A 72,089-nucleotide genomic window follows, 5' to 3' on the forward strand; every position below is an offset into this window, starting at 1 on the left:
GAAACTTGACTTATTCACTTCTTTAAGTCGTGCCATAGAGTCTAACTCTATAAGGTCTTTTTATAAATCCTTACCCGATGGTTTTCAGGATATGAATACTAGAAGGGCTAATGCTAGAAGGATTGAAGTAGACAATGTTGATCAAGAGGTTCCTCCTAAAGCTCCTCATCAAGCTTCGATTGATCATTTGCCTGATAATGTAACAAATGTAGAGTTTAGGTCGGCTTTCCAAGTGTTGACTCAAGTCATGACAGATCAAGCCAATAGAGAGGTGGTTTCTCCCGTGAACCCAAATATGGGTACGACAGCGTCAAGAGTGAGGGACTTCACAAGGATGAACCCTTTGGAATTTTATGGCTCCAAAGTTGAGGAAGATCCTCAAGAGTTTATCGACGAAGTCTACAAGATACTTGCTATTATTGGTGTGACTCCAGCAGAGAAGGCGGAATTAGCCGCTTACCAACTCAAAGGGGTTTCTCAGATTTGGTTCAATCAGTGGAAAGAGGCAAGGTCGGTGGAAGCGGATCCCATAGAATGGGATTTCTTGATCGATTATTCCCTCTTGAGATGAGAGAGGCCAGGGTACTTGATTTCATCAACCTTAGGCAAAGAAATATGAGTGTAAGGTAATACTCTTTGAGGTTCACTCAACTATCCAAGTATGCTCCTTCCATTGTGGCAGATTGTAGGGCCAAGATGAGTAAGTTTGTGTCGGGTGTGTCTGAAATGGTAGTCAAAGAATGTCGCACCGATATGCTTGTCAATGACATGGACATTTCTCACCTTATGGTGCACACCCAACAAATAGAAGAGGAAAAGCTCAAGGAAAGATCTAGGGAGGCAAAAAGGGCTAGAGTGGATGATGGCAATTTTGCACATTCTAGGTCCGGTGGACAGGGTCGTTCTATATTCTGGAAAAAGTTCTCTGGGAAGGTTCTACAAATTCTCCTCCAAGGCCAAGAAATGAAAGGGTGTCTAACCCAAACCCCAAGAAGATGGTGGTAAATCTTTGATGCCTACTTGTGCCAAATGTGGGAGAAACCATGAAGGGAAATGTCTAGCGGGCTCTAATGCTTGCTTCGGGTGTAGTAAAATGGATCATAAAATAAGGGATTGCCCTTTGGGTACTAGAAATGAGGGAGACGATTGTCGTAGAGCTCAACCCTACCCTTCATCCGATCCAAGTGGCTCGGGTGAAAATGTTCCTAAACAAAACCGTTTCTATGCGCTCTAAAATAGAGGTGACCAAGAGAGCTTCCCGGATGTGGTAACGGGTATGTTAAAAGTCTTTCAGTATAATGTGTATGCTTTGCTTGATCCTGGTGCTACTTTGTCCTTTGTAACTCCTTTAGTGGCTATGAGATTTGATATGCTTCCCGATGTGTTATTAGAACCTTTTTATGTTTCTACCCCCGTTGGTGATTTTGTGGTGGCTAAGAGAGTCTATAGGAGATGTCTCATTTCCTTATCCCATAGAGTCACTCTAATAGATTTGGTGAAACTTGATATGATTGACTTTGATGTTGTTTCTGGCATGAATTGGTTGCATTCTTGTTATGCTCTATTAATTGTAGGACTAGAGTGGTCAAGTTTTAGTTTCCCAATGAGCCTATCCTTGAGTGGAAGAGAGGAAATTATATGCCTAGAGGTCAATGTTTTTCTTACCTAAAAGCGAGGAAAATGATTTCCAAGGGTTGTAGCCATCATATAGTGAAGGTGAGAGATGTGAATTCTGAAACCCCTATTCTTGAGTTGGTCCTCGTGGTAAAAGAGTTTTCAGAAGTTTTCCCCGATGACTTACCTGGTATTCCTCTCAAAAGGGAAATAGACTTTGGAATTGACATTCTCCCGGATATGCAACCTATTCTTATTCCTCCTTATAGAATGGCTCCGGCAGAACTTAAAGAGTTGAAGGATCAATTGAGGGATTTGTTGGATAAAGGTTTCATCCGACCTAGTATCTCTCCATGGGGTGCTCCGATTTTGTCTGTTAGGAAGAAGGATGGTTCACTCCATATGTGTATTGATTATTGGCAATTGAACAAAGTGACCATTAAGAACAAGTATCCTCTTCCAAGAATAGATGCTTTATTTGATCAACTTCAAGGGGCAAGTTATTTCTCTAAAATTGATCTTCGGTCGAGTTATCACCAATTGAGGGTGAAAGAGGAAGACATTTCAAAGACGACTTTTAGGACCCGATATGGTCATTATGAATTCCTGGTGATGTCCTTTGGTTTGACTAATGCTCCAGCGGCCTTCATGGACTTGATGAATAGGGTATTTCGACAATACCTTGATATGTTCGTGATTGTGTTTATTGATGATATTTTGATCTATTCAAGAAGCGAGAATGAGCATATTGACCATTTGAGGATTGTATTGCGAGTTCTCAAGGACCAACAACTTTATGCAAAATTTAGCAAATGTGAATTTTGGCTAAGGTGCGTGGCTTTTCTAGGACACATTGTCTCAAGTAAGGGTATTGAGGTAGATCATGTTAAGACTAATGTGGTTAAGAGTTGGCCTAGAGCTCTATCACCGACAGACATTAGAAGCTTCTTGGGTTTGGCCGGTTATTATAGAAGATTTGTTGAGGGGTTTTCCTCCACTGCTTCTCCTTTGACGGCTTTGACTCAAAAGAAGGCGAAATTCATATGGTCCAAAGCATGTGAGAAAAGTTTCCAAGAGTTGAAAGATAGACTTACTTCCGCTCCGGTGTTGACTTTATCGAAAGGTATGGATGGTTTTGTGGTATATTGTGACGCCTATAAAGTTGGGTTGTGATATGTGCTTATGCAAAATGGTAAGGTGATTGCATATTCCTCAAGGCAACTAAAGGTTCATGAGAAGAACTATCCTACCCACGACCTTGAATTAACAGCGGTGGTATTTGCCTTTAAGATTTGGAGGCATTATTTGTATGGGTCCATGTTAATGTTTTCACCGACCATAAAAGGTTGCAATATGTGTTTACCCAAAAAGATCTAAATCATCGCCAAAGAAGGTAGCTTGAATTATGGAAAGATTATGATATGAGTGTTCTCTATCACCCCGGTAAAGCTAATGTGGTGGCGGATGCCCTTAGTCGGTTATCCGTGGGTAGTGTTGCACATGTTGATGATGATAGGCTCGAGATGTCCATAGATTGGCCTGATTGGGTGTTCGGTTGGTAGACTTCGCCAAGGGTGGTGTCATGGTTCATAATGGGTCAGAATCATTTTTTGCAACGGATGTCAAGGCAAAGCAATGTCTTGATTCGACTTTGGTAGAGTTGAAAGAGGCGGTACTTAGAAAGTTCGTTGACGCTTTCTCCCAAGGGGGAGATGTTGTCCTTAGATATCAAGGTCGGTTATGTGTTCCAAATGTTGATGACTTGAGGGAACAAATTTTATCCGAACCCTATGGTTCCCAATATTCTATTAACCCGGGAGCCACCAAAATGTACTGTGATTTGTGGGAGATCTATTGGTGGAATAGAATGAAGAAGGATATTGCAAGTTTTGTGGCCAAGTGTCCAAATTGCCAACAAGTGAAGATTGAGAATCAGAAACTGGGAGGTTTATCCCAAGACATTAGTATTCCTATTTTAAGTGTGAAGATGTGAATATGGACTTCATAGTAGGGTTGCCACGAACTCAGCGACAATATGATTTGATTTGGGCTATAGTTGACCGAATGACAAAGTCGACCCATATTATTCCCATCAAGGTTTCATACTCAGTGGAAGAATATGCTAAGTTGTATTTGAGTGAGATGGTAAGGTTACATGAAGTGCCCTTTTCCATTATCTCTAATAGAGGTACTCATTTTGCTTCTCAGTTTTGGAAGTCTTTCCAAAAGGGTCTTGGCACTAAAGTTAAGCTTAGTATGGCTTTTCACCCCCAAACCAATGGGCAAGCAGAACGAACAATCCAAACATTGGAAGGCATGTTGAGGTTTTGTGTGATTGATTTTAAGGGTAATTGGGATGACCATTTGCCATTGATTGAGTTTGCTTATAATAATAACTACCATTCTAGTATTGGTATGGATCCATTTGAGGCCCTTTATGATAGGAGGTGTAGATCTCCTATAGGTTGGTTTGAGGTGGTGAGATTGCTTTGATAGGACCCGAGCTAGTTCATGAGGCTATTGAGAAATTTTGACCCATTAGAGAGAGGTTGAGAACGGCCGAAAATCGACAATATTCATATGAGGATGTTAGAAGGCGAGACCTTGAATTTGATGTGCTTGATTAGGTTTACTTGAAAATATCACCCATGAAGGGTGTAATGAGGTTTGGGAATAAAGGGAAGCTTAGTCCCCGTTTTGTAGGCCCATATCAAATTTTGAGGCATGCTGGTAAGGTTGCACATGAGCTTGATTTGCTAAATGAGTTGGCATCGGTGCATCCAGTTTTCCATGTCTCTATGTTGAAAAAGTGTGTTGAAGATTCGACATCCATAGTTCCCCTAGAAGGTTAGAACTGAAATAAAACCTTTCTTATGAAGACGTTCTGGTTGAGATTCTAGACTGGCAAGTTAAGAAATTGAGGAACAAAGAGGTTGCCTCCTTAAAAGTGTTGTGGAGAAACCATCTAGTTGAGGGTGCTACTTGGTAGGCCGAGGCTAATATGATGTCCCGATATCCTCATATTTTCCTCTTATTCTATCTTGAGGTAATGAGTTCCTCTTGATTTCCTTTTGTTTGAAGTCATGTGTGTTTTATGTGTTTCCATGATTTCCTTAAATTTGCATGTTCATGAAAATGCCTAAGTTTTGAAAGAAATGACTTATATGCATTATTTTCCTCATGTTGTTAAGTATTGAGTATGAGTTGCTTATACACTTCATGAGATGAATTGAAGAACATGCCTTGACTTGGAGTGGAGATATCCCCCTTGAATATGTGCTTTGTGTATAAATTGCATTTAGGCTCCATGATATTGTGGTGTTGAGCATTGGTTTTGAGTTTGGAGAAGGTAGTTCCTCCTTAAGTGTAAGAAATCTGAAATTTCATGCATATTGGGTTGTTAGATGTAGTTCCTACTCCTTTATGGTGCATTGAGTATGTTGAGATTGGAGTTGATGTTTCCTCTTTAGTTGTGTGCATATAGATGAGTTGCATGCATGATGGGCTGCTAGTTTTGACTCTTTTCATTTAGAAATATGCCTAGAATCTCATTCGAGGATGAATGATCCCAAGGGGGAGATACTGTAACAGCCCGAATTCGAAAGAGGAAAGTTTGGCAAATTGTTGGAAATTCTAGGTGTCACCCATGAGGGCCAACCATGCCTCGTGGTTGGACCCACGCCCCATAAGTGGGCCTCGTGGGTAGAGCACCAAGGACACTGTCTATGACAGTGAACCACGCCAAGACCCACGCCCGTTGGATTGGTACATGACTCATGGTTGGGGAAGTCGTCGATTGGCCCAAAACTCTCTGAATCAAACCACAGATGACCAAGACAGACCGTAGGTCCATCCACATCCATCAATCATGGTCTCGTGGGTCACGCCTGGATGGTTATTTTAGGGACTTAAGGGTCTTTTGTGGTTTTAACTAGATTGAAGTGGTGTTGTTTTTCTTAGCTAGACCACCTATATAAGAATTTTAGACCCCTAAACTCACTCAATTAAGTCATTCTCTCAAATCCCAAAAGAAAACCCAAATCCCCTCTCAAATATTCTCTCTTTCGAAGTTGGAAGAAGAAGAAGAAGATTGAGTCAAGATCAAGTCTCATAATCTTCAAGCTTTTGTGGGCATTGTGACTAAAGTATGATGGCTTTTCATTTATAGGATCCTTTCTCTAATGAAGTCCCCTAGAATTCCACAATTTGAGGAAGAATTTCTCGAATTCTAGTTAGGGTTTCTTCCATTGTTGTAGGTTATGATGAATGTTGATCCAATTGAGTGGATTATGATCTTTTATGATTGAATTGATAGAATTGCACGTATTTAGGATGAAATTACAGGTACCATGCATATCCTATGATTTTAGGGTTGAATTGATATGTTGGGTTTGATGTCATGTGAGAGAAACTCTATGGGTTAGATATCTCCTTATAAGATTGATGATTTATGACTAGAATTGCTTTAGATTGAAGCTTATATGATGAATATGATGTTAATTACTTGAGAGTAAAGCATAGATGATGATCATGAGATATAGTGCTTTGAGAGTAAAGCCTAGACTATGAATTGTTGATTGATTGATGTTATGATGTGGAAGTGATACTTCCCATAATGAATTGATAATCATGATTGAAAGAATGTGAAAGGTTTACTCACTTGAATGATTCTAGATTGAAAGGATTGGTCACCTAAAATGAATCTAGACCAAAATGCTTAATGAATGATGAAGCTAGAGGCAATTACCCTTGACCTCCCTATGTAAGGATATGAGGTGATTTCCCATACTCCTTAGAATTGAAAAAGAGGTGAGTCCCCACGTTCTTACTATGATGAATGGACATGGAGGCAAGTACCCATGCTCCTTATAAAATTATGTGGAGGCGATTACCCGCATCATATGATGAGATTGTGGAGGTGAGTACCCACGATCTAAAAGTAAGTAAGGCAAAAGGCGAATACCCATTAGCCTTTATGAACTAGGCATTGAGGTGAATCCCCATGTCTTTAAAAGTAAGTATGAATAATGTGATTATGATATGAAGTTGACGTGCTTGGAGTGATGCTAGATATGCCTTCCATGATGTAAGCTTGACTGGAGGCGGATGACCTAAGTCTTGGCTAAGGTTAAGTAAGCTTAAGTAAGGTTACTCAAGGGAGTATTCCTCTTTCATTATGATGCTTATTATGTATTGATTATGATTATGCCCTATGTCTTATGTTAACTAATGCTTATGTTATGCTGTTTATGCTAGCCATCATATTTAGTACTTGATTGTACTCTTGCCTACATTCTTATCAAATGTAGGGTTCGGCGACATTGATTCTCACACTCGTGGCTAGCTTCGTTGTTGATCAAAGAAGTGAAGTTTTGGTGAGTCCTCATTGTGTTCGAGGATGTGATCATCTTTTTCCTTTATGTATTGGATTATTGTATGGGCTGTGACCTAAGACTTTATTCATGTTGTTTAGATGGTTTGAGACAATTATGTTAGACTTTCGCTCATTTTTATAAAAGACTTTGATTGTATTGAAAAGTTTTAAATTCCCGCACTTTTCTAATACTTTATGTTATGATAGGCTAAGTGGCTTGTCTGAGGCCTCTCGGGGTCTTATACGCCTTGTTACATCTAGGGGGTACCCCTGGGTCGTGACACCTCATGGCGTGACAAACTTGGTATCAGAGCATTACGTTCAACAGTTCTAGGGTGTCTGAAAGCTGCACTAAGTAGATTCCCTTTCATGTGTATAAAGCGCACCACACCTATGAGGGGGAGGCTACGAAGTGTTTTAAGAAACTTCACCTTCTTTCCTATTCTTATCGTGTGTGAGGCATTGTTCAACTTCTCATTTCTAAGCCATTATTATGCATTTTAGATCATGCATCCTCGTAGAGCTAACGCATGCAATGCTAATGCAGGTCCTCAAGTCTCAAACCATGAGGTTAGGAATGCAGAATTTCAGAATGCGATTTAGCTTTTAGCTTAGGGTGTAGCCAATCAGAACAATCAGCAAGCCACAGTTCCTGCAAACACTAATGGTAGATCAGCTGCAACTACGATTCGAGTCTTTGTTCGGATGAATCCACCTGAGTTTCTAGGGTCACGGGTTGGTGAGGACTACAAAACTTCATTGATGAAGTCAAGAAGATCTTACATGTGATGCAAGTGACTCGAAATGACAGGGTGGAGCTGGCATCCTACCAACTTAAGGTTGTGGCTCATATCTGGTTCACTTAGTGGAAATACAACAAGGGTGTGTATGCAGCTCGTATGACTTGGGATTATTTTACTGGAGCTTTTCTAGACAGGTTCTTCCCAAGGGAGTTGAGAGAAGCTAAGGCACAAGAGTTTATGAACTAGAAGCAGGGTTCAATGTCCGTCCAAGAGTACGGGCTAAAGTTCACCCAGCTCTCCAGGTATGATCCACACATGGTTGGCGATCCAAGGGCACAAATGAGTATTTTTTTTTGGGTATCCGATCTGGTGAAGACCGAGTCCAGGAATGTTATGCTTCTAGGGGATATGGATATCTCCAGACTAATTACTCATGCTCAGTAGGTTGAAGGAGATAAGCTTAGGGAAATGGCTAAGGATAACAAAAAGGCCAGAGCATGAAATTATGAATACTCACAGCAAAAGTCGGGTGGTGGAAATCGCTCACAATTTCAGTAAAGGTCTACAGCCCCAGCACCTTCATCAGCTAGTGCTCCATCCCCTAAGTATCGACAGGATCAAAAAGGTAGGGCATCAGGCTCAAAGTCAACTTTCCCAACTTTTCCAGAGTGTGGTAAGAACCATCCGGGCGAGTGTCTTGCAGGAAAGGAAGGGTGCTTTGGGTGTGGGCAGTATGGCCATAGGTTGAAGGATTGCCCTTCTGCTAGGAAAGGACAAAGAGGCAACAAGACTCACTCTACTGCTTCAGCAGCACCAGCAGGTCGCCCCACTCAGTAGGGTGTCTCGTCTGGTACATGTGGTGGTCAGCAAAACAAGTTGTATGCTATTCAGGCTCGCCAAGACCAAGAAGGTTCGCTTGATATGGTCACTGGTACGTTACGAGTCTTCCATTTAAATGTTTATGCATTGTTAGATCGAGGGGCTACTCTGTCTTTTGTAACTCCATATATAGCAGTAAACTTCAGTGTCAGTCCAGAAACTCTCTCAGAATCTTTTTCAGTCTCTACTCCACTTGGTGACCCAACTATAGCTAGGTGGGTGTATAGAAAGTGCCCTATCACAGTTTCTCAGAAAGTCACCTCAACGGATCTTGTAGAGTTAGAAATGATAGATTTCGATATCATTCTAGGCATGGATTGGTTACATTCCTGTTTTGACTCAGTCGATAGTAGACTAGGATCGTTTGGTTTCAGTTTCCAAGCGAGCCAATCTGAGTGTAACACCTCGGATTCGAGAAGGGACACAATAGCATGTTTAGAAATTCAAAGTGTCATTCAACAAATTCCAACCACGGCCCGTAGGTGGGACCATGGACCATAGGTGGGTCCATGGGTAGGCCACAAAAAAGTTTTCAAGGGCAGGGACTACGATCGGACCCACGGACCGTCGATGGGTCCATGACTCATGGTCAAAGGAACCGTAGGTCAGGCTCAAAGTCTCAGTATCTACTGATGAGTGACGGCAGTGCAGAATGGACCGTTAGTTAGTCCACGGTCCGTCAGTCAGGAGTCATGGGTGGAAGTCGACAGTTAATGTTAAGGGTAGTTGTGTCTTTTCCTTATTATTTTATCTCTACACTACGTCGTTTTGTCTATGTATAAGACCCTTATATAGGTGATTTTAACCCCAAAACTTGCCCATTCAAGTCATTCTCCAAAATTTCTAAAAGAAGACCAAAGCTCTTCCTCTCTAAAATATTTTTCTCTCTAGAACTTGAAGAAGAAGAAGGATTGAATCTAGGGCTCAAGGTCAAGTCTCCATTCGCCAATTATTTGTGGGCTTTGATAGCAAGGTATGATAGTTTTTCATCCATGAAGGCCCTAAGTTCTCCCAATTGAAAAGTAAAATTCCCTAATTTGAGTTAGGGTTTTCTCCTAAGTTATGTGTCTTTGTGAATATTAATTAAATTGAGTGAATCATGATTGATTATGCATGAATTGAAAGTATTCAATGCTTTTATGATGAATTTCCATGTACCCATGCATAACCCATGTATCTACGTAGAAATTGATGAAAAGGGGGTTTTATGCTATGAAAGGAGAAATTGTTGATTTAGATGTATTATTATAGGATCGATAAGGTACATTATGAATTGCTTTTAGATTGAAACTTATGTGATGAATTAAGATAAGAACGACTTTGAGAGTGAAGCTTATGTATTAGTCATTGATTGTTTATGTGATTGTTGTGGAATGGATTCTTCCCACATGATTTCTTTTATCTATGTTTGAATGTGAAAGGCTTTCTCACATAGAATGATTCTAGGTTGAAAGGATTTTTCATCTTAATGGAATCTAAGTTAAAATACTATGAAATTGATGAGGCTAGAGATGATTACCCATGACCTCTAAATGAGAATAGAATATGAGGCGATTACCCATATTCCTTAGCATAGAATAAGAGGTGATTACCCTTATTCTATGGAGTTGAACAAGAGGCGACTACCCACGTTCATATTATGTAATTTAGACAAGAGGCAACTACCCATGATCCTATGTATGAATTGGGCAAGGCAGTAAGAAGGATAAAAGGCGAGTACCAATGATCTTTTATAGTTAGGCAAGTGGCGATTCCCCATGTCTTTAAAAGTAAGCTATAAGATGTAACATGTTATGATGAATGATTAGATTGTTTCTTGAGTTTCCTTCCATGATGAGTAAGACTAGAGGCGATTACCCAAGTCTTGACTAAGGACGAATTGAGGCTACTTCAAGAAGTACTCTTCACATGTTATGATGATCTATTATGTGCATTGATTATGCTTTATGACTTATGTTGTCTAACGTTTATGTTTTATGTTATGTTTATGCAAGCTATCATATTTAGTACATCATTGTAGTAACACATACTCTTGCCTATATTTCTTATCCAAATGTAGGATCCAGCGATCCCGACTCTCATCCCCATGGCTAGGATCTATAGTAGATGTAAGACTTGAAGATTGGTGAGTCGTCATAGCATTCGAGGATTTGGCCACTACTTTTCTCATGTTCTTTTATTTTAGTTTTAAACATTATTGTATGGAATGTGTCCCAAGAATCTATTGTATTAGATGGTTTTGAAACAGGTGTATTAGACTTCCGCTTTTAAAATAAAAACTTTGATTGTGTTGAAATGTTTTAAATTCTCATAAATTTCTATTATCATGATTGTGAAGGCTAAGTGGTTTGTATGAGGCCTCTCGGGGTCTTGTACACCATGTTACATCTAGGGGGTACCCTTGGGCTGTGACAAACTTGATAATCAGAGCACAATGTTTAGAAAGGTTCAAAGATGTCTCCAAACCACATCAAGTAGAGTCTTGTTTATGAGTGTGAAGCGCACCACATTTATGAATAAGAGGCTACAATATGTTTATGAAACTTCACTTCTTCATTTACTCTAAGTCGTGCGATAGAATTTAACTCTATCAGATCACTCTTCTAATCCTTACCCGATGGGCTGCAGGTTATGACTACTCGAAGGGCTTATGCTAAAAGGAATAAAGGAGAAGATGTTGATCAAGGAGCTCCTCCTCAAGCTCCGATTGACCCTTTGGCCGAGCAAGTGACTAATGCAGAGTTTAGGACTGTGTTTCAAGTGTTGGCTTAAGCCGTGATGGACCAAGCCAATTGGGAGGTTGTGGTCCCCATGAACCCAAATGTGGGTATGGAGGCATCTAGAGTTAGGGACTTCACTAGGATGAATCCCCTGGAATTCTATGGTTCTAAGGTTGAGAAAGATCCTCAAGAGTTCATTGATGAGGTTTACAAGGTGTTGACTATTATGGGAGTGACTCCGGTGAAAAAGGCGGGATTGGCCGTTTATCAACTTAAGGGTGTTGTTAAAATTTTGTTCAAACAATGGAAGGAAGCAGGAACGAAAGATGTGGGTCCCCTAGAATGGGAAAGGTTTAAGTCTATTTTCCTTGATAGGTTCTTTCCTCTTGAGATGAGGGAGGCTAAGGTGCTTGAGTTTATCAATCTCCGACAAGGGAACATGAGGGTGACAGAATATGCTTTGAGATTCACACGGTTGTCAAAGTATGCTCCCTCTATAGTGGCAGACCCTCGGGAAAGAATGAGTAAGTTTGTTTCGGGAATGTCCGATTTGGTTGTGAAAGAATACCGTACCACTATGCTTGTCCATGACATGGATATTTCTCTTCTTATGGTTCATGCTCAACAGATTGATGACGAAAAACTTAAGGAGAAGTCTAGGGAACTAAAGAGGGCAAGGACTGGTGATGGTAACTGTTCATACTCAAGGTCCGGTGGGTGTGGTCGTTTAAGGTTTTGACAAAGGTTTTTCGGGCACGGTTTTTCTAATGATCCTCCAAGATTCAACAATGATAGGGTATCTAACCCTAAACCTAAAGTAGGAAATGGTAGTGGTTCTCTATTGCCTACTTGTACTAAGTGTGGAAGAAAGCATGAGGGCAAATGTCTAGTGGGTTCCAATGCTTGCTTTGGTTATGGTACGATGGACCACAAGATAAGAGATTGTCCTTCTATTGCTATAAATGGAGGAGATAGTCGTCGTAGGGATCAACCCTATCATTCATCCGGTCCAAGTGGTTTAGGTTCAAATGCTCCTAAGCAAAATAAGTTTTATGCACTTCAGACTCGTGGTGAACAAAAGGTTTTTCCCGATGTAGTTACCGCTATGTTGAATGTTTTCCAACTTGATGTTTATGATTTACTTGATCCCGGTGCTACCTTGTCTTTTGTGACGCCATATGTGGCTGTGAGATTTGATGTTCTTCCAGATGAGTTGTTAGATCTTTTTTCTGTCTCTACTCCTATTTGTGATTCTATTGTGGCTAAGAAGGTCTATAGAAGATGGTCGGTCTCCCTATCCCATAGAGTTACTCCTGTTGATTTGGTAGAACTTGATATGCTAGATTTTGACGTTATCCTTCATATGGATTGGCAGCACTCTTGTTATACTTCTATTGATTGTAAAACACGTGTATTGAGTTTCAATTTCTGAATTAGCCTATCCTAGATTGGAAGGGGGGAATTTCATGCCTAAGGGTCAGTTTGTTTCCTTTCTGAAAGATAGAAAGATGATTTCTAAAGGTTGCTTTTACCATTTAGTTAGGGTGAGGGATGTAGATTCCAAAACCCCTACTCTTGGGTCGGTTCCTGTTATGAATGAGTTTTTGAAAGTGTTCCTAGATGATTTACTCAGTATTCCTCCCGAAAGAAAAATAGATTTTGGTATTGACCTTCTCCTAGATACACAACCTATTTTTTCTCCCAGATACATAACCTATTTATATTCCTTCTTATAGAATGACTCCGACAGAAGTCAGGGAATTGAAAGAGCAATTGAAAGACTTGTTGGATAAAGGTTTCATCTGACCAAGTATATCCCCATAGGGTGCTCCAGTTTTGTTTGTTAGAAAGAAAGATGGTTCTCTCCGAATGTCCATTGACTTCGAGAAATTGAATATGGTTACAGTTAAGAATAAGTATCCTCTTCCAAGGATAGATGATTTGTTTGACCAACTTTAGGGAGCAAGTTACTTTTCTAAGATTGACCTCCAATCGGGTTATCACCAATTGAGGGTGAAGGAAGAAGATATTCTGAAAATGGTTTTTAGGACCCGATACGAACATTTTGAGTTTTTGGTAATGCCTTTTAGTTTGACCAATGCTCCGGTGGCATTTATGGATTTGATGAATAGGTTGTTCAGACAATACCTTGATATGTTCGTAATTGTGTTCATTGATGCCATATTGATTTATTCGAGAAGTGAGGATGGTGTTGCAAATCCTTAAGGAATGACAACTCTTTGCAAAGTTTAGCAAATATGAGTTTTGGCTAAGGTTCGTGGGTTTTTTAGGTCACATTGTTTCAAGTAAAGGTATTGAGGTAGATCTTATTAAAATGAATGCGATCAAGAGTTGGCCTAGACCTTTATCCCCTTTGAATATTAGAAGTTTCTTGGGCTTGGCAGGTTACTACAAAAGGGTTGTTGAGGGGTTTTTTTTTATTGCCTCTCCTTTGACGGCCTTGACTCAAAAGAAAGTTAAGTTCATATGGTCCGAAGCTTGTGAGAATAGTTTTCAAGAACTTAAGGATAGACTTACTTCCGCTCTAGTGTAGACCTTACCGAAAGGGACGGATGGTTTTGTGCTTTATTATGATACCTCAATAATTGGGATACGATGTGTGCTTATGCAAAATAGGAAAGTTATTGCCTATGCTTCTGGACAACTTAAAGTGCATGAGAAGAATTATCCTACCCATGACCTTGACATAGCGGCGGTTTTTTTGCCTTACAGATTTGAAGGCATTATTTGTATGGTGTTCATGTTGATGTTTTCACTGACCATCATAGTTTGCAATATGTGCTTAACCAAAAGGATCTAAATCTTTGCTAAAGAAGGTGGCTTGAGTTATTGAAAGATTATGATAAGAGTGTTCTCTATTACCCCAGTAAGGCAAATGTGGTGGCGGATGCCCTTAGTCGGTTATCTATGGGTAGTTTTGCTCATGTTGAGGATGATAGAAAAGAGTTGGTTTGAGATGTTCATAGATTGGTCCAGTTGGGAGTTCAGTTAGTAGACTCTACCCAGGGTGTCGTTATTGTTCATAATGGTTCAGAATCATCTTTTGTGATGGATGTGAAATCTAAGCAATGTCTTGATTCGACCTTAGTTGAATTAAAAGAAGCGATGCTTAGGAAGTCTGTAGAGGTTTTCTCCCAAGGGGGAGATGGTGTAGTCAGATATCAACGTCGTTTGTGTGTTCCTAATGTTGATGACTTGAGGGAACAAATCTTGTCAGAAGCCCGTAGTTCTCGGTATTCCATTAACCCGAGAGCCACCAAGATGTACCATGATTTGTGGGAGATATATTGGTGGAATGGGATGAAGAAAGATATTGCGGAGTTTGTGGCTAAGTGTCCTAATTGCCAACAAGTGAAAGTTAAGCATCAGAAACCAGGAGGTTTGTCCCAAGACATTAGAATTCCTAATTGGAAGTGGGATAATTTGAATATGGACTTCATAGCAGGGTTGCCACGTACTCGGCGATAATATAATTTGATTTAGGTTATAGTCGATCGAATGACGAAATCAACCCATTTCATTCCCGTCAAGATTTATTATATGGCATAAGATTATGCCAAGTTATATTTGAGGGAAATGGTAAGGTTGCTTGGAGTTCCCTTGTCCATTATCTCCGATAGAGGTACCCAATTCACTTCTTAGTTTTGGAAATCTTTCCAAAAGGCCTTGGTAATCGTGTTAAGCTTAGCATGGTCTTTCATCCCCAAATCGATGGGCAAGCGGAGTGTACTATCCAAACTTTGGAAGATATGTTAAGGGATTGTGTGATTGACTTCAAGGTTAATTGGGATGATCATTTGCCTTTGATTGAATTTTCCTATAATAATAGATATCACTCAAGTATTGGTATGGCTCCATTTCAGGCATTGTATGGTAGGAGGTGTAGATCTCTTATAGGTTGGATTCAGGTGGGTGAAGTTACCCCAATAGGTCCTGAATTGGTACATGAGGCTATAGAGAAGGTTCAACTTATTAGAGAAAGGTTGAGAACAGCCCAAAGTCGACAAAAGTCATATGCCGATGTTAGAAGAAAAGATCTTGACTTTGATGTACATGATTGGGTTTACTTAAAAATCTCACCCATGAAGGGTGTAATGAGGTTTGGTAAGAAAGGGAAGCTTAGTCCCCATTATGTAGGCCCATATCAAATTTTGAGACCTGTTGGTAAGGTTGCTTATGAACTTGATTTCCTAGAGATATGGCATCGGTACATCCAGTTTTCCATGTTTCTATATTAAAGAAATGTGTTGGAGATCCGACATCCATAGCCCCCTTAGAAGGTTTGGGAGTTAATGAGAATCTTTCTTGTGAAGAAATATCGGTAGAGATTTTAGACCGGCAAGTCAAGAACTTGAGGAACAAAGAAGTAGCTTCCGTGAAAGTGTTACGGAGGGAATCATTTAGTTGAGGGTGCTACTTTGGAGGCCGAGGCCGATATGATGTCCCGATATCTTCATATTTTCCCTTCTACTCCTACTTTAGCTTGAGGTATTGAGTTTCTCGTGGTTTACTCTTTTGGTATCATAAGTTTTAGATATTTCCATGATTTCCTTATGATGCATGTTCATGAAAAGCTTAAGTTTTGAGAAAATGAGTCAACTTGATTGATTTCTACATGTTTATGTGCATATGAGTAAGACTTGCGTATAGACTATATGATATGATGTTTTGAACATGTTTTAGCTTGGAGTCGATGTTTCCTCCTCGGATATATGCATTTGAGTATGAGTTGTATATGAATTTCATGATATGAATATATGAGTATGTTTAGCTTGGAGTTGAGGTTTCCTCCTTGGATATGTGCATTTATGTGATTGCATGTGTGTTGGGTTGTTAGGTTAGGTTCCTACCTTCCTTATAATGTCTTAAATCTCATTCGAGGACGAATGTTCCCAAGCGGGAGATAATGTAACACTTCGGATTCGAGAGAGCGCACAATAGCATGTTTAGAACTTCAAGGTGCCATCCAACTAAGGCCAACCATGGCCCATGGATGGGACCACGGACAGTAGGTGGGTTCGTAAATAGGCCACCAAGAAGTTGTCAAGGGAAGGGACCACGGTCGTACCTACAAACCGTCGATGGGTCCACGGCTCGTGGTCAACGGAACCATAGGTCATGCCTAAAGTCTCAGTAACTACTAACGACTGTGCAGGACGGACCGTTGGTCAGTCCACGGTCCGTCAGTCGTGAGTCGTGGGTGGCAGTCGCCAGTTAATGTTAGAGGTAGTTGGGTCTTTTCCTAATTATTTTATCTCTATACTACATCATTTTTCCTATCTCTAAGACCCCTATATTAGTGATTTTAACCCCAAAACTTGCCCATTCAAGTCATTCTCCTAAATTTCTAAAAGAAGACCAAAGCTCTTCTTCTCCAAAATATTTCTCTCTCTAGAACTTGAAAAAGAATAAGGATTGAAGCTAGGGCTAAAGGTCAAGTATTCATTCTCCAATCATTTGTGGGCTTTGATAACAAGGTATGATAGCTTTTCATCTATGGAATCCTTGCATCCATGGATCCCCTAAGTTCTCCCAATAGGAAAGTAGAATTCCCTAATTTGAGTCAGGGTTGACTCCTAAGTTGTGGGTATTTATGAATATTGATTCAATTGAGTGAATCATGATTGATTATGCATAAATTAAGAGAATTCTATGCTTTTATGATGAATTTTCATGTACCCGTGCCTAACCATGTATCTAAGTAGAAATTGATGAAAAAGGGGTTTTATGCTATGAAATGAGAAATTATGGATTTAGATGTATTCTGATAGGTTTGATAAAGTACATTATGAATTGCTTTGAGATTGAAGTTGTAACACCTCGACTTTTCAAAACATCTAAATTAACTTGTATCTTCGTGGAAAGACAAGGAGGGTGAGTAATAAATTAAGAATGATGTGGTATGTCCTATTTTAAGTGTTCAAGTGTTGCATCTCAAGTTTTGAAGTTAGGTAAGTGGCAAAATAAAAGTTGGCGGAAGTTATCGCAAGTTCCTTCTTAAAGATTTCTCTGAAATTTGGGTCAAATGTCTTGGAGGTTTTCTCCCAATCTATAAAGAGTTATGGGGCCCACAAACTATCGAATCGAAGGTCTACGAGTCTAGTTTCCAACGCATCAAACCGTTCATTCATACGACTTCAGAATAGAGAGATATTCGCATTTTCGTGGGACTGCGCAAGCAGGCACGTGAGGTGGGGCCCTAGGTCGGTGGAAAGTTGTATATATCTTCTTCTTCGAGTTTTTTCTTCATTTTAAGCTAAATATACAGAGAAAACATAGAAACCCATTTTTAGGATCAAGTAAAATATCGATTTTCTCGACGTAAGTTCTTGACGAAAGTTGTTCTACGCGTTGGGCTCATCATCGTGGTATAATTTGTTTTATCGATTGCGTAGCATATCACATTTTAATGTTGGGACAGCAGGGGTTTGAATATATTTAAAGGTTTTGAGGTGAATTACGAACCTAAGATCGAGGTAAGACCCTTCTTTCATCGACTCTAGCTTTTATAAGCACCAAATAGCAATTTGCGACGGAAATACATATCTTTTATTGTATTGTCATGGTATCTTTTATTTTGTGTGTTGATTACGGTCCTACCTTGTTGTAGTATCGAGGGAGTTACGGGTTAAAGTCTTTAGGCGACGTGAATTTAGCGAAAAAGGTATGTTAAGGCTATTCTCTTCCTATGGCATGTTCCTTAAAGCTTAGGAGCAATGTAATTGAGATGTTATCGTTGTTATACTTGTAGCCATTATTGTTGATTGTTGGCTGCTCGAGTGCGTATAATCCTCTCTTATCGGGATTCTTATTCAGTAGTAACATTCGTATGTTGGACACGACTTAGAGGCTAATTGTATAAGTTGCCTATAACTAAATTGCTCACTTTTAGCTGTTGGATTGTTATTGTTGCCTTTGGCCTATTGTTGTTAGCTGCAGGAATGTGATCTATGCCTAGCAGGGTTATGTTCTGCCTACAGGGCTATATGGATGCCTAAAAGGGCTATGAGTTGCCTACGGGGCTATATTGATGCCTAGAAGGGCTATGAGTTGCCTACAGGGATATATATTGACGCCTAAGAAGGTTATGTGCTTCCTACAGGGCCATGTTGTTGCCTAAGAGGGCTATGAATTGTCTATAAGCTATGTTGATGCCTAAGAGGGCTATGTGACTGCCTGCGGGGCTAGGGGACTACCGATAGGGGTATACAGGCTGATTGGCACCTTCCATGCTTATGGGGGCCTGAGTAGGTGGTCTTATGTGCTGTTTGTACCTACCAAGCTTATAGGGGCTTGGTTAGGTTGTTGTTTTATTATTTTTGATAAATTTAGATTTAGAAGAAGGTCAGTACAATTATCTTATCCTTAATTTATTTATCAGATTATTCCAGTATATCAGGATACCTCATCGTAGCCTATTGTCTTTCATACTCTGTACATTATTTTGAACTGACGCCCCATTTCCTTGGGGACGCTGCATTCATACATGCAGGTCCTGACAGATGACCGAGTAGACCTCCATATCAGCAGGATTGACTTTAATCCGATTGGTTAGCCCCTCTCCTCTGGAGCTGCCAGAGTTGGGAGGTTTGTTACCTTTTGTTGTATATATTCTCATGGGTAGGCTGGGGCCCTGCCCCACCAATCTTTACTACTCTTAGAGGCTTGCAGACTAGTGTGTGGGGTTTATAGCTACGTTATGGCCATGCTGGACTATGTTGTTGGTTTGCTGAAGCTTGTGAGCTGTTTGATGTATGGTACTGATATTTACCTGTCTTTAGTTTTGGTATAGATATCATGGTGGCCTCGACGGCCCAATCAGGACTTCTGTGCTAGTTGGATATTTCTTTATATGAACTCTTGCGAGTAGCTGGTTCTTTTGTAGATCTGTTGGCAGGGGCCTTGCCGGCCGAGGGCTTAGTTTTAAGCCAAGATATACTTGTTTGTTTTCTTAATTGCATGTGACTGCCATGCGCTAGTAGCAAATGGTTTAGCAGGGTCGGCTCGGACCTGAGTTTTGGCTTTAGGAGTCAGTTGCACCCCTTGAGTTTGGGGCGTGGCAGAAGCATATGTGATTAATTATGATAAGAATGGCTTTGAGAGTAAAGCTTATGTATTAGTCATTGATTGTTGATGTGATTGTTGTGGAAGGGATTTTTCCCACATGATATACTTTATGTATGTATGAATGTGAAAGGCTTTCTCACATTGAATGACTCTAGGTTGAAAGGATTTATCACCTAATAGGAATCTAAGTTAAAAGACTATGAAATTGATGAGGCTAGAGGTGATTACCCATAGCGTCTAAATGAGAATAGAATATGAAGCGATTATCCATATTCCTTAACTTAGAATAAGAAGCGATTACCCTTATTCTATGGAGTTGAACAAGAGGCGACTACCCACGTTCTTATTATGTAAGTCTGACAAGAGGCGACTACCCATGATCCTAAGTATGAATTGGGAAAGAGGCAGTAAGAAAGATAAGAGGAAAGTACCAATGATCCTTTATAGTTAGGCAAGTGGCGATTCCCTATGTCTTTAAAAGTAAGTTATAAGATGTAATATGTTATTCTGAATGATTAGCTTGGATTGTTACTTGAGTTGCCTTCCATGATGAGTAATAGTATAGGCGATTACCCAAGTCTTGACTAAGGATGAATTGAGGCTACTTTAAGAAGTACTCCTCTCATGTTATGATGATCTATTATGTGCATTGATTATGCTTTATGGCTTATGTTGTCTAACTCTTATGTTTTATATTATGTCTATACAAGCTATCATATTTAGTACATCCTTGTAGTACACATACTCTTGCCTATATTTCTTATCCAAATGTAGGGTCCGACGATCTCGACTCTCATCCATATGGCTAGGATCTATAGTAGAGGCAAGACTTGAAGATTGGTGAGTCCTCATAGCATTCGAGGATTTGGCTACTACTTTCCTCATGTTCTTTTATTTCAGTTTTGAACATTGTTGTATGGGCTGTTTCCGAAGAATCTATTGTATTAGATGGTTTTTCAAACGACTGTATTAGACATCCGCTTTTGAAATGAAAACTTTGATTGTGTTGAAATGTTTTAAATTCTCATGAATCTCTATTACCTTGACTATTAAAGATAAGTGGTTTGTATGAGGCCTCTCGGGGTCTTGTAAGCCATGTTACATCTAGGGGTTACCCCTGGGTCGTGACACTTAGAGTGGATGGGTAGTAGCTCAGTGCCTGTAGGTCAATTTATCTCTTACCTTAAGGCCAGGAATATGATTTCCAAAGGGTATATCTATTATCTCGTTCTGGTTAAGGATTCAAACTCCGAAACCCCAACTTTTGAGTCCGTCCTAGTAGTAAATGAGTTTCCATCCTAGAAGATCTTCCCGGAGTTCCTCTCGAAAGGGAAATCGACTTCGAAATCAATCTCCTTCTAGATACCCTGTCTATTTTGATTCTTCCTTACAAAATAGCTCCAGCTGAGCTTAAAATTACCTTCTAGATAAGGGCTTCATCAGACCTAGTATCTCTCTATGGGGTGCTCCAGTGTTGTTCGTGAAAAATAAAGACGGTTCTCTCAGAATGTGCATTGACTATTGTCAATTGAACAAAGTCATAATTAAGAATAAGTATTCCATCCCCAGGGTTGATGACTTGTTCGACCAACTTCAGGGTACTAGTTGCTTTACTATGACAGACCTCAGATCCGGCTATCATCAGCTCAAAGTCAGAGATAGTGACATCCCAAAAATAGCCTTCAAAACTCGGTATGGTCAGTATGAATTTGTAGTTATGTATTTTGGACTAACAAATGCTCCTACAACATTCATGGACTTAATGAAATGGGTGTTCAAATAGTATTTGGACTTGTTCATTATTGTCTTTATTGATGATATCGTCATTTATTCTCGGAGAGAGGAGGAACATGCGACTCATTTGAGAGTTGTTCTGCAAACTCTCAAATATCACCACTTATTCACTAAGCTCAGCAAATGTGAATTCTGGTTACACTCAGTCACTTTCCTTAGTCACGTGGTATCCAGTAAAGGGATCCAAGTGGATTCTCAGAAAATTGAGGCAGTGCTGCACTGGCCCAGACCCACATCTCTAACTGATATCAGAAGTTTCTTGGGTTTGGCCAGATACTATAGAAGGTTTATGAAAGGATTTTCATTCATAGCTTCCCCATTGACCAAGTTGTCTAAAAAAAAAAAAGGTGTAGTTTCAGTGGTCAGATCAGTGTGAGAAAAGCTTCTCAGAACTGAAGACTAGGTTGACTACAGCTCCTGTCTTGACTCTACCAGATGGTTCATACGGTTATGTGATTTATTGTGATGCATCGAGGGTCGGCCTAGGTTATGTGTTAATGCAGCGAGTTAAGGTCATAACTTATTCTTCTAGATAGTTTAAGGTCCACGAGAAGAATTACCTGACTCATAACCTCAAACTTACATCCGTAGTATTTGCCCTAAAGATTTGGAGACACTACTTGTATGGTGTTCATGTTGATATGTTCACAGATCATAATGATGTGTTCACCCACAAAGAGTTGAATCTTCATCAGAGGAGATGTCTTGAATTCCTCAAAGAATATGACATGAATGTGCTTTACCATTCGGGTAAGGCCAATGTAGTGGCTAATGGTCTCATCAGACTGTCTATGGGTAGTGTAGCACATGTTGAGGAAGAAAAGAAAGAGTTATCCAAAGATGTTCATCGGCTTGCTCGCTTAGGAGTTTGCCTTACGAACATATTATATAGTGGTGTGATAGTTCAGAATAGATCAAAATCTTTAATGGTAGAGGGGGTTAAGGAAAGACAGGACAGTAATCCTATATTAATTCAGTTGAAAGGTGTAGTACATCAGCAGAAAGTTGAGGTTTTCTCCCAAGGGGGAGATGGTGTGCTTCATTACCAGGGTTGCTTATGTGTTCATATTGTGAGTGAGTTGAGGTAGCAGATCCTTATAGAAGCTCATAACTGCAGGTGTTCCATTCATCTAGGTGCCACTAAGATGTACCGTGATCTACGGGAAGTCTTTTGGTGGAACGGTATGAAGAGGGACATAGCACACTTTCTGGCTAAGTGTTCTAACTATCAACAGGTTAAAGTAGAACATCAAAAACCAGGAGGTATGACTCAAGAGATTAACATTTCTGCATGGAAGTAGGAAGTAATAAAAATGGACTTCATTACGAGTCTACCTCGTACTCACAGACAACATGACTCCATTTGGGTGATAGTGGACAAAGTCAGTCCGCTCACTTCTTGGTTCTCAAGACTACAGATTCAGCGGAGGAGTACTCCAAACTCTACATCAATGAGATAGTCAGGTTACATGGAATTCCCTTGTCTATCATCTAAGATAGAGGTTGTAACACCCCAGAAAATTTTTGACCTAACACTCGAACCATCCTTCGTTGTGAGTAGGATTTTACCGAGGAATTTAAAATTTCTTGAGTGTTAAGGTCACTAGATGTATCACCTTGAGTTCCAAAAAGAACTAAAGAGAGTTCATTCAAGTCATTCCTAAGTTACTTTAAGTTTTGGGTCAACTTAAAATAGCCATAAATCTCAGTACAGGATTAGTTAAGTGGGCTAAGAGGTATCCAATGAAAGGACTTTGAATTATCTTTTCAACGCCTCTGAGTTTGCTAAGTTTCGAGGTCGGATGAGTGAGATATGCCCTTTTGAAGTCAGGCCGTCCAAATAAGGAAAGTTACCCGAAAATAGTAAGGGGTATTTTGGTCTTTTCCTTACCCATTCAGATTTAATTCACTTTAGTAAGGTTTAAGGGGTATAATCTGATTAGGTTCAGTTTTATAATCCTAATATACGCCTAGGGTTTTAGTTGAGATTTCAAAAAGAGAAAAGAAGAGAAAAAAGGAGAAAAGAGAAAGGATCGAGGCGTTCGTCGAAATTCTTGAGAGTTGTTGCGGATTTTTGCCATGGGTTTGATCCCTAAGAGGTATGTAAGCTTCCATAGTGTTGGGTTTGTTCATCCACATGCCAATCATGTTATTTCAGCGCAATTTCATTCCCAAAGGTTGAAGGATTTAAGTTCTTGATAGGTGTTCTTAAAGTTCATTCTGAATCTTGTTTTGTTGGGCTTTTGATGATTTCTTAAGATCAAATTGAGTGTTTTGAGTGTTCTTTTAGTAGATTAGTGTGTAATTAGGTTGGGTAATTTAATCTAAGGAAAATTTGAGAAAAGAAATCGATTAAAAGTAATTTAGGATCAGAAAACAAGAGACAAAATTCGTCGGGTTTGTTCTGGAGGATAGCTGGGGTGGTGCACCCCAGATGCACCAGGAGGGATGGGGTGGCACCCCAGCAGTGAGCCCATATGCAGCCTCTGAAGTTTGGCGCTGGATCCCCGCGCCCGAAACGCGCCAGGGTCGCTGCCCCCACTCTTTTTCCGTCGGTTGTCCCGGTTGAGCTTCTTTGAAGTGTAGCTTCACCCTTTTTGATTCTAAACAACTTCTAAACACCTAGACATCGTTTATAAAATGAATCAAAACCTTGAATTCATTTCGAGGTAGAGTTAAGAATTAAGTCTTTAGAGTTCACTCGAACATTTCGAGAAAAGTCCTTTTGAGTCTTTTTGAGGAGTCTTCTACAATTTCTAATAACTTGTTTCAAGACTCAAGTAAGTGAGCATGAGAGTGAGGAGAATGTATCCATGAGTATACTTTTTCATCACGAGATCCTTCATATCATGAACCATAACTCTTGAATTCATAATTCACATTCAAGAAAGAGTTAAGAGTAGAGTTCAAGAAAACCTTTGAGTTCAATTGTAAATCCTTGGAGATCCATTATCGATTTGAGTTAAGTTTTGAGGAAGTAAGTATGAGAATGAGAAGAGTCATATGCACGATTTCTATATTGGCATGTAGAACCTCGAGTCGAGTCGTTCATGCCCATAAATTCTGCATGAACTTCATAAATTGATCATCGAGTCGTTCACGTCCACAATTCGACATGAACCATCTTTTAAGAACTTTTTTACAAATACTTTAAACTTGTAATAAGAAGCATTGAGTTGAGTAACAGTGAAAGTGAAGTTCATTTTCTTCAAAAGATTATATGGGAACTAAGTATTCCCAAAGAGTAAACGTTTTCACATTTAAACAAGAGAGGAAACACCGATTTCCAAGAGAGCCTTTGAGCTATTTTTTGAGTAATAATCTCAAACCACAGAAAGAGTTATATTTTTAAACATATGAGCTGAGTATATTTTGGGAATAGTATTGAGCACCGATATGGGGACGAGTTCATAATAACTCAAGTCTCCATAAACCATGTAGCTAACATGGGTAGAAAGGGTCATACTTTTTAGATGATTCCTTAATGCTTTTTAGCATAGACTAGTGGATCCACTTAGTTAAGATGTCTTATATCCTGACAAAGTATAAGACAGTTCTGGCAGTGTGGTCGAGACGTTGTATCATCACATAGATCATAGTAATGGTTGTCGGTTAGAGAAACTCCCAGAGAGTTATATTATGTTTTATTATATACAAATTGAGTTGTTATTGTGTTCTTTAATACATTGAGTTGCTATCTACTGTTTTAAAATCTTTCCATATATTGCATCTTTTATTGTTGCTCTGTTCTTGAGTATCTTGAGTTGAACTGTGTTTCATTGAGTCGAGTACCTTATTGTTGAGTTGAGTGCCATTTCACCGAGTTGAGAACCTTATTTTTGAGTTGAGTATCTTACCCTTGAGTACTTCTGAGTTGAGTAAGTTTGAGTAGTTTTGAGTATCCTTGAGTATTCCTTGAGTTGAGTAAGTTTGAGATGAGGTAAGTATGTTTCCTTTTTATCAAGTTCAAGCTTATGTTTATGCTTTAGAATTCCCCTTACATGATCGTACATTCCATGTACTAAGACATTTGGCCTGCATCATTTCATGATGCAAATGCAGGTATTCAGGATCATCAACATGAGCTTCATTGATACCACATGGAGTCCGAGTTAGCTATGGTGAGCCTCCTTGCTTTCGGAGGATTTCATTTACTTTTCAGTTGTCAGGATGTCATGGGTCTTGTCCCGACTTCCATCTTTGTCATTTAGGACCCGTTTGGTAGGCGGCATTAGATAGAATAATTCATGGATTAAAATTTAGTCCATCTAATACATTGTGTGGTTACTTCATTTTATTTAATTCATGGATTGCTTATCCACCATATGTGGTCTTATCTTATCCCTAGAAAATGGAGCGATGACTAATCCAAGGTTTGTTAAACCTTGAATTAAACCCCTAAATGACTAAACTAACCCCTTATTCATTTTCCTAAATTTATTTTGTAATTTAATTTCCTTTTTATTTATATTGGAATGGTTATAAATGTTCTTTTTTAATTCTCCAAATCTGTTTAGTGTAATTTAATGATTTCACTAATATCTTTTTCTCCATTTTTTCTTGATTTTTTTCTATTCAAGATAGTTTGTCGATTACCCGCTTGAACTGTTTGTTTTTTAAAAAAAAAAGCTTTAGGTATTGAACAATTTAAGTAGTCTTAAATCTATGTTAAGATTAAGATATACTTGACCAACAAAAAATTAGAAATACATTGTGCCATTAATGATCTTCTTAGTAGTACATCACACCTTATAATTAATAACAATTTTATGTATATACACACACGCACGTACGCACATATATATATATATATATATATATATATATATATATATANATATATATATATATATATATATATATATATATATATATATATATATATATATATTTGATTTAACTATGGAATAGAAAAATCCACAAATAAAGTCCGGTCCGGCGGTTATCTACCTTGACTCAATTACATGAAATAAACACTCATAATAACACAAGGGTATAATAGGAAAGAATTTTTTTGTAGAGTTTTAGATCAAACACAAAATTAAGTGGAAAGTAGTGAACCTAACACTTGACAAAAAATAATCCCTGCATTACTAATCCCTGCATTACTAATCCCTGCGTTACTAATCCCTGCATTACTAATCCCTGCGTTACTAATGTTTGTAGCAAACGACCCCTTAGAGGCTTCATAGATAGATAATAGAGTTTCAGAAGTCTGTTAATTTATTTTGTTAAATGTTTTAAAGACTTAAGATGCCTATTTTATGGCGAGTTGAATATATTATTTTTATTCAGAGTTATTCATTTGAGTTAAAGATTTTAAAGATGAGTTTATTGAAAATAATTTAGTTTTAAGCTTTGTATGCTTGAGTTAGTCTTTCGCTTGCAGTCAGCTAGGATGAGAGTTCGCTTGGGGACCAGCAATGGTTCTCGAGTGTCGTCCACGTCCAAGGTGTAGGCTCGGGTCGTGATAGAGGTCCTCAGTTTGCATCTCATTTATGGAAATCATTTTAGAAAGGTCTTGGTACTCAGTTAAGCCTCAGTACAACATTTTATACACAGATAGATAGTCAGGTAGAGCGTACCATTCGGATCTTAGAAGACATGTTAACATCCTGTGTGATTGATTTCAAGGGTAGTTTGGATGATCACCTACCTCTCATAGAGTTCGCCTATAATAATAGCTTACATTCCAGTATTCAGATGGCCCCGTATGAGGCACTATATGGGCGTAGATGCAGGTCCCCAATTGGTTAGTTTGAAACAGGTGAAGCAGCCTTTATTGGGCCAAATTCAGTTCATGAGGCTATGGAAAAAGTTCAACTCATCAGAGAAAGACTAAAGATAGCTCAGAGTCGTCAGAAGTCCTATGCAGATGTGAGGAGAAGGAACTTGGAGTTCAAAATCAATGATTGGGTTTTCTTGAAAGTGTCACCTATGAAGGGGGTGATGAGATTTGGCAAGAAAGGGAATCTCAGTCCTAGATATGTAGGTCCTTACAGAATCCTGAAAAGGGCTGGTAATGTGACGTATGAGTTAGAGTTGCCAACAGAACTAGCAACGGTTCATCCAGACTTTCACATTTCCTAGTTGAAGAAGTGTGTGGGTGATCCAGCATTGATAGTACCATTAGAGAGTGTGGTTGTGAAGGGTAGTCTCACTTATGAAGCGGTGCCAGTTGAAATTTTTGACCGTCAGGTTCATAGGTTGATAAATAAGGAAGTCACTTCAGTAAAAATTTTGTGGAGGAGTTTGTCCGTGGAGGAAGCTACTTAGGAAGCAGAAGCAGCCACGATGGCCAAGTATCCTCAACTCTTTCCTTCCGATTTCGTTTCATCTTGAGGTACTAATTCCTCTCCAGTATCTCAGTTTACTCTTGAGTAATTCAGTTGCAGTATCTTGTTCCCTCAGTTATTCTTGCATTTCAACATATTTGCATGTTCATGGAACTCAATTCAGTTAGATATCAGTTTCTAGTACTTAGGGGTAGGGATTGCAGCTCTTTCTCTCCATACTCAGCTCGTTTAGACTTTATTTGAGGATGAATGTTCCTAGGGGGAGATATTGCAATACCTCGGATTCGAAAAGTTAGAAAAAATGCAGTTTTCCATGACCTGGTGCCAGAACCATGGAAGCCACCAACGGTCCGTGGTCTGAAACACGGTCCATAGGTGGGCTCCGGCATTAGGGTCCAGGATTTAGGGATCTCTGATCCCACCCACGGATGACCAGTACGGTCCGTGGTTGGACCTACGGATCGTAGGTCTTCCGTAGGTGAGGATCAACAGCCATTTAGAGGAAATTGGTTTTTGGGTCAACTTCAAACTGTCATATCTTTTAGCACAAAATTCATTAGGTGGCTCATGAACTATCAAATTAAAGATAATTGAATCCCCTTTCCAACGCCATCGAGTTTACTAAAATCCAACGGAGTAAAAATTTATGCTCATTTTAGTGAAGTCCTATCAAGAAGAGCATGAACCACGACCCAGTTGACGGTTGGTAGTTCAAACGATGGCATGTCAGTCCTGTGGTAGATGGCACTAGTTAGTTTTAAGGCAGTGTCGTTTTGGTCCTTTTTCCTATTCATTAGGCACTTAAAATACGTCGTTTCATGCCTAAACTACGTCAGTTTACTCAGTCTAAGCCTAATAATCTAGTCAGAACCTACCCAGAACCCTTATTCTCCAAAAATCACCCAACCTAGAGCGAAAGAAGAGAATAGTCAACAATTTCTTCCCAACAACAAGCAAAGGTGTTCTTCAAGGTTCAGCCCTGAAATCTATACAATTTCTCCGTAGATTTCATCACCAGGTATGTGTGATTTCACAAAAGGGTTCCTTTCATCTATTAGGTCCCTAGAATTCAGTCAATTTCTTGATTCTACATAGCTTGTTTAGACCTAAAATCTTGGAATTTGTTGTGATTTCAGCTGCTATCGAATCCATAGTCCAAATAGTATGTTTTTTTTTGGAGACTTTGCATAATTCCTTGTATAAAACTCAGAACCCTAGTTTGTATAAGTTCTCCTAATTCATGAATTATACTTGCTAGGTCAGTTAAACATAATATCATGCTCTAGATTTTGAATGTCACATTCTCAGTATATAAATGTTGCATTCTTAGTTAGCATGTCAGTATTTTGAGCTATTCAGTGTTTAGTGGATTTTAGCTTCATATGTATTCAGTTGGGAGTAGACTTAGAACCGAGTTGAACTAGGATTCAGCGTACCATCAAAGTCCTAGAACTACGTGTCCACGTAGGATTATAATTCCCCTTTGTTGGGCATCAGTATTAGTGATCACGCCACAGACATGCCTTTATACCCCTGGCAAGGTATATTGGGTCCTCTCGATGGGGGCGTATACATCAGACTCCACATTCAGATCACGTTGTTTATTTCGATTAATAGTAGCTCCCACAGTCAAACGCTTAATGCATTTGACCAGGTATTTAGCATATACTTCAGCATTCAGTTCAGCATGTTACATTCATGATTAGTACTTGGTCATTGCATTTAGTTTAGTTCTTTTCAGTTATACTTTAGTACATGTCTATATCTTGTTTCAAAATATGTCATTGCTCAGTTATGTATTGTTCAACCTATATACTCTATTCTGCGTAGTATTTATATCCTACATTCTCAGTACATTCCAAGTACTGACGCATACTTTGCGCTACATCGTTACATGATGTAGGTTAAGGTACTCAGCACCTAGATCGCACATCGATTTTTGGTCCCCATTCAGCAGATTTAGTGGTGAGTCCTCATATTTCGAGGATAATAGACATGCTTTCTATTTTAGTCTTTATTTCCAGTTTTCTGTTTTGTTAGAGTTAGCTTGGGGCATTTCCCAGCAACTTAACTCAGTTAGAGGCTTTTCAGACATAGTAGTAGATTCAGCTTGAGAGTTGTTAAGTGTTGTTTAAGTCATCACTAAAACTCTTACATTATGCTATATTTACATTCAGACTAGTTGGGCTTGTTCCTCTTCAGATATCTATTAATTTAGCTTTCGCATAGTTCATGTTTTACAAAGTTAATTTCAATATGCTTATGATATGCTAGACTCAGGGTTAGCTTGGGGTCACTCGTAATCCTAGGTACCATGTTACGTCAAGGGGGTAGCCTCGGGGAGTGACACCCATCAAAACCCTAGCACATTCTACTTGGGAATAAAATTTATTCATGGGCTAAGATTTGGGGCTTTGTAGAGAACCTAGAGGTATTTGCAATGCAGAGTTCCATACTCTTCATGTATGGGGTCTCCCCCCTAACAAAACTAATAAGTGCAGTTTTCCAATAATTTTTTTGAGGTTTCAAGGCTGCTATCTCTATGGTGACCACTCTCTTACCCTGCATTGTGCTTGGTGTTATATATGAAATGGATTTTCCCATCTGAGCTTGATGATTGTCTCCATAGTATGTTTTCTTCACTCGGGGTGTTTTGTGTTGACGTGTTTTCCTATGAGAATTGGAGATGTCGTGTAGCTGGGATAGTTCTAGAATCCCCAAATCCTTTAACCTAATCAAGTCTGTTGAGTTTGTTTCAAGAAATCACCCCCACCCCCCTCATTTGGAATGGAGCAGAATTGTGAGGAAAGGTAGCTCCCAAAAGTGATTGGGAGAGTTTATTACCTGTGCAGTCTACCGTAGTAACCCACTTGGCCAGCAAACTATGTTAATGATGGGGCATCTTTTCAAACAAGGCACACGTTAGCAAGCCTCACTAAACATGTGCCGAGAGAAAACATTCAAGAGGGATGGTTATGTACTAGATATTTATCCTCTTTTTTTACCATAATTCATCATGTTATTGTTAATTTGTTACAAGTATTTGTGTTATATTATTTTTCTAATATATATATAACATATTTTCTTTTTTTATTTCCTAAAGTGTGTATTCATGTACGAATGCCAACATAAAATTTTATCTTTGATATCAATGGCGAAATTTCATTCACTACATTTTCATTTTTCTTCTTAATTATTGTCTGATGGTGAATTATCATGTTTATTTTAAGAAGAAACTACCTAATTGCTTATCAATTCTTATTTGATGGTGTGATTATCATGTATCTAGATACGAGACATAAAGGAGGGTGACGAGTGAAATTTGTCTATGTATCCCACAAACATGTGAATCCACTTGGATATATTATATCTAGAACAAATTATACCTAATGTTGACCCCATGTATCTCGAGATACATAAATCTGGACGCACCAAAATCTGGTAAGATTCGCATTAATGCAAACTAGAGTGTATCTAAGTAATCAACTCCTAAACTAGTGATTTTTATATGAGTTTCCCTTATTTTAGTCACACTTTTTTTATTTAAAAAATTTTACTTGTATTTTTAAAAAAGTTTGTACACACGCGCGTACTCGCGCATACACACATGCATGCACGCATGCGTGCATATACACACACGTGCGCGAACACACACACACACATATATATATATATTATTCATCACAAAAAGAAAACAATTTGATCAGGAGAGACAGAACAAGCCCTAGCTCTCTAAAACTTCAGAAAGATAGACATGCATATATCTGATGAGGGAGAGCCTAGGAACACCCTGACTATACACAAAGGGAGTTCCTAAAAAATTTATTCCATCCATATACGTGATGGACTTTTCTCTTTATGGTGGATCAAAGGATAGTTCATTGTTTCTCTTCATAAAGGTGCGAAAGGTTGCTAATTCCCATTTGTCCACATTGATGAGTCCTCTAATTCGTACAGGGAGGTCCTTAATCTCGTGAAATAATTGGGATTGGTTCAGAGTGTGGCTCATGTAGGCCAATCTATCAACTACCTTGTTGGATTCTCAATAACAGTGAACTACTGAAGAATTTGAAATAGATATGCATTCTCTTATCTGTTTGACTTCATTGATAATCTTCTAGGGAATAGTGTTGTTGATATTCACACAATCAACTATCATTTTGGAGTTGCTTTCAACCATGATGTTGGTGAAACCATTTTCAACGCACCATTTGATGCAAAAAAAACATGGTTGAGGCCTCTACCCATATGCTAGTACCTTCACCTAATGGTTTAGTGAATGGACATATTAAGTCTCCATTAGGTCTCTGATGATTCCTCCAGCCCGGCAAAAAAAATTTCTACAACTGTCGTCTGATTTGAGTTTCACAAATATTGGTGGTGGTTTCCTCCATTTAACGATAGTAATCTTTTTGTGGGTGATGGACCTGTTAAGAGATAAGTAGAGGTTAGTCCAATGGCCTCTATATTGATGTTATGAAATTGATTATTAAAAATATGTGAAAGGTTGAAGAAGATTAGGTGCAACACCTCGAAATTTTATAATTTAAGACTCAAACTATTCTACATTTACGTATAAGATCGTGTCAGGTGATTCTTAAATTGCTCATATGTATAAGGGTCAATTATTTAGTGTAGAATAGATTTGGATATGTATTAAGGCCACAAGAACCCCCTACACAAAGTTGAGTTGAAAGCTTCCTTACCGATTAAGTTTTAACATAAGATTCTACTTAGGTCAACTTCAAACGACCATATCTCTCAGCTCATAATGAATTAGGTGGTCCATGACCTATCAAATAAAATTTCTTTGAGTTCTATCTCCAATGCCACCAAGTTTGCCTCATTTTGAATTTGGAGTAAAATGTTAATTCCAGTGTTAATAAGGCCCTGCCAGATAGATGAAGGTTCACAGACGGTTATATGGCCCGTGAAGTGTTTCACGCACCGTGGAGCCTTAAACGGTCGTGAAACCTTCCTTTTAAGGCACTCCATCAGTTTTTAAGTTGGGATCGTTTTGGTCTTTCCCCTATGGCGTTTTTAACCCTAGTTTAAGTTTTTTTTTTTTGAGTGTTTTAATTGACTATATCATTCAAATAACTAGTTTCAACAATCTAAACATTAAGTATTTACAAATTATCTTAAACTCACCTAGGGTTCCTCTTCTCCAACAAGAACTCTAAAACCTTCAAGTCAAAAATCTAAGATACAAAGAGAATCCTTCCACCCAAGGTTTTCTCACGTTCTTTCACTCTAAGAACTTCATAAAAGAGTTAATTTATCAAGAACAATCACCAAGATTCCAAGATCAAAGGTTTCCTCCAAAAAGATAAAGTTCTTCCTCAAGCTCAAGATAAAATCAAGTCTCCATAAATAATCTCAGTCTAATAGCTTCATAACCAGATATGTAAGGCCATTCATAGTGTTGGACTAATTCCTCACGCCCTACATCTTAATTCAGTCAATAGCAAGTTGAATCTAGGATTCTTCCTTACTTTAATGAGATTCCTATATTATGAGATTGTGATACTTTATGCACTGAAATTCTTGAATTGTTGTTCATGATTGTAGTTCCACATGAACCCTATCTCTCTCTCTCTCTCTCTCTTTATATATATATATATATATATATATATATATATATATTGAGTTTTACTAAAAGTTTTTTGAACCAGCAATTTCCTTACTTTAATTTTAGAAACTAAAGTGAGTTTAAGAGAAAACTTTAAAAGAATTATTTTGAAAAAGAGCTTAAGGGAACTTAAAGAGTTCCGAATGTATCATTTTATATTGAAAAAGAGATCACTATTTCAGAAAAGTATAAGAGTTTTTAGTTTTTATATATCGATCCTGGACTTGAAAGATAAGTCCATAATTATATGTTTTAAATGCAAGTTTTGAACATAGTCTTTTAAGAAAGAATCAAATGGTTTCATATGTACGATTTGACAGTTGAGAAAAACAAAGTATGATTGATGTTTTTGAAAAGTACTTCAATAAAGTAAAAGTCCATTTCTTTGTAAAGGGTGATTGAGCATAAAGGCTATTGAATATTGAATATTTGGGAGTAGTATCAAGCACCAAATTGGGTAAGAGTCTATTTTTAACTCAAGTTCCATAAAACTATGTAGCCAACGTACAATAGCATATCACCAATTTATCATGTGACTCCTCACTGCCTCTAAGAAGGCCTATTAGATGGATCCATAGTTACAGTAGCGTCATATACCCCGACAAGGTATAGGTGACCCTCGCAACATGGATGAAACATTGTATCATTTCTAGGCTCATAGTAATGGTTATCGATTAGAGAAACTCCCCACAAAGTAAAGTATATTATTTTAATATTGGTTTTATTGCACATCTTATTGTAAAACTTAAATGGTTTCACTTCATGTTCATGTATTGATTCAGTTGAGTTGCTTTCAGTCCTTCAATTCATTTATTTGTTTATTCAGCCATATTACATAGTCGTACATTCAATGTATTAATATTATTCGAGTTGCATCTTTTCTTATGATGCAGATACATGTGTTTGCGATAATCAACAGACGATCTGTTGAGATCACTTCACACTTCTTGATAGCTTTTGGTGAGACCTCCTTGCTTCCGAAGGACTCCACTTTTATATTCTGCTTAGTAGTATTGAGGTGTCATGGGTCTTGTCCCGACATCCTTCCTTAACAATAGAGGCTTCATAGATAGTCAGAGTTAGATGTTTTCTCTTAATGAATTTATTGGAACTCATTCATGTTAAGTATTTCAAGACAATGTTTCAAAGATTTAATTTGAATGATTTAAATGCTCATTTATTTAAGGCTTCCGCGTATCATATTGAGTCTCATGTCTATAGTTAGTCAAACCAAGGGTTCGCTTGGGGACCAACAATGGTTCTCGAGTGTCGGCCACGTATAAGGTGTAGGCTTGGATCGTGACATTAAGGAGAGGGATCGCCTTAGATTGTGGATTTCTTTCCCATATTTGACACTGCATCTACTCCTCCAGATCTCCAACAAGGTCAGCACTAGAATACATCTGAACATGAGCACTTGTATAGGGTTGTGGGTTTCTAGGTCGACCATTTGATAATTAACATTCAATAAGGCATGTTAGATACAGTGATCCCTATAGGGTCCGACACAACTTTCTAAAGGCCTCGCGTAAATTCGCCAAGTATAAACATGTGTTCAATGTCTTCCACACCTTGGGCTGCACAATAACTACAATTGGCCTGAAGTGGAATATTGAATCTAGCAATTCTTTGGTCAATCGAGATTTTAACTCTAAGAGCTCTCTAAAGTATGAAATTCATCTTAAAATGTATGTTTTTCTTCCAAGTCATTTTGTTGATCCAAGATTTGTCTCTTTTTATCCTAAAAAATTCCCAAGCAGAAGATATGGAAAATTCGCCCTCATTGTCTAATGTACAAATGGCTCTGTTAGGTACCTCAGGATAGAGCTTGACATTCATAGAGTATATATCTAATAGTACATGATCAGGGATAAAGAAATCTCATCCATCCCAAATCAATTAATGATCATATAACACTGCAGCTAGAAGGATTTTGCTAGGTTTGACATCATACAAAAGATATTTATGCAATGGTCCCTAACTACTCCATTTGTCAAACCACAGGGAGACCTCACCCTTGCCAATCTTTCATAGGATAAGATGATCAGCTCTCTCTCTCTCTCTGATCTACACATAGCTTGCCATGAGTGGGAATTTCCTGAGTACCATTTCTTAGTAACCAGGTGGGATATTTGACAATATTTGCTCAGAAATTCCTCTAAAGAGGATTACTCGTTCTTAAGTTCCACCATTGTTTTTCTTAGAACGCATCACATGTATCTTCAATTTTCCTGAATCCTGCTCTTCTTTCCTTATATGGATGCAGAAGGTTTGCCCAAGAAGACCAGTGATGAGATGTTTTTCAATATTGCCAATTTGTTGACTCCTCTTTCAATCTGATGAATACTCCCTTTAGTGGGATATATCGATGCAAGTACATGAACTGGGAGAGCCAGCACAACATGTTTGATCAAACTGGCACTACCCCCTTTGGATAGAAATTTGGAGTGTCATCCTTAGATTTTGCTGAGAATGTTTCTTATCAGATCAACAAATAAAATATTTAGTTTCTTCCCCATATAGATGGGGCATCCGAGGTATTTGGCAGGGAGGTCTTTGTACTCCAATCCATTGATGATTTCTATTCTAGCGACCTCTTATGGAGTAGAGTTCAGGGCCATCATGATGCACGACTTCTTCTTGTTAAGAAACTGGCCCGAAATAGATTTATATTCAGCTAAAGTTTCCAAGATCAAGTTGATCGAATTCCTGCAACCACTAGAAAACAAAATTATATCGTCCACAAAATCTAATTGGTTAATTTGTAGGCCTTTTTATTTCATACCAAAAGGAGTGAACACATTGTTATCAGACACTTTAAGCAATTTTTGAGAGAGGAATTCAGCACTTAAAACAAAGAGAGAGGTTGATAAGGAGTCTCCTTGTCTTAAGCCTCTTTCCGATCGGAAGAAGTCTTGTCTAGTGCCATTAACCAATGATAGAATGTATGCGTCCACTGATGGTCAATGGATCAGGTTCCTCTACAGAATTACAATAAATAAAGTAAACAGTAGAAGTAAAGCACACACAAGAGTTTTACGTGGAAACCCCCTTGCTCAATAGAGGAGAAAACCACAACCCGTCTCACATGATTTCAACCAAAACTCCATTAACTATAAAAGAGCAAAGTTTCATTTTACAAATCTCTAGTAATCTAGGAATTAAACTCGTAATCCCTTCCCCCTTACTATAGCAACTCTACTACAAGCAGAAAACTAAGTAATAACTCTATTGCCCACTAAAGCAATAAACTCTAGTTGATTTAGACTTCAACAAAACACCAAGGCTAGCTCTAGCCACCAACTACAGATCTCAAAGATAAGAGAGGAAACAAGCAACAACTCTATTGCATCCACACATCAACTAAATCTAGTTGACATTCCTAGGCAACTCTACCCAAGAAAACATCAAACCAACGATGAAAAAAGGCTTGACTAAAACATAGCTGATTCGACTAACTAACTCTAGTTAATCCAACTCAAACAAAAAGCCTTAGACAAGCAACCGATATAGTTCTGCTATAACTCAGGAATAGATCTATAGAAGGTAAACACAGAAACAATAAGCCTAGATGACAGCTAAGAACGAAGATAACTCTATCGTGTCCCTTGTTGTTTTACAGAAAATGTTTCTTCAGAGATATGGCCTTTTACCTTTGTGAGCTTGTGAATTTTTAGAATTCAAAAAACCATTTTTTGTTGTAAAAGAAGAGAACAATATAAGATGAGCACAAACCTGCATTTAATTCATTGTCATTGCATCCAATGTCGCTAAAGCTTTAGCGACATTTATTTAGAGTGCCGGTAAAGACCTCTATTATTGCCACTAAAAGTAAATATTTTTAGCGGCATTTCTTTAGCAGCAATTACTATTGCCAGTAAAGTTGCCTTCAAAAATGTGATATCAAACATATTATATGGCTTATGTTATTGCCGGCAAAGATGAAATAGACGACATATTTAACCACTTTTTTATAGCATAAACAAAATTCATAAGAGATACATTTTTTTGGTAACTAATTTTTTTATTAATCACCCAAGACAAAACATTACAAAGTCGTAGCCTAGTAATAACTCTGGCTAGCTTGTGACCAGAAATTCAAAGAAAACACAGCTAACAAATTGTTAAGTGAACATATTAAAAAATGTCATTTAGCACTAATCTGCTAACACCTGGACATGCTCTTGTGTGGTAGATATATACCACTTCTTTGGCGAATAAGTCCTTCCACCTTTTAGGCGGCTTCTCAAGAATCCTTTGGTTTCTCTCAAAATTCAGCAAAGAACATTTTGATCTACCCTAGATGTGTTGAGTGATTATCCATTGGATGAATAGCTTCCAATTGACTGTCATGAGAAATCCAACTTCATTGATCCCCACGAACCATAACAAGCACATCACCACGAGAACCAAGGCAATCACTCCACCGATTATGAAAAAGCATTAGATTTCAATAAGTTAGCAAAAATCAAATATCCAAAAGCTAATTTGAGACAGTTAAAAGGTAAACTTAATGTCAACTTTTTTAACCTTTGAGGACTTAAAATCTTTGAATTATAAGTTAAATAAAAACTAAACAATCAAGCAAATTAGAGAGCTTATGCAAATGATCTATGAATGAAAATCATGATTTCAAGCAAATTAGAAAGCTTATGCAAATGAGCTATGAATGAAAAGCACAATTTTAAATTAAGTAGCAAGACTTGGCTCCACTTATTATTAGTCCCTTATTAAGGAACAAAATGTGAGATTTCCACCCTTATTGTAATTTGAGTCATGGTTCTCTATAAGTTTTACTCATTTCATTGACCTTTAGATTACATCTTCAATTGTGTTATATAGACACCCGTTGATGAGAGTAGCCAAAGCTTTGATGCTAAGCTTCAAATCTTATTCATAAACACTCCCTCACCACTTTCTAACGTTTTCTATTTTTTGTCTCTTTTTGCAACTAGCCACTTAGAAAGGAAAAGACCACAAAGACCAGCAAAGGCATTTAGCTCCATCCAACGAAAATAATTGTTGGCTTCCTTCCTTATGTCATAATCTTGTTGTGTTCTAGCCTTAAGTTTGGCATCTGAAAATTCTCATGAATCAAGAAACAGAGCCATACGCATCTTAAGACATGTATCTAAAGTGCAAGAAAGAGAGAATGGAGGTGAGGGCATAGGAAGAGGAGGTAAATTCCATTTGGATACATATAACAATGAATTTGAGTTAAAACCTAAGCATTTGATAGCTCATGTCGGTAAGGGTAGAAAGAAGGGGAACCAAATGGAGTTCAAACAGCTTTCATCATGTGTGTCCTTGTAAAAGTTTAGTGGTATCCATGAAGCATCCAGTAATATAAACTACTAGGCTATGTAAGATAAAATGTGAGATTTCAACTATTATATAACTACTAGGATATGTAAGATAAAATCCCCATGAACAAAGAAAATAGAGAAGCATGTGTTTTACTCATTAAGTAACTCAAAACAAGAGGATTTTCAGCATTAGGAGTTTTCACCAGAGCAAGTTTTTCGTTTTCAAATTTTATCTACGAAGTAACAAATAAATGACTTTTCAGCCATTTGGCTTAATTATAACAAAAGGGTTGAGCAGACACATGAATTTATGCAGATAAAAGGCAAAGAAATTCTCACATATAAGCCAGGCCCAACATGAGCCAAATTGTATTGCCGCAGCTGCCTTAAATTCATTAACAAATGTATCATAGGAACCAAAGTCTATATTAATTAGTTCTAATAATTTACCAGATAACTCTCCTCCTCTATTGGGCTTCATAGATTCCCAAAAGAATTGATGCTTCCAGGTCTAAAATGTAAAATATAAAAGAACTTAGCATTATTTTGGAAAAAATAACTAAAAGTACATAAAATTATTAAACCATAAGATCACAAGATTTGAAGCATATACATCTTTTTGTATTCAGTAGATTTAAGTAATTTAAAATTAAGAAGATAAAAACTATTTAGAGATTGAGTGTAAACAAACCTCATGATTAATGCCATCACCAATAGTGATTCTCAATCTGTGCGACACCGAAGCCATATTATGGCATGTCATTTCAAGGCTTCATTATTCAGAGAAAAGAATAATCTAGCGGATAGCAAAGCTGGCCTAATCTAATAGCATATTTTAAGTTTGAGAAAATGACCAAAAGCCTCCCAACCTATAGCCGGATTTTCAACTACACACTCATACTTTACGGGGGTCCTATTACCCCGCCGAACATTTTTTTAACTGATTTTCTCACCCTTATTTGCTGACGTGTCCACATAAACCACATATAATTAAATGTTTGTTTACACGCGCCGCCACATAATGACTGGACCCCAAAACCCACGAATTTCCTTTAATCATTTCATTTTCCTCTTTCTTTCTCTAAACTCTAACCTTTTTTCGATCTAACCAAATTCACCCCCATTCTCTTCGATCTGAGATTGCGTTCCAATCGAAAATTTTTGGGGAAGGTTCGTTTAGCTTTTTTCGTTTGTTGGGTCGAAGTTTTCTCAACTTAAAGTTTAGTTCTTTTAGTTCTTTACTAGCGATTTTGAACGATATTGATTATTGTGTTTGATTAGGGTTATGAAATTGACAAAAAAAATGAAGAGCAATAACTGGGTTTTGGTATAATAGCATTCCATTGAAGAAAATTTTTGAACCATAACTATGAAATTAGAGAAATTACAAGCCCTAAACCTTCAAGCTTTTTCGAAATTGAAACTACAATTGAATGCTTTGACAAGTAAATTCAAGTTTTAAGCTGATTTGGGAGAGAATGAAGGAATATACCGTTGGAGATTTGTCAACTATTAGAAGAATTGAGAAAAAAAGGAAGAAAAAGAGAGTTTGATTTTGGGAGAGATGAGATTATACCATTAGAGATTTAATATAGCTGATTTGGACTCACATGTGTAGTTTTCTTCAGCTTTTAACGTTTTATTTTCTGTTCTTACGCGCCTAAGGGAGTTGGTCTCACCTTCTTGGACACATCAGCAAATAAGGGTGAGAAAATCAATAAAAAAAATGTTAGGGGGGTAATAGGACCCCCGTAAAGTATGAGTGTGTAGCTGGGAATCTGGCTATAGGTTGGGGGGCTTTTGGTCATTTTCTCTTTTAAGTTTATATCAACAGTCTTCTAACCATCTTTTTATTTCTTTTTTTCCAAAATCCCTTCTTCCTTATATTTTTCTTTTCATACGGCATTGGACTAACTCAAATTACACAACCGATCAGCATATAGAACTAATGTTGCTTCATGTAATTCAAGCGTCTATGCAAATTATGTTCATTATTTTTGAGCCATCAATTTAGATTTGCTACGTTTTTAGTCTCAGCAAAATAGATTTAAACAAAAGATGAACCACTATAAAAATTGAAAGGTGCGTGCCTCCTTTTATTACTAGAATACCTCTCCTTCCTCAAAAGAACTCCAGTATTTATGTACTCCAACCCAAAATTTTCAACAACCTTCAAAGACGAGTACATTTTTTCACTACCAGGATCAAAAATTGAAACTTCTAGAACTTGAACTTAATTAGAGAAGCACAACAATTCAATAATCAATTCTTCTGATTTATTAATTAGACTCAAATTAAGCAGTAATCCACCATTGAATTCAGTTATAGACTACAAATCTTATTGCATGTTTGTATTAGGGTTCTATTTAGAGGTGTAATATATTGAATGGTTAAAGAGAGATAGATCATAAACATGTTTTGCTCTTAAAAAGGCACTGTAATACTCTAATATACAATTGATTATGTGAGAAGAAATTTTCCAAACTACAACCAGAACACTCAAATATGTAATCGTCCGAGAGCTGCAGAGAAATCATGAAGAAGATGAAGAAATGACATACCTGCAGATAGACGACAACACCAAAATTGAAAGCCCACAATGATGAAATGAAGGGAAGAAGCGGCGATGACGGAATGAATGAACCCAGAATGGGAATAAAGGTTGGGGTTGAGGTTGAGCAGAAGGAAGAGAGCAGAAAGTTTAGGGCCATTTGGAGATTTAGGGCAAAGTATATATATATTAAAGAAATGGGAATATTGAGTATAAAGGGTCCGGGCACATTTTAATGGCATTTATGTTTAATTGCCGCTAATAGATGAAGTTAGAGGAGATATTAGCGGCATTTAGTTAATTTCCCCTAACTAAATGCCACTAAAACCCTGTTATGCCATAGTGTTTGTTATTCTGCCAAAAGATGTGCACAAACTACAACAAGCTGCAACTTTTGGACAACTGCCTTTCTATAAGTTCAAAGTTTGTTAAATCATCAAAACTTTAGAAACAAGTTATTGCATAGAAAAATAACAACCAAGATGAAGTACCAGTTGCTGGAAATATGTCTATGAATTAAATCAGTACAGACTTCACAAAATCTCATTTCTCTCATCATGATACATAAGTAAGACCAAGAGACTCTATCATAGGCTTTGACCATATCCAATTTCATGATAATTTTTTCCATTAGTATTTGACTAATTAATGTCAATCGCAATCTCTTGGGCCAATAAAATGTTCTCAGTGATGGATCTTCCTTTAATAAATCCACTTTGGTTGTTGCTAATGAGTAGTAATTTGGAAAATCTGAAGTTGAGGACTTTGGCAAAAATCTGATAGATTAAAATGTTGGGGATGTGGAACTTTGGGGAGGAGAACAAGACAAGTGTGGGTAAGCCATTTAGGAAGTTTGTCATCACAAAAGAAAGCTCTGAGGGCAAAGACAAGAGTACTGATCATGTCCCAATAGGTCTTGGAGAGCTATCTGGGTCCATTGAGAAGACCACATCTCTAATTATTTCTTTCTCGATTAGTACTGAGGAGTTAAATTCCTCTTTGATGATGGGAGCAATAATGTCCAACTCAGAGTAGTCGACATAAACTGAATCTTGGCTAAATATACCTTTGAAGTAAGATCGAACAACTTTGGACACTTGACTAGTGCCCTCCACCCATTGATTGTATTCATTTTAGATATTGTAAATGCTCAATTTCCTTCTCTTGTCTTTGATGACACTGTGGAAGTATTTTGTATCCCTAAGTAGAGGCGTATCCAAGGGGGATCACCAGGTTCACGTGAACTCATGCTTTCGTCTCGAGATCATATATAGTAGAGTTATATTTTTATTTTTATTTTAAATATAGTTATGTGAACCAACACTCGAGGTATGTTTTGTATGAAGGAAAACATTTTTCGGAAAATGTTTTTCAATTATCTCATGTTTGGTTGGGTAAAATGTTTTGGAAAATATTTTCCAAATCAACTCATTTCCTCAAATTCAAGGAAAATGGCATCCCTTCAAAATGTAAGGAAAACATTTTTCAAAACTTTCCTCCAACTTCAATACAATTTTTTTGTTGAAAAAATAAATTTTAAGCTTTTTTAAAAATATACTTTTCAACTTCAATTTTTTTGGACCTATAATATTAAAATTTAACAATTTTCAATAGTAAAAATCTAAATATAAATTTATATCTTAGATAAACTTTTCGAACAGTGCACCTATAATCNCCTCCCCAAAAAAAAATTAAGTTTATTTTTAAAAAATATTTTCAATTTCAATTAAAAAATTATTTTCTACTCTCTAGTAAAAATAAAAGATATTTTCTCAAAAATAATTTTCATTCATAAATCAAACACCAAAAAATATTTTCTAGTCACCAACCAAACATGAGAAAAATAAGTCAAAAATCTACTTGTTTCCAGGAAAACAGTTTCCTTCATACCAAACACACCCTCGGAGTATCATATAATGTGATAATGATTGGGTGCACCTTCTACGTGAGGTTAGAAGTTTGAATTTTATATTTATCTTGTTTTATTTTTCTTTTTAAAATTAGATAATTGGTAGCACTTTTGGCATTTCAATTTTGGACCTATAATATTAAAATTTAACAATTTTCAATAGTAAAAATCTAAATATAAATTTATATCTTAGATAAACTTTTCGAACAGTGCACCTATAATCTCAAGGTCTTTTGACCCTGGCCTTTTGTCTGAAAATGGAGTCTTGGATCTTTTAGGTACCTCATAAACTCCGCCTAGATGCTATTGAGATTAGTTCTGTTATCATCACTGTTGTCAGAGATCATCTTCATGTCCAGCTTAAAAATTTCTTCCTCAAGCTTTTTAAATCCATTATGCACATTACCAAAGGTGTCTTTATACACGTGCAAACCTTGACTAGTTTTCTCATAGAGAGGAGTAATATTTTATTTAAAAATCGAACCAAGCCAATCATATAAAAAGAACTGAGGAGATTCATAATTATCTCAACCGTGATGCTCCATTTCCTTTCAAAAAGATAAGACTTTTTTTATTCAAACATTGTGACGTCCTAACTTAGATTTTTATAACATTCATTCATAAATTAACAACAGAAAATTAAGGATATGTCCCTCAAATTATATTGTTTTTTATCTAATCGATTTTGCTTTTTGTTTATCCTTTTTCTATTATTATATAAAATGAGTCACCTCTCACAAATTTATTTATTTTAGATAGAAAAAATAGAAGTGATTGGCAAAAGTAGGTAATGGTGTGCCAAAAATGAACCGATCGATAAATTGAATCGAAAAAATGTTATTGCTTTATTGTTATTGGATTATAGGGTTAACAGTTATTTAATGGTTTTATAAAAAAAAAATTATTGGGTTATCGATTTGATATTAGTTTTTTAAATTTTGGGTTATGGAGTTAACTGATAACTCATTAAGCACATAATAATTTACTATTTTAATTTTTAGTCATACATAAGTATCAAACAAAAAATATTGATATAATCACTATATTTGACTATAACTATAAGGACCCGACACAATTAACATTATTTAATTAACTCTGCTCTTTGCATTTACCTTTAGGTTCACAATGTCAAAAACCTAAAGAACTAAGAACGACAACGACTAGAGTTTGTAACGACGACGGCAAGGATTAGGCAACGACTAGGGCTGTGAATTGTGAGTATTTGCTATACTTTTACTATACTAATCAATATTTTTGCACTGAATGAGTAATTAGATTTCTCTTTTTTTTTTTAATTTCGTGTTAAATTGTTGGACTTGTCATATAATTGTTTTAAAAGCATTTTCTTATTGTTTAAATCGAAAATCGAATCGTTAAAGACCAAAATCGATAAACCAAAAACCAATAACAAATATTTTATTATTTTAATTATCGATTTAGCATATTTAAAAAATAAAAATCAATAATACTTAAAATCAAATCGAACCGAACAATACATCCTAGGTATGATTTGCCGGCAGAAATGGAGTGGTGGTCAAGCAATGAAGAAACCAAACTATTAAAGTGAAAAAAGTTCACACCAGTGTTGACTATCCAGACACAAACACTCCCAAACATATCAACTTTTTGGTTTTATGTAAAAAGTCTTTTTTTTAAAAAAAAAAAAACAAACAAAAAGCACGTAATCAGTGAAGTTTTGTTTTAAAATATGATAAGACTTTGTTTGAAAAATGATAATTGAAATTGACGTAATTATAAGAATAAATAATAATTATATATATATTGTTGATGTTAAATGTTTTTTTCTCTTCTATTTGTCATTTTTAATATATTAAAAAAAATTACTTTTTTCTATTTTATTGTTAATATTAATTAATCAATCGTCAAATCATTTTCTACGATAAACATACACATCAATGAATATTATTATTATGGTAAAATATTTATATTAATTTTTATTTTTAAGTGACAAAATCCAACATAGACAATAATAAAACTAGTAAAAGTGAATAAATAGTGTAATTTGATTCTTTTAATATAAAAATAAAATAAAATATTTTAGAAAGTGAATCTTATCCTACTTATTAGAACGTATTTATTTTTCCTATAAAATGAAATATTTAATTAATTTATCGAAGAATTTGGTTTGGCATTAATGTCGGGAAAAAAAAGATGAAGAAGTAATACTCCTTTTTATTCTTATTTATTTATCTATTTTTTATTTAACAGACTTATTAAGAAAATAATAATTGACATAGTAAATTTATCATTTTACCTCTATTAATTGATAGAATTTCAAAATTAATTTCCCCATTAGGGATGTTTTATCTTTTTAAAAATATTAACTCGCTAAATAAATTGAGAATATAATAGATTAAAAATATATTATTATAATAACAAGTAAAAAGAAACAAGTAACCAATTAAAATTAGACAAATAAAACCAATTAAAGAGATTCCCATAAATAAGGTTAAAGGTTAGGGTAAAGTGGTAAGTATCACTCCATGTTTTTAATTATTTGTCTATTTTTGAATTGACAAATTTATTAAGAAAACAATAATTGACATAGTAAGTTTACAATTTTACCCCTATTTTATGAAATAGATGAATTAAAAACTTAAGATTTTCAAGAAATTCTATATTTTTTAAGTAATTAATTAAGAATATAATAGGTAAAAAAAATTTGTTATTTCTTGATTTATCAAAATTGACACGTAATTAAGGACAACTAAAAAAGGAAAAATGAATAAGTAATTAGGGACACATAAAGTATTTGATAAGTATTTTGCCCTAAGATATAAAATCGTAACGAACCTAATGTGGGACTTCGAATTTAGTCAGGCTCCAAAAATACGAAACGCCATTGAGAAAAAAAAAAAAAAAAAAAAAAAAACCTCTGAAGTTCTATTCAGTTTTTCTTTCTTCCCTAAAAATCAAATTTCGTGTCAAGATCATGCCATGTCCGTACACTCATAACCTTCATCCAGATTTTCTTCTTTCACAATTTTTTGGGTTTTTAGCAGACACTTTGAATTTGATTCAAAGCTCCTTTTTCGATCGATCGGTTATATAATTAAGGATGCCTTTTCCATGGAAAAAGGGGACGAAAACAAGCATTTCACAATTGGTGAAGGACCATGTAAATTCTCAAAGTGGATCTCCTCTTATGGTGGAAACCGGTTTTCCAACTTCTCTTGTCGATCTTGTTGTCAAGAATCGCCGAAGATTCAAGAAATGCTCCAAGAAAAAAATGGCCGACGACCCTTTGTTCATTACATCCCCTTCCCCTCCCCATCCCTCTTCGTCTGTAACTTTACCTTCCACTTCTCAATTCATTATTGATGATAATGAAGTTCCTCCTCTGATCCGTGTAGCTGAAGTGGAAGGTGACAAACCTGAATCTTGCAAGATGAACAACGAGAAAGAGTGGGGTAATGGTTGTCTCAGTATGAATCAGGGGTTGGTGGCCGTTTTGAAGATGTTTCTCGTGGCGGGTTTGGTTTTAGGGATGAATAATCTTGTCATGGGGGTAACCATGTCAGCCTTCTTGTTGTTTTTATTGGAATATTTAGGAGAACGTTTGTATGGCTTCTTTTCTGGACTACAGAGGAGGGTTAGGTTGATGATACAAGGGATAAGGGACATCTTTAGAGCCAAAGTGGTTGAAGAAGACCAAGACGATTGTGTTTTTAAGGAACCTTTGGAGCTGTCAAAGGATGGTTGCTCTGGCTTTGGATGTCAAATTCAAGAAATTGAGGTTGAGGATAGTCAATGTATTAGGGATGGAAAAGCGAAATGTGTAGGGGTAGATGTAATGGAGAAAGGAGAGGAATCTAGATATGATTTATGTGAATCCAAAGAAAAGAAATCTCATCGGGCAAAGATGAAATCGAAAATGAAGAAACTTGTTCCGAAGAAGTTCAGAAAGAAAAAAGGTTCAGCATTGGAGCGTCCTATGCTCCTGGATGAGATAGATTATGTTATTGAAGGAAAGACGGAAACTGAAGGTTCCAGTGAACAAAAAATGCAATCCAATGGTATAGTGTCATCAGTGGCAAGTAGCATAGATGATAAGACAGATATTGTTGAGGTTGTTGGTAGTAATGCTGGAGAATCATCTGAAGTATTTACTGATGCTAGTGTTGAAGAATCATTTAATGGTACTGATGACAAGGCAACCATTGTTGGGGAAGAAGAATTGACTGGAAGAGAGCATAGTTCTATGTATATTGCTCTCCTTTTGGTTGTTCTAGTCGGCCTTATTGGAGGTCGGGTTCTTGCACTTGTTTTTACTTTAACATGTTGCTTGATGTTGAAGCGAGGTGAAGGAATAGGAAGATTCACAAAATTGCCCATGATCGGGTGTTTCACAAAAAAGTTCAGTTGGAATTTATTAACTCATTCATAGAAGCCCTTGAAAGTATGTTCATAGTGTTGTGTGAAGTGCTGTTTAAGCCTTCCTTGATCTTTAGAGCTTACTTTGATGGAGAGTTCAACCTTTGGTTGACCACTCGACCATTGGTCTTGTTTTATGTCCTGTAAAGTTACTCAAATAAGATTAACTTTGTGATACTCTTGTGTCTGAAGCATTGTTTTGCATAAATAGTTGACCCCGTTTTGTCTTTTGCTCTCTTGCAGTTTTTCTTGGTTAATTTGTCAGTCTTTTTGCCTTTCAGTCCAGGGGATAAGTTGCAGTGAGTAAATCAGAACATGGCTAATCTTAAGCTTATTCCTTTTTGGAACCATGTGTTCTGGTGTTTCAGTTTTTGCTAAGTTATTAAGTGTTTGATGTCACATAATTATTTATATTACCCACAAAAAGCAAGTGAGGTTAGGGGATCTAGAAAGAACAGTAGGGATCACTGGGTATGTTGTTGTTGAATGATACTTATTTGGTTTTTTTTTTTTGGATTGAGGTGTAATAGTTGTTGGATGATATTAATTGGCCTGCTGGCAATTGACTTGAGCCTTGGGGTTTGCTCCCTTTCAAGGTCTCAAGTTCGAAACCCACTAGGTGCAAACAATTTCTGAGGGCCATCGGACTGGGTAAAACCTGAATTAACCGTGGTGCACTTGCGGGAAACTCCTTGCCGAGGGCCTGTGCACCCCCGGGATTAGTCGGGGCTCAAAGAGACTCGGACACCCGGTGCAAATCAAAAAAAAAATAAAAAATTCTGCAGATATGACCTAACAGAAAAATACCAAGGGAATGTTTAACCCTTGTTTTTCGTGATAATGAATATTTCATTTTTTGATCTTTTTGTAATTGGTACACATTGTTTCAGTTCATTGGTTTGTTAGGCTCTTATGCTTGGAGTTCAGCAGGATTAGCATCAGTTTAGTTTGCATTCTTCAATGTTTTACCTTCTTATTCTTGAATGTTACATGTATATATGCAGTGTGCCAGCTTCTGCCTAAAATTCTATTTTATGAAATGGTGGTATATCTTTATTCTTTGGCTTCGTTCTTGAATGCAAATTTTGCTCTTTTTTGTTGCTGGTGTTATGAAACTTTGGTTCATTGCTTTGCTACAACAAATAGAGTCTTGACATTGACACTTAATAGTCCGAATTGAGTAAGTATGCTGCCTTCCTTTGCTTTGTACCTCTCATCCAGTGGCCTTGTGTTTTGTGTTGATATATCCGATTTGTACTTGATAGGTTTGTTTAGACTAAAGGAAATTATTTTTGTCTTCTATTTAGTCCACAAAGTATGGTTTAAGGAAAAAGTAATATGCAAATAACTCATCCCAGATAAAACCTTGCTGCATGTGTTGATAGACACAACAAATATATAAGTGGAAAAAACTGTTGATACTTTGATATTTTTAAGTTTTAGCTATGTTTTAGTTATGTTGGAAGGACTTTAGTTTTGCTTGATTACACTTATATATAGGAAGATACACATCATATTGGTCGATTGATTCAGTTAAAATGATGAAACAATATAACTCCTTTCTTTCTCTCCTCAATCCAGGACTACTGGATTGTGCTTTCACTGTTTAGATTCCGTATTGTAACATGGTGTCAGAGCTTGGATTGGCATAGCTCTTCTTCTCTCCATATCAGTTTACCCTCGCTAGGAACTTAATTGCATAGACAACCGTGAGTCGCAAAATTAGGCTTCTCAGCGCAGATGAGAAATTGATTTTCTGCCCAAATTTTCTGTATGCTCTTCCAATTTAACACAGTTCCTTTTTTGGTTGAGTCACAGTAAGAAGGTATTGTTCTTCCTCGTCTACGGTTTTTGGCTTGTTGCCCTAATTTCACCTGATTAGGATTGATACATATGGTATTTTCCCCTCTTCCTGGTTGTTGAATGAGGAAATGCCTCCCAGAGGTAAATATGATTACTGCTACGAACAGAGAAAAGGCCCAAAATAGTCCCTCATCTTTGGGTTAAGACTAAAGTCATCCTTGAGTTTTCACAATAGAGCATTAATAGTCCCTCATATTTGTAATATTGGTGCACTTTTGATCCTCCTTCAAAATTTTGCCTATTTTTTAACATTGATTTTATTCATAATTTATGTATGGAATGTTTAATCGTCATTTTATATATTTAGTAAAAATAATAACTTCATGTGAGAGATTGTGAAAAGAAGAATACCTTGTTTTGTTTAGTAGAAATCGTATTGCAGGTAAAGTCGAGAGGTTCATCACGACGATTTCACGTGCAATAGTACAATTTTTTCTTTTCTTGCAATGCCATATGTTAAAATGTTCTTAGTTTAGCTGCAGTAATATTTATACTGAGCAGAACAAGGTGTTCTTATTCCCACCTTCTCTCATATAAAATTATTATTTCTACTAAATATAAAAAGACGATGGGACATTCCTTACATAAAATTATGAACAAAATTAATGTTAAAAAATAGGCAAAAATTTAGGGAAAGACCAAAAGTGCACCAATATTGCAAACATGAGGAACTATTAGTGGTCCATGTGAAAACTCAAGAATGACTTTGAGTCTTAACCCAAAGATGAGAAACTATTTTGGGTCTTCTCGCTACGAACACATCTAATGTTGATTTTGCTCCTGTTACTATCCAATCTTCACATCCATACTACTTGCATCCTCTTGATGGTCCAGAGAAGGTGTTAGTTGCTTCAAAGTTCAATGGAACTGGATATGGGGAATGGAGGAGCAGCATGTTAATAGATTGTCTTGCAAGAACAAATTAGAGCTGTTAATGGAACCTAAGTACGCCAACCCAAAATTACCCTTAGTTTGAAGGATGGTGTAGGGCAAATGACATGGTGCTTACCTGGATATTAAATAGTCTAGAACTTAAGATCAGGGAGAGTGTAATATACACAGCAAGTGAAGAAAAACTACGGAAGAACACCGAAAAGTGATATGGACAGGCAAATGGAACTAAAGTACACTAAATAAGAAAATAATTGCTTCTATTTTCCATGGATCTTCAAACATTGCTTCATATTTTCCAAATTAAAGAAGTTGCAGGTCGAACTTGCGTATTCAATTAATTACCTACCCTGCTTGTACATGTGGTTGCAAAGAGGCTTTTTCAAAAAATGGAAGCGGAACAGGGACCAAATCAGTTTCTGATGGGAAGAAGGAATCAGAATGCGTTTACACAGAGGGTAACTTTTGACAACAAAAGGATTAACATGTTCTGCAGATATTGTATGAAACCTGGTCATGTCATTGGCAACTGTAGTAAACTTGCTCATCAGAATAGTCAAAACAGTTCCCAAACAATTTCAATTGTGCAAATAACTCTTCAAATCAGTACAAGAGGACTGCTGCTTGTGTGTAGGGGACTGATCCTCAAGATCAAGTTGATATGAGAACAGAGATTTCAGGGACATCTGGACTCTGGCCAACCTAAAAGTAAGGGAGTGTAGTTTTTAGGAATAATATATAAATATGTCTTTTAACTTGGCTTCAACTGGCATTTATGCCCTCCAAAATAGGTGTTTCATGTGTTAGTCAACTTCACAAAGCATCAACCACCTTATGCTTCACTACCCTTTTGCAACACACTTTTGGAACATGTTCCTAGTGATTTTTGGTATTAGTTGGTCCGCGCCCTTCAATATCAGAGATGCCTACACTAGTTGGAGCTCTATGGAAGTTAGAAAATTTGGATCATGACCCCAACTTGTATTTTTTTGTTATTTGGAATGAAAGAAACAAGAGATATTTTGACGGAGTTTTAACTCCAATTTCTAAGCTTAAGGCTAGTTGTTTGGTCAACCTTTTTAGTTGAGCCAACTTTTCCCCTGTGAATAACTTAGATCACTGCCTGGAGTTTGTCAGCTCCTTAGCTTCATAAGTTTTTTCTTCTTACTGAGCTGACAGATCCCTCCTTTTGTATCTTTGTATCTACTGGATGCCTTGGTAAAATCTCACTTCATCAAAAATAAAATAAAATTTGAACAAGTAGACATGCGTCCTGCGTACACGTAAGACGCCATGTAGGACACAAAATTGTCATGTAAGACAAATATGTCTATTTGTTTAATTTTATACAAGTTTAAGTATCTACTTATGTATACCTAAAGTTGAAGGACGTAAATGTTAGTTAAATTCTAGTTAAATGACACATTTATATATTATGCCTAGTTTTCACCAGAACAGTTGACTCAAATGATGCATGTGCTGCAACAAATGATGAGTGTACATATTCTGACCAGGGCACCTCTAATTCTACTTCTGCCATTTATGCATGTTTGGTAAACACATCTGAGTTTTCTTTCTTTGCTTGTAATATGTTTAGTGTAGTCGATAATCCTTGGATCATAGACTCAAGCGCTAATCATAATGATGTAACTCCAGTAAAATCTTGTCCCACAAACATCACTCTTCTTTCAGTTCCTTACCGTATCACCTTGCCAAATGGCTACATCACTTGAATGGAACACTAATGTTGACCAGAGGCGGATTTAGGATTTGGAGGTTGTGGGTGTCACATCGTTCAAGTAAAATTAAATGATCGGTTGCTTTAATTTTGGGTTACAATTTGGGTTATTAATCTTTTTTCCATTTTATAAACAAATCAATCAAACATGCATGTTAGTAATATTTTCTTTTAGATATTTCGAGATAACTAAACAATTCAATTTTTATTTCCTTTTAAGAATTAGGGGTCTTATTCGCTGAAACTTTGAGGAAAAGAAAAGATTTTTCACATTAAAATTTGAGCTTGAATAAACCATCCAATAGTATTAACTTAATATATTCATATTCCATTGACTTAATATGTTATTGCAAATATGTAGTAGGGAAAGAATAAAATTGTAGTTTCAACCTAGTCTTCTTAATTAGCAAGAACGTCGGTGAAGATCGAAAAAACCTTTAAAATAAAAAAAAACTCTAATAATAATATTCATCATTTTTAAAACTTACATTTTTTTAAAACTACTGTTCAAATATATTCTTAATAATATTTATGTCACGTTCATAATTCAATACTCATTAATTGATAAAGAATAAACATGTAACACTCATATCAAGATATTAATAATTAGTGAAAGAGAAAGTTTTTACTAAAAAATAATTATGAAAAAGGGTCAATTTGAATTACAATAGTAAATAAATAAAAATGATGGAAGAAAAAAAAGTTAATGCCCTTCACACATTAATGAAAAAGACATAAAAGAAAAGAAAAAAAAGGAAAAAGAAAGAAAGAAAAAGCGTCACCTGTGAGCAAGCCAAAAAATAGAGTTGCTAGCAAGGTTCGAACCTGCGTTAGAACTGTGGCAGGCTAACTCCTGCGCCAATTGAGTCGTTCACCATTTCATGTTGTGGGTGGCAAAGTCAATATTTATTAAATTGTTATACATATATATATATATATATATATATATATATAAAGTTTTGAGATCACTGGATCTCGTGGCTCCTCCACCCGTCCACATAGATCCGCCACTAATGTTGACACTCTATTTTGACCTTGGTCAAACTTAAACATTAGATATATGTATCACGGGATACAGGTTCACTAGCTTCCGCAAACGCAACCTGGAGCCTGCGAACGCAAAGGGCAATTTTGCCTGCACATCAACTGTTTTGCCCCAATTTTGAAATTTTCGACGGGGTGCTCAGGATTCGCTCAGAACCCCGTACACACAAACGTAATATGTTACCCCAACAAACTCGGCATTTCGAACTCAACATAGATGTTGAAACTTCTAACCAAGGTCATCTCGATAAAAAGTGAGTCACATACCCAAGCTCCATTTTAAGCCAAATTTTTTAAAAGGGCTCAGAATGAGCCAGAAGTCTCGGGATCCGCACAAAAGGTCCTTTAAGATTAAAATTGATGTTCCGAAGCTAACAAAACCATCAGATTTACATTCTGAATTCATCTTCTTGAACTTTTGACCGAAGTCAACCGTTCAAATTTTAAGGTACTGATAGAGATGGAAGTCGGGACAAGACCCACGACATCCTGACTAAACTGAAAAGTAAATGAAATCCTCAGGAACAAAGAGGCTCACCATAGCTAACTCGGACTTCCGAGTGTATTAACGAAGCTCCTGTTGATGACCCTGAATACTTGTGTCTGCATCATGAGAAAATGCAGGCCAATTGGCTCAGTACGTGGAATGTACGAGCATGTAAGAGGAATTCTAAAACATAAACATAAGCTTGAAACTTGATAAATAGGAAACGTACTTACCTCTTCTCAAACTTACTCAACTCAGAAATACTGAAGGATAAGATACTCAACTCAGAGATTAGATACTCAACTCACAGATTAGATACTCAACTTCAAAGATATGATACTCAACTTCAAAGATATGATACTCGACTCAATGAAGCACAGATCAACTCAAGATACTCAACTTAAGGTACTCAACTCGAAATACTCAACTCCTGATACTTAACTGAACTTATTTCAATATAAAGCAGTTTAAAACAAGTGCAATATAAAGAAAAGATGTTTAAAAACATGATGTCAACTCTGTGTATATAACAAGGATACAACATAACTCTGAAATGTATATGAAAATACAATTAACTGATGTATATAAAAATACAATAACTTTTGTGGAGTTTTTCTAACCGACAAACATCACATAAGAGCTATAGTGATGATGCAACAATCTACCTCACGCTGCCAGCGCATCCTATACCCGGCCAAAGGTATAGAACCTGAACTACTAAGTGGATCCACTAGTCTATTGTGAAAAGGATTCATCTAAAAAGTATGACTCTTTTCTACTCATGGTGGCTACATGGTTTTATGGAGTCGTGAGTTATCTAAACTCATGCTCGCCCCCAATTCGATGCTCAATACTACTCCCAAAATATAATAGCTCTTATGTTTTTAAAGAAAACAAATTTCTTCTGTGATTTGAGATTAGTGCTCAAAAACTTAGCTCAAAGGGTATCTTGGAAATCAAAGTTTCCCCTCTTGCTTCATTTAGAAAGCGATTACTCTTTTCATAAAACTAGCCTGAAGGCCCTTTGGAAATCGAGGTTTCCCTTCTTGTTTGAATGTGAAAACATTAAACCCTTTGGGAATACATAGTCCCCGTATACTTTTGAAGAAATGAACTTCAAGCTTTACTTTTTACTCTTTACTCAACTTGAACTTTAAGTCTTAAAACAAAGTTAAAATGTTTGTAAAAAAACTTCTTAAAATATGGTTCATGCCGAATTATGGACGTGAACTACTCAATGCAAGGTTTTCAATAACCATAGATGGAACTCAATACTTGGAAATCAAGAACTTCAATGATACTACTCATTTCAAGAATGCTCAACTCAGAGGGTTCATGCAGAATTATGAGCATGAACTATTCGACTTAAGGACTCAAAGGTACTTCAACTGCTCGACTTATAGGGTTCATGCAGAATTATGGGCATGTATAACCCAACTCAAGGACTTCATAGCTAAGATGTAATAGTCCTATGATTAGGAATATAATCTCAAAAAAATAAAATTAAGAACTCAATTCTCAAGACTTAGAACTTGAAGATACTACTCCTTTCAAAGATACTCAACTTATGAAGTTCATGCGGAATTTATGGGCATGAACAACTCAACTCGAAGGTTTACATAACAACATGGAACTCATTTAAACGAATCTTCTCATTCTCTTACTTACATCCTCAATACTTAGTTCAAATTAATAGTTGATCTCAAAGGATTAACAATTGAACTCAACGGCTTTCTTGGACTCTACTCTTTAACTCTCTCTTGAATGTGAATTATGAATTCAAAAGTTTGGTTCATGACATGAAAAATCTAGGTGATAGTGTAGATTCATGAATACATTCTCCTAACTCTCATGTTCACTTACTTGAGTCTTGAAACAAATTATTAGAAATTGTAGAAGACACCTCAAAAGGACTCAAAGAGACTTTCTCTAAATGATCAAAAGAACTCTCAAGACATAACTCTTATTTTGAATTATGAATTCAAGGTTATGATCATGTTATGAATGATTCCTAGGTGTTTGGAAGTAGTTTAGAGTGATTAGAATCAAAGGGAGTGAAGTTACACTTAAAAGGGGCTCAAACGGGAAAACCGACGGAAAAGGAGTAGGGGCAGGCGACCTAGCGCGTTCTGGGCGCGGGGCGCCAGCCCCTAACTTCAGAGACTGCATATGGGCGCACTGCAGGCGCGCTGCCCCATCCCCTTGGGCGCATCTGGGGCGCGCCCCGCCAGCCTCTCCCCAGGCAAAGTTTCGACGAATTTCGCCTCTCATTTTCTGACCCTAAATCACTTTTAATCGATTTTTTTCTCATGCTTCCTTAGATTCAATTACCCAACCTAAGTACACACTAATACACACTAATACACTCCAAACAATCACTTTTAACTCAAGAAAACATCAAAACCCCCAACAAGACAAGATTTATAATGAACCTCAAGAACACCTATCAAGAACTTAAATCCTTCAACTTTTTGAGAATGAAATTACGCTGAAAATAAGATGTTTGGCGTGTGGGTGAACTAACCCAACACTATGGAAGCTTACATACCTCTTAGGGGTTAAACCCATGGTGAAATTCCGCAACAAGACGCAAGAATCTCGACAAACGCTTGATCTTCTCCTCTTTTCTCATCTTTTCTCTTCTTAAACTCTCAACTAAAACCCTAGGCGTATATTAGGATTATAAAACTGAACCTAATCAGATTAGACCCCTAAAATATTACTAAAAATGAATTAAATTTGACTGAGTAAGGAAAAGACCAAAATACCCCTCTAAAATCCGGTTTTGACTTTCCTTATCTAGACAGCCCAACTTCGAATGGACATATCTCACTCATACGAACTCGAAATTTAGCAAACTCGGTGGCGTTGGAAAGATAATTCAAAGATCTTCCCTACGGTATCTGGTATCACACCAAACTCATCTTGAGCTAGAATTTATGGTTGTTTGAAGTCAACCCAAAACTCATACTTAGCTTAACTTGCAAAATTTCAGATTTTTCTATTTCCAATTTAATTCTTTATGAAACTCAAGGTGCTACATCTAGTTACCTTTACACTAAAGAAATTTTTAATTCCTTGGTAAAATCTCACTCACTACGAAGAACGGTTTGAGTCTTAGTTCGAAAATTTTCTGGGATGTTACAAATATCAAGTGGATTTATTCTTATGGATCCTAAATTTTGAAAATACGATAATTCTTTCAATTTTAAGAGTTAGAAAATGAGCGACTTATCAAATCAAAGCACTCAACAAGAGGAAAAAAGTTTCAAGGTTGCAACCTTATTTTGTAAAAATTTCAACAACCAAATTTGGAATTATAAAATCATAATTTCTAGTAATAAAAATTTGATATTAAATGATGCCTTTTAGGCTCTGATACCACATGTTATATTCTTAATATAATAAACTTTTAGATCAAACATTATAATATGAGATAAAATAGGTAAAATAAATTGGATCATGCGATATACTTATTTAGTCCTAATGAATTATAGGACGAACTCGATTTTCCTCTTACCCTATAAGACAACTACCACACACTTACATACACCACCTCACTAGACTTGTCAAGCACATAAAGTGCATGACTCAAAATCAAATATCACATTGTCTCATATAAAGAAAAAAAAAATGTTGTAAAACTGTGGATGACCATGTGACCATTCATTGTACCTAACTATTATGCTCAAGTAATAAGGCCAACACACAATAGCATGTTTGTATGGCCAAGTAACTTAAATTAATGAGGCTTATAAATAGTCTATTAGTTACTCATCTTAAGTACGAGAAAAACATAAAAGTGAAAACAAAGTTACTTGCTACTACTCTCTTCTTTTCTTCTTGTCATTTTATTTTTTCACATATTCTTTATTTTATAACACGTTATCAATACGAATTTGTTCATTCTTGATCAAGAATCAGTGGCATGCTTTTGTTGCCCAAATAAGTCTATATTATTTTTTCTTCACATATAGTGATAAATATATTATGTTGGTTGTTCTAAGACTGGGCACCGGACCGGGATGTACCGGTACCGTTCCTGTAGTCTATGGGACGGAACGGGACACCGTCAACCAGTACTCGTGATGGGACGAAACCGAATATTCATCCCAGTAATTCCGATAAATTTCGGTTCCGGTCCAGTAATCCCGTTAATTATTTTTTATTAATTAATTTATATTTTATAATTTATATATAAAAAAAATATTTTAAAAATCAGGTTGAAAAGCCTTTGAGGCTTTGACCTTTCGTCCTTTGAGTCTTTGACTCCTTTCCCACTGCCCCAAGTCCCTTTTTCTGAAAAGTTGTTTGTCACCTGCCCCCTTCCCACTGCCCCAAGTCCCTTGTCCCAACTCCCAAGACTCCCAACGGCAATTTTTCCAACGTCTCCAACTCTCCATTTCAACGATAATATTTCCAAACACATAATTACAAATTTCTAAAAACTATATATACTCACTCTCTTTATATTTTTAATTACAATTTACATATTTACAGTAACAATTAACAATTATTAATTTCTCTCAATTCTCAATCTTTCTCAAATTTGGAGGAGGAATCATCTTCGAACTTCAAGTTTCGACATTAATTTTTTAATTTTCAATTATAATCGTTTGTTCTTTACACAAATGTTTGGTAACTTCGCTCCACTCTCTAATCTTATATCTATTTTTTGTATTTATTATTTGTAAGTTTTTCTTATTATATTTTATTTGTTCTTGTTAAATTTTGTATTTTATAATTTATAATTTTATATCATGGAGTCTTCTAAAAAAAGTGGTAAAGGTAAAATAGGTGTTGCAGAAGGAGTAAAAAATATGTTTATAAGAACTAATAAAGGTTCTAGTTCTTCTAAATCTAAAGTTCCTCTTGTTATAATAAATACGGATGAATTATGCATGTGAATGAAACTAGTTTTTCTCGTTCCGATTCTATAGAATTTAATTTGGATAGTCCTATAATTCCCCATGAGCTTTATGAATGACATTATGGTAATTATCAAGAAAATGAAGAAGTAGAAATTGATGAAGATGAAGAAGTAGATTTAGATGATACACCGACTAGTCACGACCTCAATAGTACTGAAGTTCCACCTCAGGAGGACAATCCTCCGGTTGGAACTAGTCGTCCTCCTATTATTCCAACTAGGGGTAAGAACAAGGTAGAAGTACTAAAAATCACATATGTGGAAATTTTATTATTTGAATGATGAAATTTTTTTAGTATATGTAATATTTGTAAAAAACAATTTAAATATACATCTGGTGGGAGTGGAGGTTCAACGGGGGATTAAAAAGACATTTGATTCTAAAACATAAGAAAGAGTAGTTTGCATATTTATCTTCTCTTGGTGTTAATGAAGATTCTAGCGTTGGAGCATCGGTTAGAGGGTCAAATATGGTTCAAGGTGAATTAAATACCTCGAACCCAAGTGGTCCTCTTACACATCGAACCTATAATAAGAATCGTGATCGTGAAATTTTTGCTAAAATGGTCGTTGTTTGTGGTTTACCTCTTAGTTTTGGAGAGAGTCCGGGTTTTATTGCATATTTCGTGATTCATATAATCCTAGCTTTACTGGTTTATCAAGAGGCATGGTAAAAAGAGATGTTTTTGAATTTCAAGAAAAATATTGTCAATATTTGCGTGCCTATTTTGAAATAATGGATTGTAAAGTTGTTGTTACCACTAATATGGGTCGTAGTCCTAATGGTTTTGATTATTTAACTGTTACTGCGCATTGGATTGATTATAATTGGAATTTACAAAAAAGAATTATCGGTTTTAAAATTTGTCAGCAGAAAAAAACTGGGATATATATTGCTACTACTATGTTGGATATTTTTGATTTTTTCGATCTTTGTGATAAAGTCATTAGTATTACTTTAGATAATGTTTCTGCTAATTTAAATGTTATTAATATGCTAGAACCTAGACTTTGTTCTATTAGTAAATATGTTTTTCATGTTAGATGTGTTGCGCATATATTAAATTTGATTGTTAGTGATGGTGTGAAATTATTTAAAAATAGTTGTGAAAAAATTGATAATGCTTGTTTTTTTATTTTTAATATGCATAGTAATAGTAGAATTAATCGATTTAAAGAGCTTTGTAATGCATGCCAACTTCCATTTAGAAAAGTTCCAAAGCATGTAAAAACTAGATGGCATTCCTTTTATGATATGCTTGAAGTTGCTTATGCATATAGAGATCCTATTACAATGCACCTTAATTCTCATAATGCTTATTCTGATTCAAAACTTCATGATAGTGATTGGGAAGAAGTAAATGAACTTAGAATATTTTTGAAATCATTTTATGATGCTACTAAAAAAAAAATTGGAATGTATTATCCTACTATTTCTGAAATTTTAATACATGTATGTGAGATTTCATCTCTCTTTGCTGAATATAAAACAAATGAACTATTTGCAAATGCTATTGAAGCTATGATTTCAAAATTTAAGAAATGTTTTTTACCTATCTCTCAAATTTATTTAACTGCAATTATTTTCAACCCTGAATATAAAGAATATGGTGCAAAAGCTTTAGTTGAATGCATTTATCAAAATTTAGATATTCAACCAGATGAAGAACCTGATTCCGTAACACGTAAAAATAGTATAAAATTACTTGCTAAAGAAATGTATGATAAATATTGTTCCTTAGATAATGTTGAAAATCTTCAAATGTCTATGCCTCAAGTAGGTGCCCATGGTAGAATGAAACATAAACTTGATCTTGATTCTTCTAATAAATGTGAATTTGTTAAATATCTTGAACAGGGTTCATATAATATTACAAACGAGGAAGGTATACCACAACTTTTGAACTGGTGGAGGGATCGTGGAACTCAATTTCCAAAACTTAGTAGGATGGTGAAGAAAGTTCTTGCAATTCAAGGATCATCAGTAGCTTTGGAGGCAGCTTTCAGCGTGACAAGATTTCAAATTGGAGACCACAGATATTCGTTAGCAGAAGACAATTGGAGATATCGGTGTTGTTTAGAAATTGGATAAATGTTGAGCGGAGAAATCTAGGACTTCCAAAGTTAAGTAGTCAATATGAACTTTTCATAGATTCAACCATTGGATATGGTAGTGACGACGGCATGGAACTTCAAGATCGTCAACGAACTTTACCAAGACCAGTAGTTAATAACGGTCAATCTATAGCTAAGTTAGAGAAAGGCTTTGTAGGACGATACAACTATTAGTATTACATTCGAGGCTTAGTTGAAACAGAACCCTTCCTAGAAGGTGGCTGCGTAAATTAGGCACTCTACTAATAGTTGTAAATTGTAATACAAAGTTGAATAAATTGGATTGGTATATTTTTTAATTTGTGTCATTGTTATATACTTTTATTTTTATTTATTTTTTTAAAATTACAAACTAAAGTTATTTAAATTACAAGTTATACTTTATAACTTATAACATATTAATAAGTAATAACTTATAAACTTCAAAAGATTCAAATTTAAATCTTGAAAACTTAAGCTCAATTTTTTTTAAAAAAAAAACTTCATTAAACTCAACTTACAAACTTAATAAGTAAAAGTTTAAAAAAAATATCTTTAAAATAAACTTTAGTAAAATTATATTATAAATTTCAAAACTATTAAAATTTGAACTTAGAAAAATAAAAAAGCATTCATATTTTCGTGATACAAAATAACTAAAAAAAATTATTATTTTTTGAAATATGTGTCGTCCCGTCCTGTTCCGTTCCGTTCCGGTCCGGTACCATCCCGATATATAGTGGGACGGGACGGAACCGAATATTCATTCCGGAAATCCCGGTCCGATTCATCCCGGTACCGGTCAACAAAGTGATCAACCTGTCTCGTTCCGATCCGATACCGGTTCGTTTCGATCCGATACCGGATCGTTCTGGTCCGGTGCCCAACCGTTGATCTACATGTTTAGTCTACTTCTTCATATGTTTCTATTTGAAGCAAAAGTTTCACTACATAATTTTTACCTAATATTAGTTTTGAGACATGTGCGTTGCACTTGAATATCAAATCATGTACTACACTATTTCAAAAAATAATGTCAATATTATTAAATTAATATTTTAAGTAAACAATTATAAATGAAATTATAAAGCATAAGTTCCTATGAATAGTGGATGTGAACTTTCTTATGATTACTACTGAAATTGTCAAATCAAAAAGGTAATGTGACACCACTCTATGACCTCCGATTAGATTTATCTTTTCCTTCTTCTTTTTTAGATTTTTTTCTCATTTTAAAATTAATTGTGATATGTAAAAATAAAAATTTCACTCTTAAAATCTCTTAGTTACAACTATTAAATATAGTTTTTCCTCTCTCCCTATAGTGCATTACTTCGTTATTATTGTATTGTTGGAGCTCATGCTTTTAATATAATATAAATAAATAAATATGATATAAAATATAGAAAATATACTACATTGGATGTTTTTAGTTGGAGTATTATACTAATTTAAAATTGAAGTTATGGAGTGTTCAAATTCCACTAAACTTTGAGATTCTCAATATCGGTAAATCACACTTGAGTTTTTAAGAAGAGAAGAATAATAGAAAACTTAAAAAACTCGTAATTTAGAAATGTGAGGAAACCCCTCCATTTATAGTTAACAAATGGTAGTATGAACATGTACTTATTGTGTTTAATCATAACCCTTAGAAAGGTCACAACCCTTCGAAAAAATCACAATTCATCAGAAAAGTCACAGCTCTTAGGAAAAGCCGTAACCATTCGATGCGAAAGAGGTGTGTGCTTTTAAAATAAAATAATAGAAATAAAATATAATATAAAATATAGAAAGATATACCAAATTGAGTGTTTGAAGAAGAAGAACAATAGAAAACTTAAAAAGTTCGTAGTTTAAAAATGTGAGGAAACCTCTCTTTTTATAACCAACAGAAGGTAGTATGAAAAGATGTTTATTGTGTCTTGTCAAAAAAGTTGCAACCCTTTAAAAAAGTCAGAACCCTTTAGAAAATTCACAACACTTAGAAAAGGTCATAACTCGTTAGAAAAGTCATAACTCTTTGGAAAAGTCACAACCCTTCGAAAAGGTTATGACTCATCGAAAAAGTCATAACTCTTTGAAAAAGTCACGACCCTTCAATGAGAAAAGATGTTTGCTTTTAATATGATATTATATAGCATAAATATAATATAATATAAAATATATATATAGAAGATATACTAAATTTTGTGTTTTAATTCGGGGGTATTATAATAAGTTAACATTTAAGATAGGTAGTTCATCCTTTTAAGGTAGTATAGATAGATAGAAATTAAAGATATATACAGATTTATCTAATTTTAATTTGATACGAAATTTTAAAAAATAAGGAAGACTTTTATTTTAAGGATATGTTGACTATACAAAAATGTCTTTTAACTTTGTGATCTTAAACATGTAACATGAAGTGTTGGAATTGAAGAATTGTTCCCCCCCCCCCCCCCCCACCCCCCCACCCCAAAACACACACACACAAAAAAAAGAACATTCTATTATAAACAGAATAAAAATAAAATAAAAATACAACAAATAAATTGGAAACAGAGGAATACTTAAAGGACCATTTTTAGAAATCATAAAATTCTTTCTTTTATAATTATCACAATGATGACTATTATAATTTTGTCCTTCACATCCATATTTATATGTTCAATCATAAACAATGTGGATAACCATGTGACTCTTCATTGTACCTAACTATTATGCTCAAGTAATGAGGTCAACACACTGTAGCATGTTTGTATGCTAACTTGAATTCATGAGGCTTATAAATAGCCTATTAGTTACTCATCTTAAGTTTGAGAAAAACACAAAAGTGAAAAGAAAGTGTTATTTACTACTACTCTTTCTAGTCTTTTCTTCTTGTCATTTTATTTTATTACATATTCTTTATTTTATAACAAAACCTTTTTTTAAAAAAATGAATAGTCTTATATTTTTCATCGATGGAATGTTGATGCTGGAATTTATGAAAAATGCAGGTCTTTATTTTTTTGAAGCTCATACTTTACTGAATCAAATGAACCTAGTAATTGTGATTTCAACTGGACACAATTCATGTGATTACGTAGTCAATTTGTCTAATTTCTCAATGCAAAGGATTGAGTACTTGTTGGAGAAACTAAATAATTTTGTGAATAGAGAGATGGGTCTTGAGTTGACCCTAATGAAAAGGAAAAAGAAGAGAAAAATGGTGTGTATGTAGAAAACACACAACTAGAGAGAAGGGAGGATATTATTTCTTGATGATAATTGCGTACAATACGTATGCTACTCATACAATTACATACGGCCACAAGTAGAATCCTAGTACAACTACAAATCTAAGGAGATACGCTAGAATAGGATTAGAGTTAGGATACAAGGTATACTACTTCTATTCTAACTCTATTTCGCAACACTTCCCCTTAAGCTAGTGAGAGGTGGAACACTCACTCCTAGCTTGCTTTGAGACTTTGTGAACTCCTGTTTTGTCAATGCCTTGGTGTGAATGTCAGCTAACTAGTCTTTTGATCGAACAAAGCGTGTGACAAGATGTCCTCTGGCTACCTTCTCCCTAACAAAGTGATAATCCATTTCTACGTGTTTAGTTCTAACATGTAAGACTGGATTTACAGTCATGTATAATACACTGATGTTGTCGCAGAACAATATAAGAGTTGTCTTTAAGTAAACTCCAATGTCTCTTAGGATATAGGTGATCCAGGTGATTTCAGTTGCAGTAGAGGCAAGTGCCCTGTATTATGCCTCAGCACTCGACCTTATTGCTTCTTGGAGGCCCAAGATATGCAGTTTGCACCTAAGTAAATTGTGTATCCCATAGTTGACCTTCCTGCTGTTGCACAATCTCCCCAATCTGCATCTGAAAACCCATATAATATGAGAGGTAATCGTGCAAGAACTCTCAGGCCATATTGTGAAGTGCCCTTCACATATCTAAGAATTATTTTCACAGTATGAAGATGCTCACTGTTTGGGGTTTGCATAAACTGACTAACCAAGTTGATGATATGTCAAGTCTGGTTAGAGTGAGTCATTGGAGACTTCCTACAATGCTCATGTACGTAGAGACATCAATCAAATTGCATGTGACCTATTTTAAACCATGTTTTGTGCCAATAGTGTACTGACTGCTTTGGCAAGAGCCATGTCAGTCTTCCTAAGTAGCTCAACAACATACTTCCCTTGATTCAAATGAATACCATCCTTGAAGTACCTTACCTCAACTACTAGGAAGAAATGTAATGGTCCAAGATCCTTCATGGCAAACTCCCTTCCAAATCCTGTTATTATATTTGCAATGAGCTCAGAAGAGCTACCGGTGATTATTATATCATCCACATACAACAGAAGCAGAATCATCTCTCTATCACACTGAAGTATGAACAATGAGGAATCTGCCTTAGTACACTTAAACCCAAGGTGAAGTACATGGATACTGAACCTATCAAACCATGCCCTAGGTGCATGTTTAAGACCATACAATGATTTCTTGAGTAGGCAAACATGTTTTGGATATTGTTCATCAACAAAGCCGGGAGGTTGGCTCATGAACACTTCCTCCTGGAGATGTCCATACAAGAAAGCATTTTTGACATCTAATTTTCTGATAGGCCATTGTAGACTAAATGTAATTGATAGTACTACTAAGGTATCTTCAAAGTCAATGCCTTCAAGTTGTGAATATTCCTTTGCCACTAACCTGGCTTTATACCTATCTATAGTACCATCTGACTTTAATTTGGTCTTAAACACACATTTGGAGCCAACTACATTCATGCCTACAGTTCTTGGTATCAAGGTCGAAGTCTGGTTTTTGTGCAAAGCATCAACTTCTTCTTGTATTGCTGCATACCAATGTGGACTTGCTAGTGCTTGTTTCACAGTGGTAGGTTCCATGTTCAATTTTCCTGCGCTAGTGAGGTGTGAGTTATGGACATTTGCTTAGCTTTATGCCTTGTGACCATGTGGTGTCCCTCTACATTGTTTTATGTACCTTCATTTTCATTTATAGAAGTTTCCATAGGATCAGTTTGCTTAGTGTTAAGCCAATTTGAGAAGTCAACTTCCAGTTGTACATTGGGCACTTGCGCTTCATTGGTGCCATTACACTTGTATTTGCAGGAGTCGAATTCGTTGAGTTATCAATACCTTGATCATCTCCTGACAGAACTTCCACATCTTGACCATCGTTGTTGTCACTATGGTTGTCTTCACTATCATACTCTGAACTAGAGGTAGTCAGAACTTGTCCAGAAGGTTCAGGTGAACCTGAATGTCTTGTTGTAGTTGTTGGTGCAATTGTTTCAGTCAAGTTGTCCAACACTTCCCTTGAAGTGATAGTGTCACTTGAACTGGTATCTGGATCCTGCACAGTGGAGAAAATTCAAGGAAAGTGGCAAGATGAGGTGAGGCACTAATATTACGCTTATCACTCTGTACATAGGGCAATGCGAGCTAATCAAATATGACATGCCTAGACACATACACCCTCCTGGTATGTGGGTGGTAGCACCTATATCCTTTGTGTAGGCTACTATAGCCAATAAATATACAAGAATATGTCTTTGGTGAGAACTTAGTCTTTCCCTTTAGGTAAGGATAACATCTGCAATCAAAGACTTTCAAGCTATTATAATCGGGAGAGGCACCAAAAAGTTTCAAAAAGGGGATCCCATTCTTTAGAACTGAGGAAGACATTCTGTTTATTAGAAACACATTAGTTAGAAAAGCTTCTACCCATAAAAACTAAGGCAACTTAGCATGAAACAACACGAGCATGCCAGTTTCCACTATGTGTCTATGTTTTCTCTAAGAAACTCAATTTTGCTCAGGAGTGTGAGGACAAGATATTTTCCTAATGATGCCACAGGTATCCAAATGCTTGACAAACTCAAATTGGATAAATTCACCACCTCCATCACACTGGAAATTTTTTATAGTTATTGAAATTTATATTTCTACCATTTATTGAAGCTTGAGAAAGACTTCATAGAATTCAGATTTGTTCTTCAAAGGATAGAGCCAAGTATATATAGTATTATCATCCACATAGATAGAGCAAAGTATATCTAGTATTATCATCCACAAAGATCACAATGTATTTTGTGTAAAGGAATCTGCTCAATTTTATTTCTCAACTCAATAGAAAGTTTACAACCTTTCCCTAATTGACAGCTAGTACAGTTATTGGTCACCTTATTCCAACTCCTAAATCGATGCATTTATTGCTACTTAAAATTTTTAAAGACTTCAGACTAAGATGTCCTAATCTAGAATGCCAAATACTATCTGAATTCTTCCAATCTTGTGTTGTTGTTAAGGCAAAGAGATTGTTATATTCCAGTTGATTGAGTCCTCTTGCATTAGAGCCCTTGGCCAGTGGTGTTCCTGACTTCTTGTTCTTAATAAGATAACCAAATTCATCAAACTCAAGAGTTGCATAATTGTCTTTTGCAAGTTTACTAACTGAAAGATGATTCTTTGTGATTTTAGGGACTATCAGTATATCTTTAACTTTCAAACCTGACTTGTTGAGATTTCCAACATGTGTAATTTATAATTGCGAACCATTCCCAAAAATTATTTTGTATGTCCCATTATAGATTTAAAGATTAGATAGATTACCTAATGTGTTTGTCATGTGAGTTGTTGCACCAAAATCCACATACATTGTAACATCTTCACCTGTGGTATTCTGCAAGTTCATAGCATATAGGGCCTGCAAAAGATCATCTTAAGCTTGATAAGAGTAATCCCACCTATAGAAGCACTTCAAAGCAGTGTGATTATTTCTACCACATATTTGACATAGAGTAGGCATGGGTTTTATTTTTTCACTGTTTGTAGTCTGCATATTCTGACTGTTTTGATTATTATTCGACTGTCCAGCAACCCTGAATCCTCTCCCGCTTGAGTTAAAACTAGAGTTACCTCTCCTGTGATTGTAACTCCCTCGACCCTTACCTCTCTGTGAAGTAAAGGCCATGTTATAGTCTTGTTGGGGCACCTCTTCCTCTTCTTCTCTCATGTCAAAACCTCTAAGAGCATTGACAAATTGATTTAAGGAATTTCCCAACATAACAGTCCTAAATGGCCTGTAGTTTGGACCTAGTCCTCGGGCAAAGTTAATGACTTTGTTGTCTTCATCAACTGGCTTGTGTATGGCAACAAGTCCATCACATATGCCTTTGAATTCTTTCAAGTACTCATCAAGTTTCTTGGTTCCTAACTTAATGTTCTGCAGTTGTTGCTTAAGTTGGAACACTTTATCCTTTATTGCTAGAAGGTAGGCTTCCTTCAATCATTCCCACATCTCATTGGTTGTTGAGCAACCCACAATAAGATACATGCTCTCTTCAGTCATAGTTCATGAGATCCAGGTTCTTAGCAGAACATCTTGCTCATTTCAATTACTGTTGGAAGCTTTCTCCTATCCATCAACTGCCTTTCCATTGTTATCTTTGGCTGGAGTTTCAACTTCATCAGGTTTGTTTTCTTGGACCAACTTAGTCACCTTCATTACTTGCATCAATTGTAGAATTTGTGTTCTCCATATAAGGTAATTGGTAGGTTTAAGTTTGATAGGACACGCAGCCATAAGATGGTGCAATGAAGACGTTGGAGGGACAACGAGGCTGACAGTGAAGAGGAAGCCATTGGTTCTTGAACAAGTTTGATGCAACATAGGTTTATGTGTGTTAATGTTCTGATACCATGTAGAAAACACAACCGAAGAGAAGGGAGGATATTATTTCTTGATTATAATTGCATACAATACGTATGCTACTTATACAATTACATACGGCCACAAGTAGAATCCTAGTACAACTACAAATCTAAGGAGATACATTAGAGTTAGAATAGGATTAGAGCTAGGATACAAGGTATACTACTTATATTCTAACTCTATTTCGCAACAGTATATATTTTACTATTATTTTATTACCAAGAACGGAGAATAAGCAACCTCATCTTCGACAACACGTATGTTATTTGGAATTGATATTCAATTTGAGGCTATTTTGGTCAATTCATTCTTTTTCAAAGCTACTTCTTCGCTTTTCTAAGACACATCAACTTCTAAGTTCTTTGCTTGGACAATTGTACCCTTTGTTTTGTGATAGCTAACATATTGCCAATCATGTTTATATGTCATAATCGGACCCACTCTCTTGCTTTATCATGGAGCAACCTTATTGCTTTCTTTAGGCGTTTAATTATCGTGGTCATTTTTTTTCCATTTTAATTTGTTTGTTTATTTTATTTTATTTTAGTTTGTTATATATTTGAGAACCACATAAACAATATTATAGATTACAATAATTAATAATTTAAAAGACATAAAAATTTAGTTGACTCTCAAAATTATATTGTGCCTGATAAAATGGGACTAAGAGAGTAACATTTATTGTTTGAGAATGACCTAAAAATTACTATAAATCATAATAATTAACAACTAAAAATATAGAAAAGACATAAAAAAAAATTGGTGAACTCTCAAAATTTTATAGTGGCACATAGAAAGTAATATATGTTATTTAAAAATTACATAAAAAGTACTATAAATTACAATTAATAACTTAAAATATCTATAAGACAACAAAAAAAAAGGCTAATTTTGTATTGCTTGTGTCCTAAATTGGGATTGAGATGGTTTTAAAAAATTTAATCTTGATTATACATCATAAAATAGCCGAAAAATTGAGATGGTGTAATTTTTTTAAAATAACCGATTGAACCGTCCCATTGACATCCCTACTTCTACTCTATTTACTTTTACTTAAATTTAGAAAGATATGTTTCATTTCTACCCTCATTCTCATCGCTACATTTATTTGCTATTTGAAATTGAAATTAAAAAAACAAATGACAAATAAGTTCTATATTAGCTTACTTATGAGAAAAACATATTATAACAATATTTACTAATTTTTTAACAGTATATAATGTATAACAGTTAGGGGTGTACAAAATCGAACCGAAAACCAAATCAAACCACAAACCGAGTCAAATCAAAAGAAAAACCTCGACTAGTGATTTGGTTTGACTTGGTTTGTTATTGAAAAAAAACCCCAACTATATTTGGGTTGTTTTGGTTTTAACTAAAAAAATCAACCCGAGACCAAACTAACCCGACATTATATATATAATTTTAAAATTTTATTTTATACATAAAAATATTTACTTTGATATAATTTTAAAATATTTCTTATACTTTTTCAAAATTTTTATCTTTTAATATATTATTTCAAGTTTGAAACTAAGAATTCTGAATGGTCCAATAAAGATTATAGTTCACCGATGTTGGTAATTATAATAAAGCTTAAATCAAAATCAAATTAATACTAATGCAAAAAAAAAAATCAATTCAACACTAAGAATAACAATAATATTGAATATTCGTTCTTTAGTTTTACATTGGTTTAGACAATTAAAATACATAATATAATTTTAATTTCATTTAATATTTAGTCATGTAACTAATACTTATTAAACTTATTTTAGCATGATTTAGTACTTTTAGATTATGATCATTTTCATTATGACTTGTTAATTTGCAATATTTGTTTTACGCGATTTCATTATTATTATTTTTGTTGGATATTTTAGTGTCATTAATCATATCATATTTTGTGTTATTTTAAAAAAAAAACACCTTAGTTGTATTTTAATAGGAATAAAGAAATATTTGAAGTACAAGTAAATTATATGTTTGTATGAATATTTTACCAGAAAAACTCGAAACAACCCGAAAATCCAAAAAAATTCGAAAAAAACCCGAGTTTTATTGGTTTGGTTTGGTTTATAAATTTAAAAATCTGACACAAATGGTTTGGTTTGATATTTGAAAAACCCGAACCAACCCGACCATGTACACCCCTAATAACAGTAATATAACTTCATCCCAGATGTATAAATAGAAATCTTTCCTAATAGATGAAAGAGAAGGAACAATTTTTTACCCTTTTTTGTAATATATAAATAAAATATTTTAACTAATGTAAGCCAACTTCCCAGCAAATACATATTGGACAACCTAAAATATCTAAACAAAAATTTAAATTTGGAAAAAGGCATAAATTTCTCCATGAACTTGTTATAAAAAGTCAGTTACATGATTAAACTATTGTAACGACCTATTACACACCTGAATTATTTAAAAGTGAATTTATTTCAACCCTAACGAACATACAACCAGTCAGATGATGAGAAAGTGTTTCACACTCGCGTCACGTCATTAGCATATCACTGCCACATCAATACTTACGTCAAATTTCAAAAAACAAAATTCATGTCACCCAATTGCTTCTTCTTCCTTATACACCATCAAACCCACCGTTAAACCACTACCATTGTTGCTACTATCACAAAATTCACTTCTCTATCACCATAGATTTCACCACCCACAACCAAATTCACCACTAGAATCTTCCACAATCACTGCCATCATCAAAAATTGATAACCATAATAAATTTAACTACATTCACCATCGAAACCCTATCACTGCCATTGAAATTCATCACAATCATAACCATAAATTTCAGCATCCACATCAAAATCATGAGTTTCATTGCCATTATCGAAATTAAAAGTCATATCACACTAATTTTATAATTCATCACCAAACCCACTGTCACACCCCTTTTTGCGCACAGCGGCGGAAGGGTTTTTCCAATTTAAGTGACAATATTGAATTAGGGATTTATGTTTTTTTTTTTCAAAGTCGCCACTTGGAATTGAGTTATGGTGTTCCAAGTCACCTTTTTGTTTAATCCCTAATCAAAAGGAAATGACTCTTTATTTGGTTTGCGAACTAGAAATTCGGGTAAGGAATTCTGTTGACCGAGGGGAAGGTATTAGGCATCCCTCGAATCCCGTGGTTCTAGCACGGTCGCTTTTATTGACTTATACTTATCTTGATATATTTTTGGATAATTTGTATAGGCTATGATTTGCTCGCATTTTTATTGTTGAATTTTGATTTGGTCTCAATCCAGATGCGTAACCGCATTCTTGGTCTTGACATTTAGAGACATAACTGTCTTCTTTCTATCACACCTAATAATCTATTTTTTCTATAAGTCTCTACTTTAGATTAATAAAATTTAATTATATTATTGGACAAGGTACATCACTGCATCCTTGATCATATTTTTTTATGTCTCAAAAAAGATGCGCAACCGCATTCTTAATCGAAACAAATAATTTTAACGTACCTAAAAGTTTGTCTAATGTTAAAAGAAAATACTTAGTCTTATTTTTGTGAATTTTAGACAACTAATCTTTTATTTTATTATTATATTAATCGATAATATTTTTAATCAAATAGTTCTCATGACAAAGAATTCAACTAATCTGAAATAGAGTAAATTCCAGTTTAACAACATAACATATTTGTGTAATGCCCATTTATTATAGGTGAAGTAAATAGACAATTAATATAAACATTAAGGTATGACAATACTATAAAAACGATAGGTTAGGCACGATAAAATTAAACAACAACAATTCTTGCATAATGATAGGATTTTATTCATCTTTAGGGATTTGCACTAGGAAATAACATAAATATAACTCAAAATGTCAATATTCATTTCAATCAAATTATGACTGTAACAAAATATAAGAAAATATATCACATAGTTACATCAAATTCCATGAATAAATTAAAGATTTAAGGCAAAGTTATACCTCAAATGAAGAAAATGAGTACCGCAAAACCTTAATCGAAGCT

At 35.7% G+C, this 72,089-nt stretch overlaps 1 protein-coding gene and 1 long non-coding RNA gene across 2 annotated transcripts; one reads left to right on the plus strand and one right to left on the minus strand.

The window, feature by feature from the left end:
* Positions 1-37,650: 37,650 nt before the first annotated feature.
* LOC125848576 (uncharacterized) lies at positions 37,651-41,163 on the minus strand. The gene is made up of 3 exons (XR_007444533.1): positions 41,008-41,163; positions 39,138-39,174; positions 37,651-38,957 (listed from the first exon to the last, which is right to left on the minus strand). It is a non-coding gene; the product is annotated as an uncharacterized LOC125848576 (long non-coding RNA).
* A 4,662-nt stretch (positions 41,164-45,825) lies between these two features.
* On the plus strand, positions 45,826-47,531 carry LOC125849193 (uncharacterized). The gene has a single exon (XM_049529224.1). The coding sequence runs from the start codon at positions 45,986-45,988 to the stop codon at positions 47,312-47,314; it is 1,329 nt and encodes a 442-aa protein (XP_049385181.1). The 5' UTR covers positions 45,826-45,985; the 3' UTR covers positions 47,315-47,531.
* The last annotated feature ends 24,558 nt before the right edge of the window (positions 47,532-72,089 follow it).

Source organism: Solanum stenotomum, chromosome 12, assembly GCF_019186545.1.
Source record: "Solanum stenotomum isolate F172 chromosome 12, ASM1918654v1, whole genome shotgun sequence".
Taxonomy (NCBI): Eukaryota; Viridiplantae; Streptophyta; class Magnoliopsida; order Solanales; family Solanaceae; genus Solanum; species Solanum stenotomum.

Excerpts from the sequence above, each read along its gene's own strand:
- LOC125849193 (XM_049529224.1), top strand. The coding sequence starts at position 45,986 with ATGCCTTTTCCATGGAAAAAGGGGACGAAAACAAGCATTTCACAATTG.